Source organism: Spinacia oleracea, chromosome 3, assembly GCF_020520425.1.
Source record: "Spinacia oleracea cultivar Varoflay chromosome 3, BTI_SOV_V1, whole genome shotgun sequence".
Classification (NCBI taxonomy): Eukaryota; Viridiplantae; Streptophyta; class Magnoliopsida; order Caryophyllales; family Amaranthaceae; genus Spinacia; species Spinacia oleracea.
In genome coordinates this window covers 137,234,814-137,306,902 of record NC_079489.1, presented here as the reverse complement: position 1 = coordinate 137,306,902, position 72,089 = coordinate 137,234,814, and the positions used below count along the sequence as shown (strand labels likewise).

The window sequence follows — 72,089 nt, the reverse complement described above, 5'->3', positions numbered from 1 at the left end:
TGATTATGTTTTTCCAGATGAATTCCTTCACATCATAGGTTTTGATGTTCTTTAATGCTTCCGCTTCCACCCACTTGGTGAAGTAATCCACAGGAACAATGACATAACGCCTCCCTCCCGGCGCGGCGGTGTATGGGCCTAGGAGGCCCATTCCCCACTTAGCAAAGGGTATTGGACTTGTGATGGGTGTCAGAACTTGAGTCGGTCGATGTATTAGATGACCGAGCGTTGGCATTTGTCACACTTCTTAACCAATGAGACTGCATCATCCTTCAGGGTCTGCTAGTAATAGCCAGTTCGAAGTGCTTTTTCTGCCAAGGCCCTTCCTCCAATATGCGAGCTGCACTGCCCCTGGTGAAGGTCTTCTAGAATCTCTTGCCCCTTTTCTGGCGTCACACATCGCAACAAAGGACGGGAATAGGCCTTTTTGTAAAGTGTGCCGTTACACATTTCGAACCAGGAGCATTTTTTCTGCAGTTTTGCCGCCTGTCTTGAGTCATCTGGTAAGACTCCATTCATTTTAAAGTTAATTATGTCATCCATCCATGTGGAAGTTCTGTCCAGGGTTGCTGTTTCGACTTTCTCAATGCTTTTCTGATCCTTCACTTCCCAAAACACATGCCGAGGGGTATCACAGGATGCGGAACTAGCTAGTTTTGACAATGCGTTAGCTTGATTGTTCTCAGACCAAGGGACTTGCCTTACTTCAAAACTCTTCAGTTTTTCCACTTCTTGGTGGACGACCTTCATATATTTAATCATTGTTAGATCTCTGGCCTCGTAATTTCCATTGACTTGACTCATAATTAGTTGGGAATCAAACAACGCTAGGATCTCCTCGGCCCCTGCCGCCTTGCACATTTTGATGTCGCAAAGTAGAGCCTCATACTCAGCCTCATTGTTGGAGGCCTGGAAGTTAAAGCACATAGCATACTCAAATGTATCTCCCTCTAGTGATTGACAGATTATCCAAGCTCCACACCCGTTCTGTGTGGATGATCCGTCCACATAGAGTGTCCACAGCGTTTTTGCATTCTCGGTAAAGACGGGTCTTGTCATTTCCACAATAAAATCTGCAAATGCCTGCCCTTTGATGGCTTTCCTCGGTTCATAAGTGTAGGGGAATACAGTTAAACATAATAACATGTGCGGAAACAATCCCCAAAGCCAGGAAGCATGTATAAAGCACAGATTAAGCATACTTACGTTTGAAGCGTGTTTTCCACAAATTGTCAACGAACACGAACTTAGAACTTCACTTGTCGTTCCTCTACTTGGCTCACCGACACGATCAGATCCGTCTTGATTATCGTAGCTTAGACAATCGATCAAGATACTTTGCTTTTGGGAAGAACTCAGTTTGGAGGCACAGAGAGAATTAGGGTTCTATGTATCTCTAGGGTTTGAGTGTGTATTGAATTGTGTGTTGGAAAAGGGGTTAGAAGGTTATTGACATAACCTTACTAACCGACCAAGCCACAAGGGGCAAGGCCGGCCAGCAAGCCCGCGCACACGAGCATAGCGCGCTGGGCCGTGGGCCTTGCTGATGTTGCTGTGTCGCTGCTTCGGCCCATGCGCACACACGCGCAGCTCGCTCGGCCATGGGCCAGCGCTGCCATGTTGTTGCGGCCTTGATTGCGTGCCCAGCGCCCATGGGCCTTGAGTGCTTCGCGCACTCGGCTCGTGGGCTGCTCCTCGTAGTCGCGACTTAATATCGTTCCGGATATTATTTATCGTTTCGTATAAGACGAATCACCGTTGTACGATACGATTTATTCGTGTCGCCCAGCTTACGAATATTCGCGATACGATATACGATTTTGATGCAAGGTTGTATCGTATATTACGTTTTCCAACTAATTCCCGAAAAGCTATTAAATGAATTTCCGATTCATTTAATCCGGTGATCTGTTACGTGTCATTGGTGTGACCTTGTAGGTTCAGTCAAGAGTAAGCTGTGAGTTTAATATTCATTAGAACTCATTGATCGGAAGCATTGCTCCAGCTAGCTATTCCGATCACTTGATCTCACTGAATTAATTGTTCGCAATTAATCTGAACCTTGGTATTAGACTTAATGCACCTTGGGTGAAGGACATATTTCCTTCAGTCTCCCACTTGTCATTCAGACAAGTGTGCATTAACATTCCTTTGTCACTTAGTGTTACTTACTGAACATAAGGTAAGATCCAAGCCATCCTTATTAGGTCCAGAAGTGTTTCTCGGATTACAGAGCTCAACTGTTAAACTTTTGCAGAAGGTTAAGCCTTAACCATTCTGAGCACGACCATGCATTTTACAGTATCTAACTCTCCGAGAGGCCTTGTTACACAACAACACCATATCGTATCAAATATAGGAGGACAATCCATTCTTGCAATCTATGAACACTCACTTTGATTTATAGTACGCCCAATAACTGCTTTTTATAGCCTCCTTTTACGGTGCGATGTTTAGCGAGCATCAAAGCAAACTAATTCTCAAACGAGCAGATATAATCGCTCATGTTCTGAGGAACGGTTTCTAATCACCATTAATGAGAACTACCTATGACATGACTTTAATCTCTTAAAGTTTTCTCATGGTCAATCCGATACAAGATCCAATAAGTATCTATGCAAAAGATTCTGACATCCAGTCACTCTAGTTCAAGAAACAGAACTAAGTAATCTACTTGCAATCTAATCTTCATTAGTCATTGGTCGTCCACCTTTCAATGACCTGGATTAGGGATCCTTTGTGACTTCAATATTCAAGTTCACTTATGGGTGTTTCTTTGTCGAAGAATCCATTTTGACATCCCATTTGAATGATTTGAATCACATGGACTTATCATCTAATACTAAAACAAAATTAAATGAATATGAAATTATAAATTTCATAAATATAAAATGGTTAAACCAATTGTTTTAAACATAGATCTAACAGATGTTCTAAAACAATACTTAGAAAATCAAAGCCATTCTCCAACATGCTTGATTCCCATGGTTGCTACATGTGCGTTGTGTTTCACTTGTGGCAACGGTTTAGTCAATGGATTCGCGACGTTGTCGTCAGTTGCAACCTTGCAAATCTCGATTTCTTTTCTTTCAACGATCTCTCGAAGTATATGAAATCTCCGCAGTACGTGCTTGGACTTCTGGTGGCTCCTAGGCTCCTTTGCCTGGGCAATGGCTCCGCTATTGTCGCAATACAAAGCCACTGGTCCTTTAATGGAGGAGACAACCCCAAGTTCTTCGATGAACTTCCGAATCCAAACAGCTTCTTTTTCTGCTTCTGAGGCAGTAATGTACTCGGCTTCAGTTGTAGAATCCGCAATAGTGCTTTGCTTAGCACTTTTCCAGCTTACTGCTCCTCCGTTGAGGCAGAACACAAACCCATACTGTGATCTGAAATCATCTCTGTCGGTTTGAAAGCTTGCGTCCGTATAGCCCTTAACAATCAACTCATCTGTACCACCATAAACCAGAAACTGATCCTTAGTCCTTTTCAGGTACTTTAGGATGTTCTTGGCAGCACTTCAATGCGCCTCTCCTGGTTCTGACTGGCACCTTCTTGTTGCACTGAGTGCAAACGAAACATCCGGCCTTGTACTAATCATAGCATACATGATGGATCCAATAGCCGAAGCGTATGGAATTCCACTCATCTTTCTACGCTCATCAGATGATTTGGGACACTGATTCTTGCTTAGATATGTGCCATGTGACATGGGTAGATGACCTCTCTTGGCTTCCATCATATTGAACCTAGCTAGCACTTTGTCAATGTAAGTGCTTTGGCTTAGTCCAATCATCCTCTTAGATCTATCCCTATAGATCTTGATGCCCAATATGTACTGTGCCTCTCCTAAGTCCTTCATTGAGAAACACTTCCCAAGCCAAGTCTTTACAGACTCCAACATAGGAATGTCGTTTCCAATAAGCAGTATGTCGTCAACATACAAGACTAGGAATGCAATTTTACTCCCACTGACCTTCTTGTATACACAAGATTCGTCCTGATTCTTGATGAAGCCAAACTTATTGACTGCTTCATCAAATCGTTTATTCCAACTCCTTGATGCCTGCTTTAGTCCGTAGATGGACTTCTTAAGCTTGCATACCTTTCCTTGGTTCTTTTGATCGACAAAACCCTCCGACTGCGTCATAGACACAGTCTCTTCAAGAACACCATTCAAGAAGGCAATTTTGACATCCATTTGCCATATTTCATAGTCATGAAAAGCGGAAATCGTAAGGATTATCCGAATACACTTAAGCATCGCAACTGGAGAAAAGGTTTCATCGTAGTCAACGCCGTGAACTTGCCTGTAACCTTTTGCTACCAATCTAGCCTTGTATATTTATACAATTCCATCTTTGTCTTTCTTCAACTTGAAGACCCATTTGCATCCGATAGGTGTAAACCCATCCGGCAAATCAACCAAATCCCATACTTGTTTTTCAGACATGGAGTCTATTTCAGATTGCATGGCCTCTAACCATTTAGTGGAGCTTGGGCTCGTCATAGCTTGCTTGTAAGTCATAGGTTCATCACTATCCAATATAAGAACATCTAAGCTTTCAGTCAAGAGGACGCCTGTCCATCTGTTCGGCTGAAAAATAGTTCTACTTGACTTACGAGGGGCAACAACGTTTTGAGGAACTACTCCTACTGGCTCTTCTAAAGACCTTGGAGGTTCAACAACCTGAACTTCTTCTAAAGAGTTCTGAGTTCGTTGTTCGTCTCGAATCACTTCGAGGTCTATTAATCTCCCACTTGTCAATTTGGAAATATGATTTCTTTCCAAAAAGACACCGTCACGAGCAACGAAAACCTTGTTGTCTGACTTGTTGTAGAAATAATACCCCTTTGTTTCTTTTGGATACTTAACAAAGAAACATTTGTCAGATTTAGGTTGTAGCTTGTCCGAAACTAATCTCTTGACATATGCTTCGTAACCCCAAATCTTCAGAAAAGACAACTTTGGAAGTTTCCCAGTCCATAATTCGTATGGAGTCTTTTCAACAGCTTTTGACGGAGCACGATTCAGTGTGAGTGCTGCAGTTTGCAACGCATGTCCCCAGAACTTTAAAGGAAGTTTGGCCTGACCCATCATTGACCTGACCATATCGAGTAAGGTCTTGTTTCTCCGTTCCAACACTCCATTCCATTGAGGTATCCCCGGAGCAGTCAATTCAGAAAGAATACCGCATTCTTTTAGATGGTCATCAAACTCGTGGCTAAGATATTCACCTCCTCGATCCGATCTTAGAGCTTTGATTTTCTTGCCATGTTGATTCTCTACTTCATTTTGAAATTCTCGGAATTTCTCAAACGATTCAGACTTGTGCTTCATTAAGTAAATATAGCCATATCTACTGAAGTCGTCCGTAAACGTTATGAAATAGCTGAACTCACCTCTAGATTTCGTACTCATAGGCCCACATACGTCCGTATGTATTAGCCCTAGTAGTTCGCTTGCTCTTTCTCCCACCTTTGAGAAAGGTTGCTTTGTCATTTTGCCAAGTAAACAAGATTCGCATTGATCAATCTTCTCTAAGTCGAATGATTCTAGAATTCCTTTTCGTTGAAGTAATTCCATGCGCTTTGTGTTTATATGGCCTAATCGACAATGCCACAGAAATGTGAGATTCGAATCACCAGTTTTAGCCTTTTTGGTATTTATGTTATAAATGTGTTTGCTCGTATCTAGCACATATAGACCGTTTTCTTGTTGTGCTGAACCATAAAACATTCCATTCAAAGCAAAAGAACAACTATTGTCTTTAAATTGAAAACTAAAACCTTTAGAATCTAAACTTGAAACGGAAATGATGTTTCTGGTGATACTAGGAACATATTAACAGTTTTCTAGTTCCAGAACAAAACCACTAGGCAAAGAAATACAATAAGATCCTACGGCTAATGCAGCAATCCGTGCTCCATTTCCCACGCGTAGATCCATCTCACCTTTATCAAGCTTTCTACTTCTCCTTAGTCCCTGCGAATTGGAACATAAGTGTGAGCCACAACCAGTATCTAATACCCAAGAAGTAGAGTTAGCAAGATTACAATGTATAACATACATACCTGAAGGAGAAGCACGTTTCCGTCCTTCTTCTCTTCCTTTAGTTTGGGGCAATCTCGCTTGTAATGACCAATTTCATTACAATTGAAGCATTGCGATGTAGACGGAGAACGATCCTTCTTCATCTTCTTCTTGGATGGCGCCACTTGCCTTCCTGAAGTAGATGGAGATGCACCCTTGCTTTGGATCTTCCCCGGAACCTTTTTCTTGATTTTCTTACTCTTTACTTTTAGTGATGCTTGCTTATCACTTACAAAGTCCAATTCATACTGATGAAGCAAGTATATTAGTTCACTAAGAGTGTTTTCCCTTTTCTTGGAAAATAGAGTAGTTTGAATTTCTTATAACCAGGGTGAAGAGAATTCAAAAGTATTCCCGCAGCTGCAGAATCTGGGAATGGATCACCAAGTAACTCAAGCCGGTTGAGAAGCACAACCATTTTCTTTGTATGAGTTCTGATTGGCGTCCGTTCTTTCATTTCAAGATCAATGACTCTTTCCCTTGCTTTTTGTCTTTCGACGTCAAAGCAACAGCCCAGTGGAGCATTAAGCTTTAGATCCTCAAATTAATTTACCAATTCAAAAACATTTTGGTCGACATGTTGACCACCATGTTGGAATCTACCACGACATATATCCCTAAGATGCCTTAGGAGTGCCCATGGCTCGTATGCAACGAACCTTGCACTCCAATCCTTGGGGATAGAGCCAAGAATAAGATCCATCACTAGTAACATGTGGTTCGCCCATGCATAGTGCTTTCCTGGAGTCATATCCTTTGAGTAATAGCTGGGGATGGGATGGTCAACTACATATTCAATGTTGTTCCACCCGAGGACTTGCTGAAGCTTCCTTTCCCAATCAAGAAAGTTTGATAGGTTCAATTTTACATCCAGAATTTCGGTTACTTTGAGTTGTGTTTTGATTGCGGCCATTTTGATTACTACAATCGAAAAGAATTTGCAATAAATAACCATTCATAAACTTCAATAACTTTGAAACAAAAGCAAGCATGCAATCATTAAAGCTATTAAACATTTCATTCATGCAAAAAGCAAAAACATGGTCCAAGAAGAATGAAACGATTCCAAGACCCCAAAAGTCCTAAATCCTTAAGCAGCTTTGGCATGTCTTAAGTAGTTTAAGATTCTAGGTAAGCAAAACCTATTGCTAGTAATCTCCAAATTACTCTTGGTTAATAAATTAATACCATAATTTATCTCATTGCCACAACATAATGCCATTGCACAAATTCTTATTTACAATGGGTGTAGAATAAATATTGTACACCGGAGTAAAAGTTAACTCAAAATGCTTAAAAATTAAGCATATATATGTAAAAGTTATCTATTTTTCAGTGATAAATTTTTTCATTTTAGTAAAACTTATTTCTTCAAAATAACTAATAATGTATAAAATTAATCATTTAACCCTTTAAAATATTTATCTATCAATTATTTTTTTACTAATATAAAAGTTAATCAAAACTAGGTTAAAGTTACCTAAAAAAGGGTTAAAGTTATCTTGGTGTACAATAAATTTATTGTAAACCTTGTGCGCGCAAGTGTAGACTCCTACTTTTGTCCCCATTCCCGAAAGGGAAAGGTTCGATGATGAAAGCATAAATCTCCACTTGACAACGCATCTCCTATAAAATAAACGAATCTCGATTCCCCATTTCATTTCACCCGAAACCTGCTATTTATGGAAACCTGCTAAAAATAGTAACTGCCGTAAAAGGTAGCTTCTAAAAGTGGCAAATCATAAAGGATAGAAACCTGTCAGAATTAGGTGTTGCATTCCAACATAAATCCTAAATGAGATAGAAAACTGCGAGAATCCTATTCCTAATATGATTCGGAAATAAGAGTTACGTATTAATTAAAATCCTAACGAGCCTAGAGTTCGTAACGGGCCCAGACGCATTCCGTCATAAAATTGATACGCGCTAAAAGACTCGAATTAATCTCAAACTCTACGGATTTCAGGAATCCGAATCTGACTAAAGAAAACAGCCCAGACCCTATTTTCAACGCCTGACTCTGGGCGCCGAAATCTTCGGCGCCCAGGCCTGGGCGCTGAAAATACCTGGGTACGTGTTTTTTCCTAATTCTTTGTGGATTAGAACTCTGCAATTCTATCTTTCCACTAACTCTTCCCTATAAATAGACCCCTAAACTCGACGTGAAAAGAACACACACAACACATAATTATATTCTGAGTATTGACTCCAACCCTTAGCCTAAGCCTCTCGCTGCGAAATTATTCACGCGTTCTGTCGCAATCGATCCATAAATCGAACAGAACGTATCCTGTCCCATAATTGAGATTTGTTAAATAAAAAGGAGAAATAGCAAAGTCAAACTGGTTAGTTTTCTAAGAACCGTGACGCACCTCTCAAGGGTGCGTCGTAATGTGTCCCTTTTCGATGATTTAACTGCTTTCCTCGCCCTTTTTATGAACTGTTAAACTAACCTAATCTGATTTTTCTATCACGCCTAACAAATATAATATTTTTGGGAAATCGGAATTATCATGCTAGGTCCCTTAATGCTATTTAAATCAGATAATCACGATCGAATTAGTATTATATGTTGCATATTGCTAAAATCAATTCAGATTAGTTTAATAGTTAACGCATGTCCCTTCAATTATTTATGCTGAGCTAGTAAGGATATCCTGCCTCTGGAGTTATCGACGAGCGAAGTACTCCTCTCGGTAGTTACAGTCCCCCGAACCCACAATCTCTACCTTGCGGGTGTATGTTGAGAGATCCCCACACCAGGGATCACAAGGGAACCTACGGCCGTCGTGGTCAAACATAATTGCACTCCCTTTATGTCACGATAACCGGGTTTTGTCAGTTTTTCTCACTGTCGTTAAAAACTGAATGGCGACTCCTATATTACTAGTCAATTGGGTGTAAACTCATAGGAAATCCAATTACACTTGATTGAATAAAAAGAATTGTCACACCCACGAGGGACGAGGTCACGCATTAGCCTCGTGCTTTTTCGACCCCCTCACAGTGGCGACTCCACTGGGGAAAGTGAAGGAAATACTCGTGCTTGTAGGTAATCAAAATAGCCGAAGGGTGAAACGATCCTACCCCGCGTTTATTTCCCCATCAAGTTGGGACGACCTGAAAATCAGCATATTAATGTGAACGGGCAGAACCTCATAACGAATCTCGGCTCCCTCGGGAGTTGGGACTAAGGATACCTCTTTTTCGCCAATAGGGGGGTGCATACGCCGCGCATGTCGCCCACTCGGTACTTGTGCAGGTAGTACACCTATCCCGAACCCAATCGCTCGCTCATTAGGTCCCTCTCGCCTGCATGCCCCCTTGGCTTGCACTTGCGGGTTGGCCTCTTGAGCGAAATTCGTCTGTTGAAGACACTACCTCGACCGGGGCATGTGTTGGATCTACGAGAGAAGCGGTACCAAGCCAGGTGCAAATAAACTACCCATAGAAGCCTATCATAAACTACGTGGCATATTTAATTTTCGAATCCCTGTTTGTAATGTAGTTATGTGTAGCGAAATATGTGATTGTGTGCGACAAACTATCCTAGAAAACCAACGACCTTAAAAATTGCCCAAACATTCATAGACTAATTTGCTAAAGAGTTATACCGAAACATGTGTTCCGCAAGCCCGAATGATCGCCACAAAAATAAGCGACGCTCGGGAAGGCCTGTAACGAATCCCACAAACGCTGTTACGCGTAAAGGACGTTATTAGGCAAGCACGCAAATCGAAGTCGCATAAACAGAAGACAGAAAACGAGAACCAGCCAGGGACGCATTTACAACGCCCCTGGCTGGGCGCCAAAATTTCTCACGTCCCTAGCTGGGCGCTGGAGTTGCTGCTTGGCCTTTTGGTCAGGCGCAGCAGCCTCGGTGCCCGAGTGAAAGGAAAATACGTAGCGCAAAAACAATGTTCATAAAAAGAATTTCTACGAGGGTGTCGTTGTTGGGCCTCCTACGACGGCAATGCTCGGCACCAAAACCGAACATGCTAACAACTATGAATGTCACACGGGCAAGTGTTTCGAAAATCCAAAGAATGACCAAAAAAGCCAAAAAGTGTACCAACAAAAGAAAGAGTGAAAAACCAATTTAGAGAGTCGAAGTCTAGACTAAGTAATGCTTGAAACTTTGGGAACCTAAACTTTAGCTTATCTTATGCCTAGGACTGGTCCGGCCACTTGGTGCCGATCAGGGAATCAACGGTTAGTGCGTCTCGAAGATACATCGCCAACACCAGATTTAGTGACTCCAAGCTCCGTCCGTCGTCCCTCATTTCAAGGATCTCCGCTTCCCCAACCTCGATTCGCACCTTCAAACATGTCCATCGAAGATTTGCGAGACCAGATGGTCCAAATGACCCAACTTATGGGCCAACTGAAAATGGAAAATGAAGCTTTAGCGGCTGCGCAAGCCAAAAATGACCTCGATAACGAGAAGAGGATTGAAAAAATGGTCCTACAGCAAACCATGGGGAGCAAATACTTCTCCCTTGATCCTGAACCTTTTCCTGGCAAACTACCAGAAAAGTTCAGTTCGTCTGACTTACCAAAGTTCAAGGCCACGGACAACCCCCGTGATCATCTACTGAGCTTTGTGAATACCATGAACTTGAAAGGCGTGGACAAGTCCATGTATTTACCTGCCTTTCCTTTGTCCTTGGAACCTGTGCCGCTCAAATGGTACTATCACCAGGACCCTAAGCTCTTCCCCACTTGGGAAGACTTTGTCAATGTCTTCATCAAGCAATACTCGTCGAACATGGATTTCCAAGTCACCATGCGCGAGCTGGAAGTTCTCTTCCAAAAGAAAAATGAGGGTTTCACAACCTACTTTGCTAGATGGAGGGACCAGGCGGCCCAGCTAATCAATAGGCCTCCCGAAATAGAATTGGTCCAAAAATTTATTGACAATCTGGACCCGGCTTACAGACAACACCTTAGGTACCTGGGACTTGACACTTTCAAAAGAGTTTATGATGTGGGAATAAAGATCGAGGACGACCTCGCCAAAACCATACAGAGCAAACCCACATATAAGACCAACACCTATAATCGGGGTAACACATCCCAAGCCCAAGAAGTCCATGCTGTAGAAGAGACTCCCGCCCGAAGAAACCCCGGAAGATGGGTCCGAGACCGAAAGTTTGCCCCACTCGGGTCGACTTTGGTACAAGCCTTTGAAAGACTAACCAATCAAGGAAAGTTGAGACCTATAGGCCCCACCCGTGACCCTCCTGTCAAAAGCAAATATTGGGTCGAAGGTACTTACTGCAAATTCTATCAAGGAAATGGGCATGACACTGAAAACTGCTGGAATCTAAAACATACGATCCAGGACATGATAGAGGATGAAGTGATACCTCTCCCTAACGTTGGCAAACCCAACAACAACAAGAGCCCACTCGCTCTTGTCACATCTCTCTCGACCAACCAGAGAATTTCGACCCCACGGTGTATATTACACCTCAAGGTGCACCACTCGCTGTGGTCCCTATGGATCGAATCGAGAGGGAAGTGTGTGGTGTGTGGAATGATGATGCTGAAGATATTTACCTATCTCAAGTCTCGGGCCAGGACCTCTTCACTGAAACTTGGCCCGGGTATGCTCTCATTGACACCACCCCTCAGGAGCCCGAGGTCGACAACCTCACCCGATCTGGAAGGATATACCAACCGGATATTCACCCACCTCCTATGGACGACATCCCGGTTAGGCAAACTCCAGAGAATGGACGGCACGCCACCGTCGCGGAAGTCATTGAAAATCCTCTCCTGAAACAACTAAAAAGAACCAAGGCCGAGATTACCATCTGGGATCTTATGTGTACTTCAAAGGAACATCGCGAAAAGCTTATTCGCTCACTTGACCTCATCTCAGTACCTACAGATATCACACTTGACTCATTGGTTAGCCATGTCACGAGAGATGCCGGAGAAAAGGCCATAGTTTTCACTGATAAAGACTTACCCAAAGAGGGGGGTGCTCACAATAAAGCCCTTTACCTAGTGGTTGGATGCAAAGGACAAAACATCCCCATAGCGCTCGTAGATAATGGTTCGGCGGTTAATGTCTGCCCATTGCGAACCGCCCATTGCTTGGGGCTAGGAAACGATGACTTCCAAACCTCCACGCAAGGGGTACGAGCTTATGATAACTCCCGAAGGCCTGTATTGGGAAAAATCAACCTTACCATACAAACCGGGCCTGTGGCATGCACCACGGAGTTTCAAATAATCGACATCAAGCCCACTTTCAACCTCCTCTTGGGGCGACCTTGGCTCCATGACTTAGGAGGTGTGGCTTCTACCTTGCACCAAATGGTTAAACTTAACCATAACGGGGTAATACTAGAAATCCGCGCCCCTCCTCTCGACGTCAGTTGTACTATGGTTGGAACGGCCGAAACTGCAGACGACCTTTATGGGTTTCAAATGGAAGAAACAATCCAGTTCATCGAAGATTATGATCCAGGATTCCTAGACCCGCATGCATCCCGAGTCATCCCTGGAATGCTGTTAGCTCAAGGTTATTTCCCAGGAACCCCATTGGGCATAAGGAAGAAGGAATACACATTCCATCCTTTTCCCGACAAATCTACTCCCTTTGGCTTAGGTTATGAACCAACGGAGGAAGATATTGCTGACCGCCTATCTAGGCTACGCCTTAACAAAGCCAAACAAACCACCCTCCTTCCCCCATATCAAAGGACCCTTAACGGGATGTTCGTTTGGGAAGGAGAAGAACACCCATGCTGTGATTTCCCTGAACCCTTCGTTAAGGATGGCTTGCTAAAACCCGGATTTGAAATTTTCCATGACTGCCACACCTTGGATGAGGCACCCCACCTCACCAAGACTAAGACAGTTGAAATATTGGACAACCAAGCTCTATGGACATTGTTTAACGAATCGAGGCCTATGGAGAACGAGACTGTGATGACTACCCTAGCTTTACAAGATGAAGGTTTCGATCCAACCCGGTTAATCTCTCCTGCATCAACACTAGAAGAGGTCGAGAACGGATGGGTGAAGACATATCAGTGGGTCAATGCAAAAGGAATGGAATTCAAGATGAGTACCGGTGAAGGACCGAAGTTTTATGAGACTAAACCCCAGGCTTGAGCCACATAGCACTAGTAGAAAAAACCCCTGTTGCAGCCCCCTTGTTGCAGCGTACATGTATAAATACGCTTCAACAACCAGTCGGTCTACGCGGGTCAAACCCTTTAAAGGGTTATCGCAGCGTACATTTTAGTTGTTCGCAACAAATGCGTTTGTTGCAGCGTACAAAATAAAAGCCCGCAGCAACAACCCGAAGTTATTGCAGCGTACATGTTAATGCCCGCTGCAACAAGTCCGCGTTTCAAATCAAAATTTTTACTTTCCTAGTTGCAACAAACCGCGCTCAAACGAGAAACGTACGTTGTTCCTTCTCTGCTATAGCTCCAAGCCTTTTCCCTTAAACAAATATCCAAGGTCGCCGTCGAACTCAGCCCTGCATCGCCGTCGAACTTAGCCCTGCGTCGCCGTCGAACCCAAGCGTTGCTCAGCCCTGCGTCGCTGTCTTCGCCGGTGTGTGGTGTTCTCGCCTCATCTCCCCCATCCCGTTCAATTCTCGCGCGGCCTGTCACTGAAAGATATATTCTTGGTCGGCCGGGGGTTCAGCATCTCCCCGTCGCGTCGTGGTTCCGGTGGTTGCTCGGCGTCGTGGTTCCGGTGGTTTCGGTATGGTGTGTTCAATTTTTATTTTCGTTTTTTATTTTCGTTTTCAGATTAGGGTTCAATTTTAGTTTTTGATTTTCGTTTTGATTATTGTTTTTGATTTTCGTTTTTGATTTTCGTTTTGATTTTCGTTTTGATTTTCGTTTTTGATTTTCGTTTGTTCAACTTTTATTTTTATTTTGATTTTGTTGATTTTGTTGGCTGTTGGCTGTTCCGGTGTGTTCCTGTAGTTATTGGAAAAGACAATGGTTTGCTATCCAGGCAATTAGAAACTAAGCTAAAGTTCATGATATAGTTTCAACTGAAGGAAATAATGCCCTTGGTCCAAGTATGCATTCTATGTTAAGTCTAATAAATGCGGTTCAGTATTAATTAACAAGTTAATAATTCAGTGAGATCAAGTGAGCTGAATGCCTAGCTAGAGGCCGCTTCAGTTCAAGTGGAATTAATGATATTAATCCACAGCTTACTCTTGACTGAACCCGTAGGGTCACACAAATAGTACGTAAACGGATCATGTATTTAATGGCATTAAATACTCCATCTATGAATATTCGGAACCGACGGATCTTGGTTTCAGTGGGAGCTAAGATCGTCACAGGCAAGAAATGAATACTCCGGAAACGATGATATTGCCGGAAACGGAAATATGGATCGTATCGGAAATATGAATATTATCCAAGTCGTAGATGTTGCCGGAAACGGAAACATGGTACGTATCGGAAAATATTATTGGAAATGGAAACATTACCAGAATCGGAAATATTGCCGGAAACGGAAATATTGTCAGAATCGGAAATATTACCGGAATCGGAAAATAATTCCGGAAACGGAAATATTAAATATTTGTTCGAAACGGAAATTAATTCCGGAATCGGAAATATTAAATATTGTTCGTATCGGAAATAAATTCCGGAACTGGAAATTTAATCGGAAGCGTATCGTACGAATTAGCATCGGACGAGGCCTGCCGGACGAAGGCCCAGCACGAAGCCGGGCCATCGCCCAGCAAGCACGCGCGCCACAAGCCCAGCCAAGGCAGCGCCCAGGCCTACCGCAAGGCAGGCCCAGCGCGCGCCAAGGCCACGGATGCGTGGGCCGCGCTGCGTGGGCTGCTGCTCGCACGCGCATGGGCAGCCCTTGTGGCTGCCGTGTGTGTGTGAGTTTGTGCTCATGCGTGATTCCTAAATCTACAAGAGTTAGTGTATGATTAAATTCCTATTCCTGATTGGATAAATTAATTAAATAGAATTCATGTAGGATTCTAATTTCAATTAATTCGTATCCTACTAGGATTACGATTCCTTTTCCATAACTCTATAAATAAAGGCCTAGGGGTCATTATTTATACACAAGTTTTAAGTATTCAAAACTAAGATTTTTAAGCAGAAAAATCAGCCAATATTCTTGCCTACCTAACCGAAAATATTAGAACCTTAAGGGCGATTCTAGTTGGTCAATCTTAAGGCGGATCCGGACGTGCTGTGGACTATCTACGGAGGGACGACACTTGGAGTCCTAAAGACTTGTTCTTGTTCGGTTCGGGCGCAGCTAGGGAAGGCACGCAACAAAGAGTATGCATCTAAACTATGCTAAATGATTATGTGTAAATAATATGTTTCCTGGCTTTATGGTTTTTCCGCATGATTTATGAACTGTCATATGAATCATAACCTAACAGTGGTATCACGAGCCCCTTATTATTTTCATAATCTAAATTGCATGAACATGGTTAAATATTACAAATTTGCAAGAATTAAAAGGGGTGATTAATTTTCGTAATTGTTAATTAATTGCAAATTGCGTTTATTTAATTATACGTACGCAGTTTTTCGGCAGTTTCTTCGTTACTCATCCGAATTGAGTGATTTTTGTGTCAATTCCGCATGTAAAAGGCATTCTAAAATTTTGACAAAAATAGTATTTTTCTGCCGAACCCAGAATTCTCAAATTCGAAGCCTAACTATGACTTTTCGAAGGTTTTAGTTTTTCGAATGCAAAATTTCGTAAATTTAAGATGTTAAATTAAATATTTGCGATTCTTGTTGATAAATCTTGAATTTTTGATTGACCTACTGCATGTGTTTAACAAGTTTGAATGCCTAGTCTTGTTAATTATGCAATCTAATTTGTAATTATGATTAATTTGTTGAAAATTAGAATAATTTAGAATTAATTTGATTTTCATAATTAATTGTAATTTAATTAGAAACCTATGATTAAAAACCACCATAAAAATTGTAAATTTACGATAAATTTTAAATTTTTATGACCTAGACTTGAATCCATATCAATCGGAAATCAATTGGATAATAAATTTTCGATTTTTTCGCCCTAAAATTATGAAATTAATATTATTTATTAATTTGTCATTAATTTTAAATATAAATTTTAAATTTTATGCGATTCGTTCATAAAACTTGCACGCACGAAGCAATGGACGCTTCGTGTTACCCTTAAGGGGTGTTGTATAATGCGGGCATGCGACGACGAGCAAGGGAGCTCGTCGCCCGTGCGGCACGAATGCAATGAGCAAGGGCGTAGTGCACGAGCACAAGGCAGCAGCCCTGCCTTGTGTCGTGTGCCACGAGCAATGAACGAATGGGCATGGGCGAAGAGCGAGCCAAGGCAGTCGCGTGTGGGCAGCAAGCGAGCTGCGCCACAACGCGCGCTGCCTCGCACAAGAGCGCGCAGCCCCGCGCACAGCGAGCGCAAGCTCGCGTGCCACGAGCGCTGCGCCCAGCGAGCGATGGCTCGCGCGCACAGCGAGCGATGTCGCGCGCCCAGCGAGCGATGTCGCGCCCCAGCGAGCGATGGCTCGCGCGCACAGCGAGCGATGTCGCGCGCCCAGCGAGCGATGGCTCGCGCCCAGCGAGCGATGTCGCGCGCGCGCACTGCGAGCGATAGCTCGCGTGCGATGAGCGCTGGCGCGCGCAGCGAGCATCAATGCGTGCGGAGGCTTGCGATAGGGAAGCAGCAGCTATGCGACGAGCGCATGGGCTGCGCGCACATGGCCAGCAATGGCTGTGTGCGTACGGCCCATGGGCGTGCAACGCGTAGGGTGTTTGCGTTACGATTAGATCGTTTTGAATGTTTAATTTGAAAATTTCAGTTCACGTAATTTTAATTAATTTAAAAATTAATAATTTGAATTATTTTCTTGGATTTTAATTTTGAATATTATAATTATAATAAATATTATTTATTCTAATTATTTTACTAAAATTAAAATCATGAATTAATTTAAATACGACTGAAATTAAATTAAATTTTTGGATTCAATTATAAATTGATATGAGCTTTAAATTTTAATTAAATTTGTATGTTTCCGGTTGGACTAGAAATACATTTTTATGTTTAAAATTGGTAAAGCATATGAATTTATTGGTTTAAGTGGGAGCGCTTTTTAGTCATAAACTCTTGATTAGGTCTACAAATCCTTAAGGTTAAAACAACTTGATTAGAATTAATAAGGACTGAATAATTGGTAGATTATTGGTGCCCTTGTTTAATTGCTGCAAATGTTTACGTGATGCATAATGTGTTTTACTAACCAGCTATGTGGGCCATTCATGATAATGAATGGGTGAATGGTATATATTGTATATGTACTGTTTTGCAGGTTATGAAGTGACTAGTATGGCCCAAATAGGATAGAAAATATGGTCTGCGTACCATTAATTTGAATGTAATTGGTCTAAAGTACCAAAGTTATTTTTCAATTCAAATATGGTCTGCGAACCATCAAATAGTTGTAATTAGTTATAGCTTATCCTATTTGAAGAAAATGGTGCCTCCCACGGAGATTTTCAAGACGGACTTTGAAGTCAAAACTTCAAGATGAAGTCGGGCCATACTAGATCACAAATATCTTATGCATGTTTTAAGTTATTTATTGTTTTAAATATGTCTTAAAATGCATGAGATCAAAAGCTTGATTATGTTGCATGATTAAGGATTTTAGTTCACTTAAAATCTAACCAACATAGTAAGAGCCTTAAGTTCCAAACTTAAAAATTGAGTTAAAAGGTGCCATGCCAAAATATACACTTGCTTGGATATCCTTTACATCAATCTAGTAATAGTTTTCGCTCAGCGAGGTGTTGCTTATTGGTCCTAAAGGGGCAAGGTACACAAATAATTGTGAGTACATGTTAGTTTTGGTGAAACTCAACGATATAAGTAAGGAGTCCTTTTATGTCGTGGCAAATTCGATAGGTTTACCTAATAAGTTCTTAGACGTACCTATCAACCAAGAATAGTTTCTAGACTATTAGCAAAAGGCTTTTGCTTACCTAAGATGTTCTAGGATTAAGTCGACAAACTGTGCTTAGTTCTTCAATGATTTTAGGATCTTGGAATCATTTTATTCACACCTGCCGGAACAATAAATTCGAATAAAATGCTAATAACTTGTTGAAATTGCATGATTGCTTTAATTTTCAAGTTATTATTCATGATAAATGTTTAGACTTTGCATGCTTCAATGTATGTTTTAATTATTGTTTATAATTAAATATCTTGCACTGCAATAAATCCTTTTAGAAAGGTAACAGTAAATTTCCTCGATTGGTAGTGAATCCAAGAACGATTCACGGAAATGAGAGAAAATGAGCAATTTAAAATGTACGTTTCTTATATCGACTTTTATGGTTGTTTTCGAGAATCAAAATCGAATGGCAAACCGATTGGTGATTGTGAATTCAAAATACAATGTAGTTTTGAGATCATAAAGCATTGAGTTTAATACGCTCAGCTTTACCAATGGTTAACAACCTAATATCTTTGTCCATTTAATTCTCGAATGAGTCTAGTCCCTAGACATTCGAATAGATCGATGCTTAGAGAACTTTAGAAGCTTCTGGTAAGATCATCTAGTTGAAAACAAAATATTCAACATAAATTAAAATGGTAAAGAACCTTGTTGGTGACATTGGACATGTCTAACAAAGTATAAAAGTCAACACTAAAGAATTCAATTATTAAGACTATAAGAAAGGGTACAAGAAATAAGGAAAACAAAGGAACACATGAAAGGAATTTACGATTCCGTTTCTACCTATAAGTTTATGTTTAAAGAGAAGTAACCTAGCAATCAAACTTCCTTGGTATCATATACCGCTTGAGGTTCTTACTTCGATAATAACTCAAACAATGGAAGCTAGGATACACTAATGACCTACAAGTGGGAAATGAAGCATGGCAATGCTACATTAGTTGTAGGGTCATCTAGTTTGTTTTAAGTCCTTTCAAAGGCTGGAACTTAATGGCTATTTTGTTCCATAATCAGCATACCTAAATTTCTGCTTCAAACACAGAAAGACTCACATTCAGAAGAACAAAAACAATGCTTGATTGTTTGTTCATTTGAATGAAATGGTCATTTACAGAATGAGTCAATATGCTTGATTAAAACAAACAACTCTTTAAAGAACTTTACTAGGTTCAAATCAAACCCTTGATTTGAGTTCCATTAAATCTTTGGCATTGTTGCTTAGACCATATCAACAAGTTAACATTCATAAGCTCTATTTTGATGGACTTTTGAAAGTTGGTTGATTTCTAGATCAACTTAAGACAAGCTAGTCTTACTTGTTTAAAGTAACAAAGAATATGAACTATTGTTAGAACGCCTAGACGATAGAGTTCAAAGCTAAAGAAAGGTTTTATGACTTTATTATTTCACATGGATTTGAGTGAATATAGGTTTATTTACTCAAATGTGATATAAGTTGAATCTGTTTGGCTAGTTCAAAGATTCAGAAGTATAAAATCCACTCGGCAAGAAATCATAAAGATCTAGGTTAGATCATGTTGATGATTACTTGAGACCAAATATGATCATCAATGATTGTGTGTTGTAAGTTCACAATCTAGGTCCATAAGATATGGCATATCTTAGTTGGGATAATCGAAGTCAATTAGTACTTGATTCGATTAATGATGAATCATAAAGACTTTTCCTATAATTTCTAAAACAAAATGCTCAACTACCACCAAACTAAACCAAATTCGTCAAAGCTTTTGAAAAGTAATTTCAGAATAACTTTTCATATCTAGAGAGTTGCTAAACTCAGTGGGAGCTTAGTGTTTGTTATTCAACAAACTAAGGCCCAAGTCTAGATATATGTTTCATTGTGATTTATTCAAATGAGACACAAGGGTATTGTTTCTACCACGAATTTTTGAGAACATAATGTTTGTTTGCTCGAAATAATGTCCTTTTGGAGATTCGTTTCCAAAATGACAAGTGGGAGAAAATAGACCTCGAAAGTCTTCAAGGCGAACAACAAACATAAACGGACATTCCGGAGGCTTTTCGAAGTGCTTCAGAAAATCCGAACTTATTCTTTAAGGACTTTAGAAGTGGCTTTAAAGAATAGACATCTCTTAGAAGACTTTACAAGTGCTTCAAGGAGAACAGAATATTCAAAGGACTTTCAAGTGGCTATTGATATTCTATTGTTTGATGTTCTATACCCAAGTAGGCATAGAATTCAAGTCACTGAAACTATGAGATTCTTCTATTAGATAGTGAAGAAACATAGAGATCAGGTCAATGAAACTATGAGATTCTTCTATTAAATAGTTAAGAAACCTACAACTTGCAGTCAAACTATTATCATGTAGATTAATGAGTTTGTGACTTGTAAGAAAGCTATGACGAAACCCAGATTCCCTAAAATGGTTAGAGGCCATATATAGACTAAATGTTTTAAATGGTTAGAGGCCATAAAACATACTCAATGTTTTGATGACAAAATTGAAATTTTGTTGATTTGCAAGAATAGTTTCACACCTATTGGTTGCAAGTTTGTTTTAAGGATAAAAATCATCAAACATGGAATTGTGTTCACACACAAAGCTAGATTAGTTGCTTAAGGTTACAAGCAAATTCATGGTATGGATTGTGTTGAAACCTCATGCAAAATCGTAATGCTTAAGTCTATAATTCAAGCAATGATTGCATATTGGTACATATGGCAATTGGATGACAAAACGTATTCCTCAATCAAATGTTGGAATATAATATGTACATGGTATGTCATAGAATTTGTGGATCCAAATAAATGCTTAAAAAGGAAAGCTAGCTTATAAAATCTAAGTACAGATTTAAGCAAGCAATTGGGAAATAGAACTGTATTTTAAGTGAAGCTAATAAGCATTTTAGTTTCATAAAATATACATGATTCTTATAGATATATAAGAAGTTTAGTGGGAGTACTTAAAACTTAATTGGTCCTATGTGTATTACACACATATCTCTCTATTATGAAATAACATTCAAATGCTAATGACTTAGATTTGAAATTATTCATCAATGATGGACCATGGCGAAACTTAGTACATACTGGGTATTAAGATCTATTTACAAAGATCTTATGATATTGTTTTGGGTTAAGTAATGGCATTTACTAAATCAAACACGAAAGTCTCCATTGGAGACATTCGACCCATGTGAATAAATCTAAGTAAAGAATGTTTGAACTATGTATAAGCATTTACTAAGTTAAACATCAAAGAGTCTAAATGAGATTCTTAACCTATATTATATGTCAAAGAATTTAGCTGGATTCAGTATCTACTAGAATTGAATGAGCTAAAGTTACATGAATAGAATTCAATTGGGAATTATTCTGCAAAAGAATTTATCATGTATGATATAATATGAGGATCGCCAAAAACGTATCGTATGACTTTAGGCATGACGAACATATACCAATCTCTATTGATCTAAGTGAAGATCAACTAGATTGAGACCAAGAATACTTATGGTACTTGAAAAGGTACATAGGAATAGTTCTTGATTCAAGGAAATAAAGATACGCTAAATATTGATGCTACACGCATAAACACTGGCAAAGGATCAAGCAAGACCCTTTGGAGTTAACCATTGATAAGGACGAGCTATAGAGCATCGTGTTTTAAAATGGCAACATGGATTGGAGACCATGAGTTGTTGCGTGGGAAATTAAAATAATAATTTCTATGTTCTAAGATATAGTTGGAGAGTCTTCCACATATCTATGAACTGCTTGGATAGGTAAATCCAAACAAAGCATCACTAGCAACCTATACAGTTGAAGTAAAAGTACTTATTGCCTAAGAAGCAATAAAACAGGGTTGTTTGTTTATGTTAAAGAGTTCTTCACTGAACTTGGATGGATCATATGTCTTCTGACTTGATGATTCTTCATTGCAAGATGCGTAGAACTACTCTTGTAGCTAGAAGGAATAGATCACAAAACAAACACACTCAAAAGATCTTATCATCATATCTCGAAGAACATTCGATGAAAAGATATTAAGATTGGCAAAGCATGATAACTAAACCTATGCAACAAGTGAGAAGCAACACTCACGTTGTAGCACTGGAAATCAAGCATAGCTTTGAATTCCATGAACTGTTTTAAAGATGGGTTTGAGGCCCATGGTTGTAAAACATTGGGGTTGAACATTTATCATATATGAAATGTATTTTCATATTCCATTTAATCTTGGTTTAGTATTAAATGATGAGTCCCTTCAATTTGACGATATATTCAAGATAGACTGTCAGGACCAGTCCTGTGACTAAGAAATGTCTATCAAGTGAACTTGAATGTCAAATGTTGAAAATGGTCCCTAGTCGGAGTTTTCTATAAAATTGGACGCATAGAAAACGTTAGACGATTAGAATGCAAGATGACTAGTAGTTCTGTTTCTTGAACTATGTGGACATGGCAATGTCATAATCATTTGCATAGATACTTACTTTGGGAAGACTAGTATCGGACAAGACCTATGAAACTTTACTGTAAGAGATGAAAGTCTGTCATAAGTAAATTTCATTAAATTATTAGACACTAAATCCTCAATACCTGAGTGATTTGAGATTACTTGTTTGAGAACTGGTTGCTTTGACGTTGACCAACCGTCGCACCGTAAAAGGAGGCTATAAAGGCAACGCTCAGGTAATCACCTATCAAACGAAGTCTAATCTCAAGATCGCAAGATTGGGATTGTCCTCCCATAAATCGGGATGAGATGCTTAAAAGTTGTACAAGGCCACTTGGAGAGCTAGAAACTGTGAAATGCATGGCCGTGCTCGGATGAATCATAGGCTATGATTATCTGTTTATTTGATCAGTTGAACTCTGAAACCGAGGAACACCTCTGGACATAATAAGGATGACAACTCTTACCTTATGTTCAAGAGCAAGCATCGAGCGACAAAGGAATTAGGAAATGCACACTTGTCCCTAAGGACAAGTGGGAGACTGAAGGAAATAATGCCCTTGGTCCAAGTATGCATTCTATGTTAAGTCTAATAAATGCGGTTCAGTATTAATTAACAAGTTAATAATTCAGTGAGATCAAGTGAGCTGAATGCCTAGCTAGAGGCCGCTTCAGTTCAAGTGGAATTAATGATATTAATCCACAGCTTACTCTTGACTGAACCCGTAGGGTCACACAAATAGTACGTAAACGGATCATGTATTTAATGGCATTAAATACTCCATCTATGAATATTCGGAACCGACGGATCTTGGTTTCAGTGGGAGCTAAGATCGTCACAGGCAAGAAATGAATACTCCGGAAACGATGATATTGCCGGAAACGGAAATATGGATCGTATCGGAAATATGAATATTATCCAAGTCGTAGATGTTGCCGGAAACGGAAACATGGTACGTATCGGAAAATATTATTGGAAATGGAAACATTACCAGAATCGGAAATATTGCCGGAAACGGAAATATTGTCAGAATCGGAAATATTACCGGAATCGGAAAATAATTCCGGAAACGGAAATATTAAATATTTGTTCGAAACGGAAATTAATTCCGGAATCGGAAATATTAAATATTGTTCGTATCGGAAATAAATTCCGGAACTGGAAATTTAATCGGAAGCGTATCGTACGAATTAGCATCGGACGAGGCCTGCCGGACGAAGGCCCAGCACGAAGCCGGGCCATCGCCCAGCAAGCACGCGCGCCACAAGCCCAGCCAAGGCAGCGCCCAGGCCTACCGCAAGGCAGGCCCAGCGCGCGCCAAGGCCACGGATGCGTGGGCCGCGCTGCGTGGGCTGCTGCTCGCACGCGCATGGGCAGCCCTTGTGGCTGCCGTGTGTGTGTGAGTTTGTGCTCATGCGTGATTCCTAAATCTACAAGAGTTAGTGTATGATTAAATTCCTATTCCTGATTGGATAAATTAATTAAATAGAATTCATGTAGGATTCTAATTTCAATTAATTCGTATCCTACTAGGATTACGATTCCTTTTCCATAACTCTATAAATAAAGGCCTAGGGGTCATTATTTATACACAAGTTTTAAGTATTCAAAACTAAGATTTTTAAGCAGAAAAATCAGCCAATATTCTTGCCTACCTAACCGAAAATATTAGAACCTTAAGGGCGATTCTAGTTGGTCAATCTTAAGGCGGATCCGGACGTGCTGTGGACTATCTACGGAGGGACGACACTTGGAGTCCTAAAGACTTGTTCTTGTTCGGTTCGGGCGCAGCTAGGGAAGGCACGCAACAAAGAGTATGCATCTAAACTATGCTAAATGATTATGTGTAAATAATATGTTTCCTGGCTTTATGGTTTTTCCGCATGATTTATGAACTGTCATATGAATCATAACCTAACATCAACTAGCCCTTGTTGGGAAATTATGTATTGTACTTTGGTGTTTATCGCTGCGGTGGTGGGGATTCAGGGACAAGCGATATGGCGAGGAACCTTAAAACTGTTTCGTGTTTGTTATTCGGATGGAACACGTACAAGAGGGGGGGTGAATTGTAATTTGGAACTTGCTTCTAACTTTTTGCGGAATTATAAAAGAAACTTAAAAGAAAGTATAGAAAATAATGCAAGAGAGAATTTAGCGTGGAAATCTTCTTGAAAATTATCAAGAAGACAAAACCACGACCACGGGGGATTTTAACGACGAGCTCTCATTCATCAAGCGAACGACCCTGTTACTAACTTAATTGGAAACTCTATCAACCCAAGTTCCCCGTGAACTTAGGATCCCATACAAAGAGTATAACATTCACGCTTAGTTGTGTTTAATACTCTCTCAAGACTTCACTCAAAGCCTTTCCAAATACAATAGGAACTCACTCAAGTTCCTAACCCAAACCTGTTACAATATATGAGAAGCGTAGAAGAACTGTAAAGGAACAAGAACTTTAGTGTAGGAACTGAAGGAACTTAGAACTGAGGAACTGACTCATAAACGTGGAACAAATATATTTTCTTTAATTACCTTCCACGTAAACCAGACTCTGTGGAATGACTGAGAAGTCAGACACCTTGGAATGAATGCTAAGATCCTCTTTTATAGTGTTGGAACTCCTAACTGCTTTCCCCATAATCTCTTCAACTATCAGCCATATTCCCATGTTCCTAGGCATGTACCCATGACCTCTATAGTTGATGAGAACGTGGTATATGAACGTGGATATAATGTACTTGGGGAACAAGCTAATACCAAGTAATGCATCCTAGTTTCTAGGCGTGATCCTAACATCAATAACTAATATGTCAGTTATATTTAACGTGTTATATTAAACGTGATTTAATAACTGATTTCATAGGATTCCTAAGTTAATAGGAACCTACCTAATTAATATACTGATAAACGTATATTAATATTTGACTAACCTAGGATACCCAAATTAGTAGGACTCTAATTAATTAATTAGTTAATTCCAAGATACCCAACTTAACAAGACTCTAATTAATTAACTAATTAATTCCAAAATATAAAACATATTTATCTTATTAAGAATCCTAGACTTAGTCAATTACCTATTTATTTAAGGACTTTTAATCAAATTAAAACTCTTAAATAAACTATCCTAAATCACGTTTATATTCTAAACTTACTGACAATTAGATTAATGCATATTGACATTATACTTAGGATGCATACCAAGTTCCTAGACACGAGTTCCACGAGTTCCTTTTAATACCTTGTTCCATTACCTTTCACGTTTCCACATACTCACATGAATCCTAGAAAATAAACTCTTGTTTCTTGTCTTCATGTTTCATGCTGCTCCGCATGTTGGTTGTTCCTCAGGAACAAGTGCTCCGCATGTTGGTTGTTCCTCGGGAACAAGTGCTCCTCGGGAACAATGGTTGATCCTCAGGAACAAGTGCTACGCATGTTGGTTGTTCCTCGGGAACAAGTGCTCCTCATATTGGTTGTTCCTCGGGAACAAGTGCTCCTCGGGAACAATGGTTGATCCTCAGGAACAAGCATCTTTAGGAACAACCATCTTTAGGAACAGCCATCTCTAGGAACATCCATCTTTAGGAACAGCCGTCTTTAGGAACAGCCGTCTTTGGGAACAGCCGTCTTTGGGAACAGCCGTCTTCGGGAACAACCTTCTTTGGGAACAGCCATCTCTATCGGGATTCCTCTAGCTCATCTGGAGTTCTAGTTCTTCCGCATGAACTTTAAAACTCCCAGCTTCTCTAGAGTTTATCCTTAGGAACTGCTCTGCAATTCCAGCTCTGGATTTTATGCTTCTTTGTTATAAGCATCTCACAATCATCAACTTCCAGTAAGCTTTATTATTGATGACTTGGGCACAACTATTCATTAATGATCCTTGCACACATACAACTTGAAAACCACGTTAGTTGATTACGTTAGTTTGTCATCATCAAAACCATATTGGCTCAACAATTTCCCCCTTTTTGGTGATGACAAACCAAGGCAAAGTAATAATAAAACTAACAGAAACTTAGTAGCAAGATCATTATTTAGTAGAGAATAAAACATAAATAACTATTAATCATCTTATAAAAGTAGGAAATAAGTATCTTTGCCTTTTCTCTTCCCCCTTTGACATCATCAAAAAGTGTACTTCGTTTCAAGGATTTATAAACAATCTTCTAGATGTACATTGACACCACACCACCAAGAACATATAGTTAATGGTCAAACATGAGGCAAAAGAAAGTATTAATTTGCTCAAACGTCAATCTAGTAATATTAGCCATCCTCACGCATACATCAATAAATCAGTCAAAGAAGCTAAAGTGTAGTTGTCAACAGTATAATCTCATTTTCACCAAAGTGCAACACATTAATAAGAATAAGTCAAATGTCCAATGAGTTCCAAAGAAAATAGATAATTGATGGAAAAATTTATGAAGAGATAAGCAGGCTAGTGGGATGAATAGATTTATTCCTTTGTCACTTGTTTCTCAAGCATGCCTCCCTTTTTCTCACAATTTCAACTGAAGTTCCTCCTCATAAAATACATTGTTGTTCCTTCTCTTTCTTTTTCTATTCTTCTTTAGCAGTACATAGTGTCCTTTTCTTCTTCATATAGTTTATTTGAAGCTTTTTGATAGTTCCTTCATTCGATAATTTTTGTAGGAACTTACGTTTATGGTGTAAGTTCCCTTGTGAATCATTAAAGAACTTGATATTTTTTAAAGATAATTCTTTGAGATATTGAAACCTTCATTTGTTTTTCAACTTGGAAACTTAACTGCTTGTAGGAACTTCTTATCCCTTCTATTTCTTCCTTCACATAGCTCTCCTTTTGTTCCCCTCTTTTTCTTTTTCTTTTTTCTTTTTTTTTTTCATTTTTCTTCTGCCTTCCTTTTTTTTTCATCTCCTTTAATTTTACCTTTCAAAATTACATCTCTATTAATCACCTTCCTCATTAGTTCCCCCTCAACAATTGCTACATCATGTAAGTGACAAAGGAGGAATATTTAGTATAGAATTTTTATACAGTGATGAATTTTTTAAAATGTTTATGAAAAGAAAATAAATCAATGTGTGATATTAATTGATTTGGATCTCTAATATGTTGTAGAGATACGGTAGGAAAAGTGTAGGAAATATTTTTGTGAGGAACAAGAGTTTAATTGGTGGATATCATGGAAGAAAGAAATTATCACACATTACAGGATTTGGACATTCTTAATAGTGCACATGGATCGAATGAAAAAGCCTTATTTTGTTCCATAAGGAAATGGAACTTCACTTTTTGCTTCTTTTTCCTTTTTATTAACGCATAAGCAGTTTGGAAACTAAGGGTAATATTACAAAGACATCAGTGAGTCCTTAATTCAATTCTAGCTCATGACTACGTACAAGACATAGAAAAATTGTAGTGTCAATTTTATAAGGAAGACTATTCACATAAACTCTACACCTATAATACACAATTCAATGAGTCTTAAGGGAAATTCAAAGAAAATTCAACGAATTTCAAACTTATATAAGATTTTCCTACATTATTAAGAAGCCTTTTAGTGAGAGAATAAAATATATTGCTAATGAATCACTAGGAACAACTAGTGCCATGCGTTGTTCCCCCTCACTTAAGCATTCATATAGTCTAGTTATTAAATCAAGGAACACTACTTTTCTTGGGTTCCGTATTGAAACAAATAACAGACTGTTGAAATAAACATACCTCAGATTCGACTTAAAGTCAAAATTTTTCATTAAACATAGTTGTGAATCTTGAAGTGTTCCTTTGTCCGAAAGTTCCTCTTCGGATTTTGATCTATATTCCCATTTAAGGTGCTGATGTAATATGCCATCTAAAATGCCGCACCATCATGAGTTCCTAAGCATAAGTCACGGGTCATCAATGAACCAGCGAGTTCCTCAATGTTGAACTTGAACTTGCAGGAACAAGGAAGAAACTGGTGCGTCAAGTTTCTGACAGATTAGTGTGCACCTTTGTTTGTTCCTGTACCAATTCCTTAGGCAAGGGAACCCAACATGATTTGGGTCCCTTCTTGTTAGTAATGACTGTTAAAAATATAATTAAAACAACTACTACTACCAAGATACAATATGCATTCATATAAATGATATTCAATATATTCATGAAGCATATAAAATAATAATTCTTAGGCAAAAAAAAAATTAGCAGTGTATAACGTTGCCGAAAAATTAAAAATTTCAAGTTCCACAGATTTTTGTGTGCATTTTCTCAAAAGTCGTTTCCTTGAACTAATTTAAATATACTGGAGTTTTAAAAATAAATTGAAAAATCGGCTATTAAAAATAGATTTTAGATTTTTCAAATTCGATTTTAAATCAAAATAAAACAGTAGTTCCATTAGAAACAATGCAAGGAACAAGCAATAAATTAATGTATGCACACAAATAAAGTCTAAAGAAAGATATATTTACCTTAGAAGATTGTCTGTTACACCTTGACTGGCCTTTATTTGACAATGAAATTCAGATCTCCCTTGTTCCTTTGAATATGTAGGACCGAGTTCCTTTCGTCAAGTTTCTTGTAATTGTTCCTCCTTCCAGGAACTTAACTCAGCAGGGTTGCCTGCTTATCAGCGAGTTCCGGCTCTGATACCAACTGTTATACGGATGGAACACGTACAAGAGGGGGGGTGAATTGTAATTTGGAACTTGCTTCTAACTTTTTGCGGAATTATAAAAGAAACTTAAAAGAAAGTATAGAAAATAATGCAAGAGAGAATTTAGCGTGGAAATCTTCTTGAAAATTATCAAGAAGACAAAACCACGACCACGGGGGATTTTAACGACGAGCTCTCATTCATCAAGCGAACGACCCTGTTACTAACTTAATTGGAAACTCTATCAACCCAAGTTCCCCGTGAACTTAGGATCCCATACAAAGAGTATAACATTCACGCTTAGTTGTGTTTAATACTCTCTCAAGACTTCACTCAAAGCCTTTCCAAATACAATAGGAACTCACTCAAGTTCCTAACCCAAACCTGTTACAATATATGAGAAGCGTAGAAGAACTGTAAAGGAACAAGAACTTTAGTGTAGGAACTGAAGGAACTTAGAACTGAGGAACTGACTCATAAACGTGGAACAAATATATTTTCTTTAATTACCTTCCACGTAAACCAGACTCTGTGGAATGACTGAGAAGTCAGACACCTTGGAATGAATGCTAAGATCCTCTTTTATAGTGTTGGAACTCCTAACTGCTTTCCCCATAATCTCTTCAACTATCAGCCATATTCCCATGTTCCTAGGCATGTACCCATGACCTCTATAGTTGATGAGAACGTGGTATATGAACGTGGATATAATGTACTTGGGGAACAAGCTAATACCAAGTAATGCATCCTAGTTTCTAGGCGTGATCCTAACATCAATAACTAATATGTCAGTTATATTTAACGTGTTATATTAAACGTGATTTAATAACTGATTTCATAGGATTCCTAAGTTAATAGGAACCTACCTAATTAATATACTGATAAACGTATATTAATATTTGACTAACCTAGGATACCCAAATTAGTAGGACTCTAATTAATTAATTAGTTAATTCCAAGATACCCAACTTAACAAGACTCTAATTAATTAACTAATTAATTCCAAAATATAAAACATATTTATCTTATTAAGAATCCTAGACTTAGTCAATTACCTATTTATTTAAGGACTTTTAATCAAATTAAAACTCTTAAATAAACTATCCTAAATCACGTTTATATTCTAAACTTACTGACAATTAGATTAATGCATATTGACATTATACTTAGGATGCATACCAAGTTCCTAGACACGAGTTCCACGAGTTCCTTTTAATACCTTGTTCCATTACCTTTCACGTTTCCACATACTCACATGAATCCTAGAAAATAAACTCTTGTTTCTTGTCTTCATGTTTCATGCTGCTCCGCATGTTGGTTGTTCCTCAGGAACAAGTGCTCCGCATGTTGGTTGTTCCTCGGGAACAAGTGCTCCTCGGGAACAATGGTTGATCCTCAGGAACAAGTGCTACGCATGTTGGTTGTTCCTCGGGAACAAGTGCTCCTCATATTGGTTGTTCCTCGGGAACAAGTGCTCCTCGGGAACAATGGTTGATCCTCAGGAACAAGCATCTTTAGGAACAACCATCTTTAGGAACAGCCATCTCTAGGAACATCCATCTTTAGGAACAGCCGTCTTTAGGAACAGCCGTCTTTGGGAACAGCCGTCTTTGGGAACAGCCGTCTTCGGGAACAACCTTCTTTGGGAACAGCCATCTCTATCGGGATTCCTCTAGCTCATCTGGAGTTCTAGTTCTTCCGCATGAACTTTAAAACTCCCAGCTTCTCTAGAGTTTATCCTTAGGAACTGCTCTGCAATTCCAGCTCTGGATTTTATGCTTCTTTGTTATAAGCATCTCACAATCATCAACTTCCAGTAAGCTTTATTATTGATGACTTGGGCACAACTATTCATTAATGATCCTTGCACACATACAACTTGAAAACCACGTTAGTTGATTACGTTAGTTTGTCATCATCAAAACCATATTGGCTCAACAGTGTTGTCTTTTCTGTGACATTTATACGTAATGGTGCATATTGTAATGAACGAACATCCCTTTATCCCCAACTGGTATTTAGAAACTGATGCTTGAAGGTTTACTTTGATGGAAGAGTTGCTACTAGTGTGCACTGTGCAGGATGATTTTGCTAGAAACAAAGCACAAGCCAGTATGTCCTTTATTCATAGAGTATACATAATGTAGAAATTGTGTTAATAGTGTCTTTTGTCTTATGATAGTTGTTATGAGATTTACGCTTCCCGTTTTCCTTATTTTTGCTTGTCCTATGAATTGTGATTGTCACCTTGGTATCTAGCATCTGTCTGTAAGCTGCTTTAAGCATGGGTCTGTTTTTTCATTAGTGAATCATATGTTTCGATTGTTTATTGTTTCTTGCTGAGTGTATACTGTAGGTCTGTAGCAGAAGCAGCATTATACTGCTTGCACTTGCAACACTATATTCTCTATGACAATACAAGTCTCTTTTTTGTCTTTCCTTTGTGGGGTGTTTCTGAGGTAACTTGCTGACTCTACATTGTAACCCTTTTCTTATTCCAACTTCAAAGTGCTAGTGTCCTTTGTACCTTGTTTAACAGAATTGAGTTTCACCTTTTCTCACTTGTTGCAACGTTGTTTTAGTTGACTAGATTTCTTGATGATACAACCTTGTACATTCATTCTTTCCAAATTAGAGCATGAGTATTATATTCTGTTGCAACAAAATGCAAAAAGAGAGCTTGTGATAAATGGATATGCTCTGTCCTTTTGTCTTCAATCTACAGCTTAAAGTTGATTAATCTTATAGGTATGCTTGCTTTCTGGGGAAAAAAAGTTTTGTACTTGGGAAATGTTGGTATAAAGTTTTTGTTGCTGAAATTTGAAGGCTGATGATGAGATCTACAGAGTACATGTTATGAAAAATTAAGTTGGTAATGCTTTTGTTTTTCTTCAGACTTTCAGAGTGGTATTGGCTAAGCTTTCTTTTAACTGAGAGTGGACTGTTTTTTATGCTGTGTTTTGTCTCAGAGCTTCTTCTTCAATAAATGTATTTTAAAGAAGCAGCAGGAGAGCAGTGCCATTATAGTCCAAAGTTGGACAGCTTTCTTGTAAATTATGCAAGCCAGAAGAAGGTTTTGCATTATTAGATATCTAAATCTTATTTTGTTTTGGAAAAATTGTTCTTCTCATAATAAACCCAACTATAAATTATTCTAATATAATCTCAACATTAGGGTGTGTCTTCCCAAAACAAACCGATTTTATAATCAACTTGTTGAACCAGTAACTTCTTCTTTCTTTTTTTCTTTTCGCCCCTCTCCCTGCCCCCTTCTTTGCCTAGCCACCCTTTCCTTTGTCTGCCCCCAACCACCTACGAATCCATGCCAGCCCAAACCACACTCTCCTTGTCCAGCCAAACCACGCCCTTCACAGCCCTGCCCCAGCTACATCCAAGTCTCATTCCATCTTGCCGCCTCATCTCTCTATCCTCCTGCCTCCAACACCACCATCATTCATACCTCGTGCCCGCATCAACGCCACCTAAGACCACCAGATACAACACCATTTCGCAACATCACTTGGTAAAATTTAAAGTCTGAAATCATCCCATAGCGTAGAGTCGTGCGTTAAATTGGAAATTACTTCTTACCTGCGACGATTGGAGTCGTTAGTTAAGAAAGGTTGTGGGAAAATGAAGGTAGATTTTCTGAGAAAAAATATTAATTTGTGACAATCACAACTTGCCACATGGCCCATGTAACCTGCTAAATCAGATAATTTAAGTTATTGGTTTATTCTGGGAAGGTACTCCCCATAGTCAGGATTATACTAGATTAATATTATTCTTGGAAGAAACAGCATAGTTGGTATTGTTTATGTGAATTTTTCCTTTTGTCTCTGATAAAATCTATTATTTTGACATGGTTTAGTTTACTTATATTCCTGTGTGTGTAATGATTTCTTATTGCATTAAAATCACAAGATTTTTGTTTTAATGCTGTCCTTTCCAGGTACCTTATTTCCGATTATCTGATATTTGCTTGTTAAACTTGGACAACATAAGTGCTTAAAGAGTTATGGTACATGTATATGTAGGTTCAGGAATAATATGCATCTGTAGTCTTTTTCGTAAATTTTAAGATTTTTTCCTCTTTGTGTTTGGCTGGTGGTGGAGAAATATCGAGGACTACTTTGTAGATATTCACTTTATCTGTTATAGTTGCATCTGTTATTGACTTCTATCTTCTGTATTAGATCTGGGACAATGCTTAACTAGTTTGTTTAGCAGTTGTTCTGAACAGGGTCGTTAAGAGTTAAATGGAAAAACCAAATGGTTGAATTATGTCTTAAAGTCGTAGTGGATTATTATTTTTCGTCGTGTTATTATATGCGTGTGAATCCTTCCAATTCTCTGTGTTTTACATCCAATCTCATTCTTGTTGCATTATTACAGCATCCTTCAGGGGGTTTTATCCATCCATCTGGCGAGGAGCTCTCTCTTTATGACAGCATAGACAAACTCAAAAAATGCTATGGAGATCGTCAGGGAACAAAATACCGGGTTTGGATTGATCGCCTTTTGCCAACAAGGATAAGCAATGATGCATGGCTTGTGAGGTTTGATAAATGGGAAACATCTGGTAAGACCTTTAAATAGTATATTACCTTGCAGTCGTAAACTTTTTTTACTTAACATATCTTACTTTACAGTATCTATGACAATACAAGTCTCTTTTTTGTCTTTCCTTTGTGGGGTGTTTCTGAGGTAACTCGCTGACTCTACATTGTAACCCTTTTCTTATTCCAACTTCAAAGTGCTAGTGTCCTTTGTACCTTGTTTAACAGAATTGAGTTTCACCTTTTCTCACTTGTTGCAACGTTGTTTTAGTTGACTAGATTTCTTGATGATACAACCTTGTACATTCATTCTTTGAACCATTTTCGCTCCCAACTATGAACCAAAGAACCTAAGGATTCATTTTAAACTTACTAAATGTTTTATATGCTTATTTTTAACTTTCTAGGACTCATTCCAATCCATTTATGCACATTTAAGGCTCATTGTGTCGTTTTAGGTCATATTTAGGCTAAAATGACATTTTCGCTCCCAACTTTGAACTTAAGAACCTAAGGACTCATTTTTAAATTATTATATGATAAATATGCTTAGTTTTAAGTTTCTAAGACTTATTCCAATCTATTTATGCACATTTAATGCTTGTTTTATCGTTATAGGTCATATTTAGGATAAAATAAGGCATTTTCGATCCCAACTTTAAAATAAAGAACCTAAGGACTTATTTTAAACTTATTACATGTTTAATATGCTTAGTTTTAAGTTTCTAAGACTTATTCTAACTACTTATACACATTTAAGGCTTGTTTGGTCGTTATAGGACATATTTAGGCTAAAATGACATTTTCGCTCCCAACTTTGAACTAAAGAACCTAAGGACTCATTTTAGACTATTAGGACATTGTCATTAGTTTCTTGAATGTTAAAATGTGATATTTAATTTGTATTTAATCTAATGTTTAATTTAAATTTCTGTTTTTGTAAAGGTCTACACTCCGAGGATTGCGCCTTATGCGAGGAATTTGATGTGGTTCGTGAGCAATGGGCTAAGTTTTTTACCAACAAGTATTTATTATTGGCTTTAGCGCGCTTGATCGAGTTGGTTTAGTTGTTATAGAATAAATTTTATATTAAAATGTATGTTTATGTTGAAATTGGAACATATATTTAAATGTAATATGTGCACTTTGGTTTTGGGATATATAGTATACAAAACTCCAGTTGTTGTTTTTATATTTGTTATACAGGTTGCGTTATTCTATTATTGTTTTGACAGGTTTCTATATTTGGTGCAAGGCACTCTAGGTATCCCTAAACAAAATTAGAATTTTCCCGCCAAAAGTGCTTTTTTGCAGCGTACATATATGTTGTACGCTGCAACAAGGGAAAAAATTTTCGCAAAAATTCAGACTTGTTGCAGCGTACAAATAAATGTACGCTGCAAAAAGTTGAGTCTGTTGCAGCGGGCTTTTATATGTACGCTGCAACAAGTCCAAAATTTTGCCAATTTTTTGGCACTTGTTGCAGCGTACATATAAAAGCCCGCTGCAACAAATCACTTTTTGCAGCGAACTTGTACGCTGCAACAAGTTCAGACTTGTTGCAGGCCCCCCAGTTGCAGCATACGATGTACGCTGCAACAGGGGTCTAAAAGCCCGCTGCAATAAGGGTTTTTTCTACTAGTGTAGAGCACCATTAGTAAAAAGCGCCTAGTAGTTCTTTAAATTGATAGTAAAAATAATAGAGACTTTAGATGGTCCTAAGGCCGCTTAGAATATAGGTCAGTTTTATTTCAGTGTGTTTTCCTTACTTTCCGAATCAATAAAGGCGTAATATTTCTCCTAAAAATTTTATTCTAACACTAAATAAACACCAAATGTACTTGCAAAATACAAAAATAAAGAGGTGGCCCACTCTAGGCCCAACAAACAAAGCCCACTCGGTTTTGAAATAGTGCCATGGGAACCAATTCCCGAAACCCACAAAATAAACCACACTATCCCATTCATATCCCCAAAACCTAAAAAGCCAACCAGTGTCATCATAAGAGCCAATCCATGCAACCCAAAATCAAAGGAAATCAAAATCCAAAACAATGCAAATGTTACCAAAAAAAACAGATTCATAAAACATAGATTCCATCATACCCTTCACTAACAATCCACCTCCAAAGCCTACACAAAGGTATTCATAACTTCCGCACCCTAACTCCATTTTCAAAACTGTTTCGAGTCACCAATAGAAAAAATTAATCCGGACAAAAATGCATTTCACGCTAACAGTAAAAAAAGCCTCCAAAATAACCTCAAAATTAACTTTAAATACGAGCAAAATATCAAGGCACAAAAAAAAAAAAAAATAGAAATAAACACAAGAACATGTGAAGCAAAGCGTCAAAAATTGACCGCCCAAGTCATTTTCAGCGCCCAGGGCTGGGCGCCGAAATTTCTGACGCCCCAGCCTGGGCGTTGAAACTCTCTGCCTGCCAAAAGTTTTCTTTTCGAAAGTGCTCGTCATTTTATCCGCACACAACGGAAAAATAACGAACACTTGGGGGGTACAGTACGTATCCAAATAGGTTTACCAAGAATATAGCTATACAAATTAATCGAATTTTACGCGACCTATGGCAAAAAAAAAAGAGAGAACAACAGATGAAAATAAAGATAATACTTCACTCATTTGACCGATCAAGTAATATGTTTCCACCTCAGGGCATATCTACCGAAATCCGGCATACTAGAACTTAATCTAAAGCTAGAACTACGCGCGACCTGATTCTGACAAGATACTTAGGCAATCCTTACCAAGGATTCGGTCCAAATAAAAAAATATATCCTTTGTGCAAAAAGTGTTAGACATATAAAATACATAAAAAAGAGGAGAAATAAAAATAAATGAAAATGAAAAATAAAAATACGCCTTTATTGAGAAATAATAAGAAGGAAAACAAAGTGCTAGGAATAAAAACGAACACAACTGAAATAAATAAAGGGCACCTACACCCTAGCAAGAACTACACTACTCTAGTTCTTCCGGATCATCAAATAAAGTCTTGTAGAGAGCAATGTTCGCAGGATCCACCCCCATAGTCTTCTGTGCTGCCCCAATATCAATCTCCATAAGAACCGGCTCCTGGACACTAACTTCCAAAGATGCCAAGGCTTCAGAAACATTCTCAGTTATAGCCCGCTCAGCCTCAAGGGCACAGGCAATGGTGGGAGAAGGATTATTATCATCGACTAGACTAGCCACTGTTTCTACAGGCGGCTGAGCCTTCCTAACCCATACATTGTTCCGGCGACGATCTCCGCGAGAGCTTGCATTTCTTTTAACAACAGCAGGCCCCTTCATGTTAGGCATCTTTTTAGGCCTGAAACTGGAACGGGGAGGAACTTCCTTTCGCTTTCGATCAGGACGAGCTTTCACAGTCTTAACACTATAGGTACGAGGTTTGGCAGAATCAGGACCCTCATACTTAACACGAATACGAGGTATCAAAAGCTCAGCCGGCTCCCCATTACGAGCCTCGGTCCTCGCATCTTTGTCATCGGAGCTCATCCACAACTTGTAGTTTTCAGAAAGACCCACAAAGCCATTTGTAGCTACGGCCCAACGCGGGAGACCATCATAATACTTAGCCCACGCTAAGACCCGTGTTTGTGAAAAGGCCGCTACCTTAGGTGGTACCGTATCAGAAAAGGGGATAGTCTGCCTTAAACCATATTGACGCATGACTCGGTAAGGGAAAATATAAATGGGACGAGATAGCCCCAACAAAGAAACATAAACCGATACATCAGAACCCCCTGTCATAGTAGTCAAACCCCACCATGGTACCACCCACTTAATAGAACAAATGCCATAAGTAAAAAAGGAGGTCCATTCGGCCTCGTCCTGGCCTTGGTGCAAGTATTTTCGGTTACCCAAGGCTATAGGGCGATAATGTTTAGGATCGACAGGAGCTTCCAAAAGTCTAAGCCGTTCCGCAAGCCAAATCTGCAAAACAGGTACGATCGAATAAAAAGAATGAAAAAATGGTCCCTGGGGCGCAGTTTCAACGCCCAGGACCAGGCGCCGAAAACTCCAGCGCCCAGCCCTGGGCGCTGAAACTCAGCCCCAGGCAGAAAAAAAATATATGCAAAAGGGACGTACACACGCGCAAAGAAAAATCGATTACCTGCAGTAATAGGGGGCTTCCCTTAAAATGTTCAGATTTGACATCCTTCTTCAACTCATCCGCACTCAGCAAAGTCTCGGCAACAACCAACGGCATGATAGAATAGCAACTTTCCATCTGGCTAATCAAGGGGATCAACCTTATGTCACCGAACTCACCATTGTTATTCGATAGCAAATAATGATTCAACATGCAAAATACAAGGGCTCGAATATTCAATTTCTGTTCGGTCATATTCTTACTAGGCCTAAAGTGATGTTTTACAAGTTTTGCCAAGTTAACCTTATCATCTACAACGATTTCAGCAAACGTGTTATCATCTAGCCCTAGGAAAGCCCTTATGGTTCTTCAATAGTGCCAGGAGTAACAGGAGTAGCATTAGTAGGATAACCAAGGATCGCAGCAAATTCATCGGGCAAAGGACATATTTCATTGCCCCGAAAGGCAAAAACATGATGATCGGAGTCCCAAAAGCTTAGGGCAGCATGCAGAAAGTTATAATCAATATTAATTTGTTGTAAGCCTAAAAGTGCCTCTAAGTGGTATTCTTTTAACAAAGCTTTTTCTGTGGGAGTAAGGGCCCGTAGCCAACGCCTAACAGTCCGTTGGAGTGAGAAAGTAGGGATCGACATGGAAAAAGCAATGAATAATTAAAGCACAACAAAAAGAAAAGAAAGAATTTGAGAGTAGTAGAAAATAGGGACGTATCTAGCCCCTATATATAGCTGAACGTACCCAATGACATCCTGATCCCATTCGGAAATGTGTTAGGAAATCCGAAAGTCAAATATTACCAGGAAAGGACTTTCAGCGCCCACGGCTGGGCGCCGAAATGCTTAACGCCTGGCCTTGGGCGCTGAAAATGCAGCCCAAGGCCCAGATTTCACAAAACACGGAACAGGAAAGGACTTAAGACCGTGTTGCTAAACACGAGGCCCTATTGCAAGTAGGATCAAGCCCAAAGCACCTTTAGCTCCCAAATAAGCAAGAAAAAAATATAACATTAAAACTTGGTTGAAACTTAGACTCGTCTCAGAAAATGCTTATGTACACTTTTCCAAAAAAAAAAAAAGTTAAATATCATGGTCATTCTTCGAAACACCAAAAATATGTGTCGTCAAGTCATTGGTTTTCCAAAAAAAATGTTTGTCTGTCAAAGGGTTAATCCGGGCCAAGCTAAAACCGGATGTCGCCTGAAAACTAAAGTCGCACTCCACGGCTTCGCTAAAGTAGCACACTACTATAGAAGGTCACTCGCACATACGAGCATGACCCCAAACATGATTACAAGATGCGAAAAACAAGCGACGAGCCCCAGTGCTTGGGGGCTCGCAAAAAAATAGACTCCAACAAGGAGCGCGCGATTAAAATCACATTCCCGGACTACGCCATGCACCATATCATGTTTGGATATCTCAAAAAAGAACAACAACATATTCGACCTCATCGAAAGGACGTCACTGACACTTATGCACGGTCCTCTGATCAAAGACTAAGTCGAGCCGTAAAGACTAGCTCAAAATCACGAAAGCAGACGGTCGCAAGACAAAGATCCGTCTGAACACGTTGTCAGCCCACGTTCAGGTTACAACTAAATTCGAGCATCCCTCGAAAGAATTCGCTCTCGCAAGAATGAATAAAAAGAAATTCTCAAAAGAAATCACAAAGAACCAAAGAAATAGGAACTTGCCCATCTTCAGTCGGCAAGATCGCGTCACCAACCGCGCGAGTTCCCAAATCGAAAAAAAGAATTCAGGGATGTCCACCCTTAGCGGACAGGGCTCGCCCACCCTCAGCGGGCGGGGTCTGCGTCACTAGCCGCGCAGGTCCTCAGTTTTCGAAAAAATAAAGTCTTCAAAATTAAAACAGGCTCGCCATCTTCAGCCGGCGGGGTCTACGTCACAAACCGCGTAGGTCCTTATTTTCAAAAAAGCAAAAAAAATTTCAAAATAGATTCGTCCACTTCTATCGGACGGGGTGTCCACCCTTAGCGGACAAGTTTCGCCATCTTTAGCCGGCGGGGTCTACGTCACAAACCGCGTAGGTCCTTATTTTCAAATTTCAAAAACAGATTCGTCCACTTCTATCGGACGGGGTGTCCACCCTTAGCGGACAGGCTCGCCATCTTTAGCCGGCGGGGTCTGCGCCATTAAACCGCGCAGGTCCTTAGTCGCTGCAGCGATAACTTTTGCTGGATTTTCCTTCGTTTTACGTCCTATAAAAACAAGGGTGCTGGATTTTCCTTCGTTTTACGTCCTATAAAAACAAGGGGGTTTTCTCGTTTAACTAGCCTTGAAAATGAGAATCTTTAAAAACACTTTCTCGTGATTGGGCTTGGCCAGGCCCAATTACACTTTATAGCTTTGATTTCGAAAACATCTGTAGCTACTCCCAATGACAAAGTGAGGGAGTTTCTACGCATCTTTTGATCCTTCCAATGACAAAGTGAGGAAGTTTCTATACTATCAGTTGACAAATCCCAATGACACGTGAGGGATATGTCGACACTTCAAGTGATGACCCTTAAGTCAAATGTTATCACTCGGGGGCTCGTGAGACCCTCGCAAAACAGGTCACATATACCATGGCTTGTGTGACGCACTCCGTCTAAATACTTTGACCATCGTCTTACTCCAAGACTCAGTCAAAGTGGGGGTTAACTGTAGACTCCTACTTTTTTCCCCATTCCCGAAAGGGAAAGGTTCGATGATGAAAGCATAAATCTCCACTTGACAACGTATCTCCTATAAAATAAACGAATCTCGATTCCCCATTTCATTTCACCCAAAACCTGCTATTTATGGAAACCTGCTAAAAATAGTAACTGCCGTAAAAGGTAGCTTCTAAAAGTGGCAAATCATAAAGGATAGAAACCTGTCAGAATTAGGTGTTGCATTCCAACATAAATCCTAAATGAGATAGAAAACTGCGAGAATCCTATTCCTAATATGATTCGGAAATAAGAGTTACGTATTAATTAAAATCCTAACGAGCCTAGAGTTCGTAACGGGCCCAGACGCATTCCGTCATAAAATTGATACGCGCTAAAAGACTCGAATTAATCTCAAACTCTACGGATTTCAGGAATCCGAATCTGACTAAAGAAAACAGCCCAGACCCTATTTTCAACGCCTGGCTCTGGGCGCCGAAATCTTCGGCGCCCAGGCCTGGGCGCTGAAAATACCTGGGTACGTGTTTTTTCCTAATTCTTTGTGGATTAGAACTCTGCAATTCTATCTTTCCACGAACTCTTCCCTATAAATAGACCCCTAAATTTGACGTGAAAAGAACACACACAACACATAATTATATTCTGAGTATTGACTCCAACCCTTAGCCTAAGCCTCTCGCTGCGAAATTGTTCACGCGTTCTGTCGCAATCGATCCATAAATCGAACAGAACGTATCCTGTCCTATAATTGAGATTTGTTAAATAAAAAGGAGAAATAGCAAAGTCAAAGTGGTTAGTTTTCTGAGAACCGTGACGCATCTCTCAAGGGTGCGTCGTAATGTGTCCCTTTTCGATGATTTAACTGCTTTCCTCGCCCTTTTTATGAACTGTTAAACTAATCTGAATTGATTGTTCTATCACGCCTAACAAATATAATATTTTTGGGAAATCGGAATTATCATGCTAGGTCCCTTAATGCTATTTAAATCAGATAATCACGATCGAATTAGTATTATATGTTGCATATTGCTAAAATCAATTCAGATTAGTTTAATAGTTAACGCATGTCCCTTCAATTATTTATGCTGAGCTAGTAAGGATATCATGCCTCTGGAGTTATCGACGAGCGAAGTACTCCTCTCGGTAGTTACAGTCCCCCGAACCCTCAATCTCTACCTTGCGGGTGTATGTTGAGAGATCCCCACACCAGGGATCACAAGGGAACCTACGGCCGTTGTGGTCAAACATAATTGCACTCCCTTTATGTCACGATAACCGGGTTTTGTCAGTTTTTCTCATTGTCGTTAAAAACTGAATGGCGACTCCTATATTACTAGTCAATTGGGTGTAAACTCACAGGAAATCCAATTACACTTGATTGAATAAAAAGAATCGTCACACCCACGAGGGACGAGGTCACGCATTAGCCTCGTGCTTTTTCGACCCCCTCACAGCAAGACCTTTTGATGCCATTGTTGTTTGACTTGAAACCACAATCAACGTGCTCCTTTGGGATGCCTTACTACCTAAGTCAACTAAAATAGCACCTCGCTTTGGCGTAAACCTACTACCTTATTAGATCCTTAGATTTTTGTAAGTGCTTGATTTGGAAGGCAATTTTAAACTCAATATTACTTTGGACCTAGTTGTTTCTGTGTTGGTTCGATGATTTAGTGAACTTAATCTAATCGAGTCATACGAAACAACCTATTCATGCAAAGCATACATTCATTCACGCATAATATATATATATATATATATATATATATATATATATATATATATATATATATATATATATATATATATATATATATATATATATATATATATATATATATATATATATATATATTAAGTTGCATAAATAAATGGTGATCTAGTATGGCCCAAAACATCTTGTCTTCGTTCAAATGCTAACTTAAAGTTCTAAACTTAGAAATACTTGAAAATAATAAATTACATCAAAATTTCCATGGTACGCAGACCATATTTAAAACTTTACATTCAAAGATAGAACGGTACGCAGACCGTATTTAACTATCCTAAATGGCCATACTAGTCACTTGGAGTACCTGCATTACATAAAATATATATTCTATGGATTCACCCATTCGTATGCTAAAACGAATAGCCCATATAGATATGCAAGTATTTACGTGAATTAATTAAAATTCACGTTCACATAAACGCGTCCTAAAAGATTAATCAATTTCCAAATTATTAATCCTTAGACTTTATTCTAATTAAAATTGAATTTAATTAAAATAATGCGACCTACGAAAATAATTAAAGTAATTATTTCATTTTAATTTCATTTAGTGGCTCCCACTCAAACCAATAATTATTCCGGATAATTAATTATGAAATATTAAATTAAAACTCGCGGCCCGGCCCAAGCAAATAAAATAATAAATTAAATATCCCGTTAGCCCAAATTAATGCAAATATGCGAAGCCCAACGAAATAAACAATTTTCAACGAAAAAAGTTCAAGTGCATAGTTGGGCCAGACTTGCGCCCAACCCATTGCCCTTGTGTGTGGCCTACGAGGCGCACGAGCAAGCTGGCACACCCCGCAGCCTGGCGCGCGCGCGTGCCCACAGCTCGTCGCTGCCCTGCGCGCTCGTCGTCGTGCCATCGCTGCGCTGGACGTCGCAGGCCTTGCGCCTTGCTTCGTCACAGCACCCGCAAGCATTGCTTGCCCTTTCCTCGCCTAGCGCGCACGAGGCACGCAGTTCGCTTGCTGCTGCCCGTGTCGCCGCGGCTCGACTCTCGTACAACAGCCCGCATGGCTCATCGAGCCATACGTCCACCATACATTGTGTTCGTGCCTTTGGTTCGTGCCTACGGTCCAACTTAATTAAAAATAAATTTAATTTCACGAACTTGCATTAATATTATTTTTCAAAAAGTTACGATTTTTATTTTCGAAAAACAACGATTTTTAACGATTTAATAAACTTTAACGACAATCCAATTTCGTATAATTATTAAATCAAGGCTAACATTATTCAAAGTTTTTAAGAACGAACGAATCAACTTGAAAAATTTGAACTTTTTAAATAACAAAATCCAAAACTTTAAATCGTTCTTTAACAATTAAATTTCAGATTTTAATAATTAGGTTTAAGTGCGATTAAAATTAACGAAATCATTTAAAATTTTAATTCAATAATTTTTAAAATTAGCCACTGACCCATGAAATTATATTCCCTTTCCCAATTAACCTAATTATCAAACCAAAATTATTTAAAAATCAATTAGGTTTCCAAATTTTACGAATTTGGGAAAGGAAAAATTAGGGATTTTACTTATTGGAAAAATCTGAAACTTTTACCATAGATCAAGAATACACCCAGTAACATTGTGTCAAAATTTCAAGCAATTCAGAGTAGTTTAGGTCGACCTTTTAATTGAATTACTTTACGACACTTTTAATTTTTATTAAAAAATGAACAAAAACGCCCAAAAAACGACACTCCGAAGCCTGTTTTTGCAATTCCGTTCTCATGAGTTGAACTTAGAAAGTTGTTTTCAATCAGATTAGGGTTTTAAAAATCGAAAAAGCGAATCTTTTTGAATTCAGACCTTATTACGCAATTCATCCAAAAATTCATAATAAATCCGAAAAATTCACAAAAAATTCCAAAATTTCGACAAATGCAAAAACAAATAAATCATGCTAAAATATACTTTGAATACATAAGGCTCATGATACCACTGTAGGGGAATACAGTTAAACATAATAACATGTGCGGAAATAATCCCCAAAGCCAGGAAGCATGTATAAAGCACAAATTAAGCATACTTACGTTTGAAGCGTGTTTTCCACAAATTGTCAACGAACATGAACTTAGAACTCCACTTGTCGTTCCTCTTTTTGGTTCACCGACACGATCAGATCCGTCTTGATTATCGTAGCTTAGACAATCAATCAAGATACTTTGCTTTTGGGAAGAACTCAGTTTGGAGGCACAGAGAGAATTAGGGTTCTCGGTATCTCTAGGGTTTGAGTGTGTATTGAATTGTGTGTGTTGGAAAAGGGGTTAGAAGGTTATTAACATAACCTTACTAACCGACCAAGCAACAAGGGGCAAGGCCGGCCAGCAAGCCCGCGCACACGAGCACAGCGCGCTGGGCCGTGGGCCTTGCTGTTGTTGTTGCTTCGGCCCGCGCGCACACACGCGCAGCTCGCTCGGCCATGGGCCAGCACTGCCGTGTTGTTGCGGCCTTGCTTGCGTGCCCAGCGCCCATGGGCCTTGAGTGCTTCGCGCACTCGGCTCGTGGGCTGCTCCTCGTAGTCGCGAATTAATATCATTCCGGATATTATTTATCGTTTCGTATACGACGAATCACCGTCGTACGATACGATTTATTCGTGTCGCCCAGCTTACGAATATTCGCGATACGATATACGATTCCGATGCAAGGTTGTATCGTATAATACGTTTTCCAACTAATTCCCGAAAAGCTATTAAATGAATTTCCGATTCATTTAATCCGGTGATCTGTTACGTGTCATTGGTGTGACCTTGTAGGTTCAGTCAAGAGTAAGCTGTGAGTTTCATATTCATTAGAACTCCTTAATTGGAAGCATTGCTCCAGCTAGCTGTTTCGATCACTTGATCTCATTGAATCAATTGTTCGCAATTAATCTGAACCTTGGTATTAGACTTAATGCACCTTGGGTGAAGGACATATTTCCTTCAATAAGTGATATCAAAAGCAATTAACTCGATGGCCCAGTTCAACATTCAACCCTAGGCCTCCAATTTTGTAAACGGCAGTTTCAGCGGGTGATCAGTGTAAATCACTAGTCTGTGGGCTCGAAAGTAAAGGCAGAGTTTCTTGCTGGCCATAAACAGGGCTAGGCCAAACTTTTCCACTGTTGGGTATCTTACCTCGGCATTCTGAAGTACGTGACTCACAAATTATACGGGCTTCTGTACCCCTTCCCTCTATGCAAGCAGGACAGCGCTCAGCGAGTGTTCAGATACTGCAAGGTACATATATAAGACTTCCTCCTGCAAGGGACTGACGAGCCGGGGTAGAGTGTGCAAATGGTCTTTCAACTTTACAAAAGCCGCCTCTGCCTCATCTGACATTCAAACTTGGACTTCTTCCTGATTGCTCTAAAAAAGTAGTGACATTTATCCTCGGCCCTAGAAAGGAATCTACCTAGAGCGGCCAAGCAACATGTAAGCCGTTGAACTTCTTTAACAGTCTTTGGGGAGCTCATATCTATTACTACCTGAATTTTATCTGGTTTGGCCTCAATTCCTCTTTCATCAATCAAGAAACCTAGGAATTTCTCGGACGTCACCCCAAACACACACTTTTTGGGATTCAGCCTCATGTTGTAAGCACGAATAGTCTCAAATGTTTCCCTCAGATCATTCATATGTTCCTCCCGCTCTTTACTCTTCACTATCATGTCGTGAATATAGGCCTCAATATTTCTGCCAAGTTGTTTACTGAAAACCGTTTTAATAAGACGCTGAAAGGTGGCAGGAGCGTTCTTTAATCCGAACGGCATAACCTTATAGCAATACAGCCCTTGCTCTGTGACGAATGACGTTTTTTTCTGGTCGTCAGGCCACAGTGGAATCTGATGAAATCCTGAGTATGCGTCCATGAAACTCATCATGGCATGCCCCGCCGTGGAGTCAACAAGTCGGTCGATCTTTGGTAATGGGAAGCTATCTTTGAGGCAAGCCTTGTTGAGACTAGCGTAATCGACGCACATCCTCCAGGTGTCGTTTGGTTTTGGGACGAGGACCACATTAGCAACCCAATCTGGGTATTGGCTAGGTGTAACAAATCCAGTGTCCATTAGCTTTTTTACTTCCGCGGCTGCCGCCTGGCTTCTAATCTCCCCATGGTTTCTTTTCTTCTGACGTTACCGGTTTACTATCTGGGTCCACATTTAGTTTATGAACGGCCATGGCTGGATCAATGACGGGCATCTCTTCAACTGTATAAGCGAATATATCTTCAAATTCTCTCAGCAAGTGGACCAACCCTGCCGCTAACGGATCGCCAGGAGAAATTCCAATGGGCACGACCCTGTCTGGTTTGTCCAAGTTCAACACTATATCATAATGGACCCCAACCAGCTCTGGCCGACGCCCCTCCATATGGGCCGACGATATGGTTAAGGTTTCCTTCACAGATTTAGACTGTGTGCCGCCGCACTTTCGCTTGCTGCCTACAACATCTTTCTTCTCACCTGATCCCCATGCATTAGGGATCAAAGTAGTTAAGTAGCAGTGTAATACCCCGAATTTTTAAAACTCGATTAATTATGCTTAATTATTTTTATTTAATTTAAAAATGTTTAAATCTTAATTTCGAACTTTATTTTAATTAACGAAGTTTTATTTCGCTTGAATTTTTAATATTGTTACACGAATTACTAATTTTAGATTTTATAATTTAATTTGATATTTACGAGCTTAATCTTAATATTTTCGAATTTTAAATAATTTCGAAACGTTCTTATTTTTATTCGGGAACTAAATTTATTTTTCGTTAAACGATATTTTTATAAAGAATTATTTCAAAACTCGGTTTTAATTAAACATTTGCCTAAAATAGAAACCAATTTTCAGAAATCTTGCCTAACTAATTGAAATGACCAAAACGCCCCTAAGGAACAAATTGGCATCTTTCTCATTCCTTGCTATTCACGTACAAACAATAGCATACAAACAAGAACAAGAATGAAGGAATTCCTTCATTCCTCTCCACCCACAATTCAGTCTAAATTCATTCCTTGCTTCCCAAGAATTTCAGCTTATTGTTCACTCAACTTCACACTATAAACAAGCCACAAATTGTCACCATTTTTCCAACCAAATTAGTTTAACCAAAACTGAAAACCACCCCTCCCTGGTTTCCTGCTTCGTTTGAACCACCACCATCAGCCACTGAAACCAACCACTGCCACCACCGTCTTCCACCACCACTACTTCCCATCCTCACCGCCTAACCACCACTCACCACCGAGCACCACACCCCTCACCCTGCTTTTCTTCTCCTCGCGTGACCCCTGCCCCTCCCCTGCCTCTTCCTCTCTTTCTTTCACGTACTGCACCACCGTGCTGCGCCCCCATTCCCAGCCACCCTCACCACCATCTCCGGCGCAACACTCGACCCAACACCCCCTAATTTCTCTTCCCTTTTCCGCAGCCACCCACTCCCCTGTTCCCTCCACCTTTCTTCCCTTGCGGCACCATCAGCGTCGCACCACCGCTCCCAACCACCTTCGCCACCGTGTGAACCCAACTACCGCCCCCAAAAAACCCCGGCGAGCCGCCCTTGTCTCCACCCAAAACCGCCCAGAAAGTCAGACACAAACTCCCCTGTTTCCTTCTCCCTTGCTCGCACTCCTCCTCCTTCCCTCGCCTGTACCACCACCGCACAACCACCACCATCAGTATCGCATCCCGGCGCTGCACCGAGCCACCCAGCCGCCTCCTCCCTTGGCCTCTTTCCTTCCCTTCGTGCTCCCTCGTACCCCTCCCCTGCTTCGTGTTTCCATTCCCAGGAAACCGAAAATCAGATTTCAAAGTGAAATCTTGATTTTTGTTTCCTCAAACCCAATTTTAAAGTTGGGCCATTTTAGTTGGGCTTTTGGGTGAGTTAAAATTGGATGGTTGATTTCATATTTTCTATTTAGTCATGTTAATGTTTTATTATTTTCTTGTTTATGATATAATTATTCACTAATAAATCATTATTACTTTTCAGGTTTGATTATCGATTTTACTAAAGTAAATTACTAGCTTTATTTAACAAAAATGGAATTTAAATGATATTTTGTGTAAATCGACTTATGGAATATAAATATATATTTTGATTGATATCTCGATTAATAATTAAATTAGGAAAAATCATGTTTTATTGAAATTCGTTACTTATAAATGAATTTATATAAAACTTATTATTTATAAGATGTTGATTTTAAATTATTTATCGTTTTAATAACTAATTCAATAATTTAATATTTTGAAAGAATTCGGACTCGGAGCTCAGAAAGAACGAACCAAGGGCAACGCTTAACAATCGTGGAATTGAGGTAACGGTTATTGCTAGTACCCGCAATCCCTTCGAAATGTATTTATGAATGATGTTATGAATGATTGATGTTTTATAATGTTGTTTTATGATTTGCGGGATTACAAGTATGACTTGATTGAATTGTTTTATATAATGCAGCTTTATGCAAAGTACTGATTTAATGAATTATTATTCCTGAAAGAAATGATTTTTATGAAATAACGAGATTTAATGATTTTATTGAAATATCCTGAATGAATGAATGAGATTTTTCCTGGTTAATGTTCCATTAAAAGAAATGTAAACATGATAAATGAAAGTGTAAGAACTGGTCAAGTTCCACTGATATGGAGCCCAAACTCCCCCTGATAAGAAGCACTGGCTTCCCCTGATATGGAACCAAGGTTCCCCCTGATAAGAAGCACTGGCTTCCCCTGATATGGAGCACGGGATCCCCCTGATAAGAAGCACTGGCTTCCCCTGTTATGGAGCACTGACCCCCTGTTATGAAGCACTGGCTTCCCCTGTTCGTAGGAGACGTCCTACCATGTTTTCCTGTAAAGTCCTGACGACCAGAATAAAAGTGTTAAAAGGAAAAAGGTTAAAGAAATGATATTCCTGAAATGATGATCCTGAAACGATATTCTTGAAATGATGTTCCTGAAATGATATTTCTGAAATGATGCTTTCGAAATGATGTTTCTGAAATGATGATTTATTAAATATTTTACAATATTCTATTCTCCCTGTTTATTAAATAAAATGAATTGAAATGATGTTACGATGCTAGGGTAACTCGTTACTGAGTCTTCGGCTCACCGTTATGTTTTCTATTTTAGGTACTGCTGGGAACGATGGAAACGAGTAGTGGCGAGGATTTCACTATAGCTATGTTCACCTAAGTAATGTTAAGTTGTAACAAGTTTAAGTATGACTCTGGATTAAGTTATGTACTTTGATTAAGGAATTTAAAAGGATTACTATGGAGTTTTGGAGTAATTATTATGATGGTTGCCTTGTAATTCCCAAGAGGGAGTTACGACAGTAATGTCCCGACCGAATTAGGATAATTCCGCTGCTAATTATGCTTTAATAATTGAATTAGAGGTCGGGGTGTTACAAGCAGTCTCGAGCCTACTGCTGATCACCATGTATAGTACTGATGCTCCCGTCGTCACAAACAAATTTCAAAAGCATCAGGTGAGTAACTATAACAGCCTTTGCCCTGTTCAGAGTGGGGCGTCCTAAAATCACGTTGTACGCGGTCAGGTCCTTGACTATGAGAAAACAAACGTCCATTTGACGGAACTCTTTCTTGCTTCCCATCCGTAGCGAGAGAGAGATGATGCCGACTGGGTGGATTACACTACCCTCAAAACCGATAATGGGATAGTGAATCTTCTCTATCTTGGAGGAGTCATGTTGCAACCGATTTAAACATTCAAGGCTGATGATGTCTGACGAACTCCCTGTATCCACCAGAATGCGCCTAACCCTCAGATTGGCAATTTTCAGTTCGATCACCAGCGGATCTTCATGTGGGGTTGCTATCTTCCCCCGGTCGGCCTCGCTGATCTCTACTTTAGGAAACGGGTCAGCAGTAGCTTTTCCCGATAACATCACCTGCCCCAGCCGCTTGGCATAGTCTTTGTGACCTCTCATGGTTGGTCCTCCGGCGGCCAATCCCCCTGATATGACGGCCACAAACTCCGGATCAGTGCCATTTCCGTCATCCTTCGAGGGAGGTGACTTGTTCTTTTTGTAAAACGACTTTCCTGAACCACCACTATTTCTGGTAATATAGCTCTTTACAAATCCCTTGGCAGCGAGGCCGTCCAGCGCCCTTTTCAGACTCTTGCACTCCTTTGTGTCATGCCCAATGTCACTATGAAAATGGCAATACAACTTGGGGCCCCTGCTTTCCGGCGGCGATTTCATGGGAAACGGCCGATCAATCTCAAGTTTGGAGCCAACGCCCATTAGGATTGTGTACAGATCTGTGTTATATTCAAATCTCTCTCGGTCATAAGTTATGGACCTCTTATGCCCGACTGATGGTGGAGCTCTGTCTGCCTCTTTTGCAATAGCCCATGTCCCATTAGTCCGGCTCTTTTTCTCAAATTTTTCTTTCTTTGCCACCGGTTCAGCTGTATCACTTTCCCGAGGTTATTTCGGAACGCTGAAAATTTAAGTTGCATGGATAAAGGCTTCGGCCTCATCTAACACTTCGGCCATGGTCCGCACACTTTTCTTTACCAAATCGAACTTGGAGGAGCCTTTCTTATGTCCCCTGATAAAGTTGTAAAACGCGACCCCATCTGGCAAATCCAGGATCTGCCCCGCTTCTAAGTTGAATCTTTTCACATAACTCCTCAAAGACTCATCTTTCCCTTAATGGATCCGACTCAGGTGTATGCTCGTCTTCTTTTCCTCCTTGTGAGCAATAAACCGGGTTGAAAACAATAATTCAAGCTCGGAGAAAGTGCTGATGGTTCCAGCAGGGAGCCTTTCGAACCATTTAGATGCTACCCCTTTCAGCGTGCCTGAAAAATACTTACACCACGTGAACTCATTTATCCCTTGAACATGCATATGATGCTTGTAAGCTAGAAGGTGCATATCTGAATATGTGGTGCCGTCATAGGCGTCGATATTAGGCGGCTTGATTTTAGGCTCCTTGGGTGCCCTCATGATGTTGTCTGCAAAAGGGGTGGAGTGTCCGATTGCCAGATTAGACACCCCTTCTTGAATGTGATACACAGGATTCTGGTACCTCGAGTACGACTCCCGCCGAGAAGGCTCATGATGGAGAGTATGCAGGCTTGGTCGGGTGGCCCGTGGGCGTGTTTGACTCAAGTGCGTGTAAGTTGGATAGGGTAGAGGTCTATCTGGCATGACTGGGGTTGAACCTGTGTCAGAGAGTTTAGACTCAGAGTCAGGCACCAGCTCCGCCTGTGGTTGCTCATGTCCTCGAGACGTTTCTCCGATCTGCCACTAGGGCAGTCGGCGCGGCAGGTGGGATAGAGTCTGATTGGCTTGACTCCATGGTAACCGCCTCCCGGCGTCCTCTTCTGTTTGCGTAGTCCAGACATTCGGGGGACGCAGGGAAAATGATGGCCTATTTTCTGCCGGTCTCTCTAGATTGGTAGCCGCCCTTGTAGTGTAGATTTAAAGGAAATATGTCCTTCACCCAAGGTGCATTAAGTCTAATACCAAGGTTCAGATTAATTGCGAACAATTAATTCAGTGAGATCAAGTGATCGGAACAGCTAGCTGGAGCAATGCTTCTGATCAGTGAGTTCTAATGAATATTAAACTCACAGCTTACTCTTGACTAAACCTACAAGGTCACACCAATGACACGTAACAGATCACCGGATTAAATGAATCGGAAATTTATTTAATTTCTTTTCGGGAATTAGTTGGAAAACGTATTATACGATACGACCTTGCATCGGAATCGTATATCGTATCGCGAATATTCGTAAGCTAGGCAAAACGAATAAATCGTATCGTACGACGGTGATTCGTCGTATACGAAACGATAAATAATATTGGAAAGATATTAAATCGCGAATAAGAAGGGCATCGGAGTTGTCGGCCCGTCGAGCCAAGCATGCAAGCATGCAAGGCCCAACGAGCCAACAAGCTCGCGAGTAAAGGTGAGAAGCCAGCCCGCGTGTGGGCGCTAGCACGCAACAACAGCGCAAGCAACAAGCAGCGACGAGCTAGCAGGCCCATGGCCCAGCTGCTCGACGCGCGCGCGCTGTGGGCTTCGGCCTGCAGTGTGTTGCTGGGCGGTGGGCTGTGGTCCGTGTGCTCGTGTGTGTGTGGCCGGTCAAGGCTTGTTAGTCTTGGCCGGTTACATCAATAATACAATAGGTTATTGTATTTTCTACACTACACACAATTCCATACACACTCAGACCCTAGAGACTCAGAGAACCCTAATTCTCTCTATGCCTCCAAAGTGAGTTCTTCCCAAAAGCAAACTATCTTGATCAATTGTCTAAGCTACGATTATCAAGACGGATCTGATCGTGTCGGTGAACAAAGTAGAGGAACGACAAGTGGAGTTCTAAGTTCGTGTTCGTTGACAGATTATTGTGGAAAACACGCTTCAAACGTAAGTATGCTTAATCTGTGCTTTATACATGCTTTCTGGCTTTGGGGATTGTTTCGCACATGTTATTATGTTTAACTGTATTCCCCTACAGTGGTATCAGTGCCTTATGTAATCAAAGCATATTTTAGCATGTTTTATTTGTTTTTGCATCTGTCGAAATTTTGGAATTTTTTGTGAATTTTTCGGATTTATTATGAATTTTTGGATGAATTGTGTAATAAGGTCTGATTTCAAAAAGATTCGTTTTTTCGACTTTGCAAACCCTAATCTGATTGAAAACGATTTTCTAAGATCAATTCATGATAACGAAAACGCAAAAACAGGCCCCGAAGTGTTGTTTTTTGGGTGTTTTTGTTAATTTTTTAATAAAAATTAAAAGTGTCGGAAAGTAATTCAATTAAAAGGTCGACCTAAACTACTCGGAATTGCTTGAAATTTTGACACTTTGTCACTGGGTATATTCTTGATGTATGGTAAAATTTCAGATTTTTCCGACAAGTATGAACCCTAATTTTGCTTTTTCCCAATTCGTAAAATTAAGATCCCTAATTGATTTTTTAAATAATTTAGATCTAATAATTCGGTTAATTGGGAAAGAGAATATAATTTTATGGGTCAGTGGCTAATTTTAAAATTATTGGATTAAAATTTTGAATGGTTTCGTTAATTTTAATCGCACTTAAACCTAATTATTAAAATCTGAAATTTAAATGTTAAAGAACGATTTAAAGTTTTGGATTTTATTATTTAAAAGTTCAAAATTTTCAAGTTGATTCGTTCGTTCTTAAAAATTTGAATAATGTTAGCCTTGATTTAATATTTTACGAAATTGGATTGTCGTTAAAATTTTATTAAATCGTTAAAAATCGTTAAAACAACATTAATGCAAGTTCGTAAAACAATTTTTTTTTAATTAAGTTGGTCCGTAGACACGAACCAAACGCACGAACATATGAGAATGGTGGACGTGTGGCTCGACGAGCCATGCGGGCTGCTATGCGAGTGCCGAGCCGCAGCGACGCGGGCAACGGCATGTACACTGCGTGCCGCGCGCGCTGGGCGAAGATGATGGGCGTGGGCTGCGAGCAAAGCAAGGCACGAGGCCTTGCGATGTGCAGCGATGCGCTGCGACGACGTCGAGCCAGGCACGCAGAGGCAGCAACAGCTGTTGCGGGTACGTGTGCAAGGCTGCGGGTGCGCGGGCTTTTGCTCGTGTGCCTCGTAGGCCACACAGTGCTACGATGGGCTGGGAGCAAGCCTAGCCCGAGCAAGCACATGAACATTTTTTTTTTAATTTGTTGGGCTTGACATATTTGCATTAATTTGGGCTAACGGGATATTTAATTTAATATATTATTTACTTGGGCCGGGCCGCGAGTTTTAATTTAATATTCAATAATTATTATCCGGAATAATTATTGGTTTGAGTGGGAGCCACTAAATGAAATTAAAATGAAATAATTATTTTTAATTATTTTCGTAGGTAGTAGGTTTACGCCAAATATTTATGCATTTTGATATATATATATATATATATATATATATATATATATATATATATATATATATATATATAGGGGAGGGATCCGGTGAGAACACCTCCTTATGTAAGAACACTTCTTATGGTGAGAACACTTTTGCACTCTCTATGTTCTATATTTATTCAACAATGTTCTAAATTTGCTAACTCATGTTCTAAATTTATTCAACGATGTTCTAAATTTATTTAACCATATTCTAAATTGGTTCAACCATGTTTTAAATTTATTCAAGCATGTTTTAATTTTATTCAACCATGTTCTAAATTTTTAACCTCATGTTCTAGATTAATTCAAGCATGTTCTAAAATTATTCAACCATGTTCTAAATTTTTAACCTCATGTTCTAGATTAATTCAAGCATGTTCTAAAATTATTCAACCATGTTCTAAATTTGTAAGCTCATGTTCTAAATTTATTCAACGATGTTCTAAATTTATTAAATAATGTTCTAAATTTATTCAACGATGTTCTAAATTTATTCAACGATGTTCTAAATTTATTCAACGATGTTCTAAATTTGTTCAACCATGTTCTAAATTTATTCAAAGATGTTCTAAATTTATTCAACAATGTTCTAAATTTAGAACATGAGAATGTAGTCAACACATATACATATATACATGTTCTAAACTTTTAAGCTCATGTTCTAAATTAATTCAAACATGTTCTAAAACTATTAAACATGTTATAAAATTATTCAAGCATCTTCAAAATTAATTCAAGCATGTTCTAAATTTATTCAATCATGTTCTAAATTTTCAAGCTCATGTTCTAAATTTATTCAAGCATGTTCCAAATTTATTAAATGATGTTCTAAATTTTTTCAAGCATGTTCTAAATTTATTCAAGCATGTTCTAAATTTATTCAATCATGTTCTACATTTATTTAAACATGTTCTAAATTCATTCAAACATGTTCTAAATTTATTCAAGCATGTTTTAACTTTTTCAGCGGTGTTCTAACTTTATTCAAGCATGTTCTAAATGTATTCAAACAAGTTCTAAAATTTATTATAGCATGTTTTAATGCTGCCACTTTTCTTTATTGCCAATGTACACTTGATATATGTTGGCAATTAAGAAGAGATACATACAGAAAAATAAAATAAAGATAAACTAATTGCGCAACCATGTACTACGATAAGCCACGGTGTTCACAGCGTCATTTTGCAAATTTAGAGGCTACAATCAACACTTTGAGAGTGAAATATTTACCAAACAACTTCCAGGTTTACACAATCTAAATAGATAAACTCCGATATTCTACCGCACCAGCACCAAAGAAATAACATAATATACCGGTATACAATTGCAGGTTTCCAAAATATTAAGGTCGTACTGATTGGAATGTAATTAAAAACATCTGGTAAAGTTGCTAGAAACATTCGAAGTTTGATTTGCAGGTTCACATATATGTTTTGATTTCGAAGAATCGATTGAAAAATCGATTGAAAATTGCCGATTAAAATTGATTTTGAATTGAGAAATTGAGAAATGAGAATTACTGGATTGAAATTACCGATTGAAATTGCTGATTGAAATTAGTGGATTTCTGGTTCAATTTGACCGACGAATTTGTTAGAGCGGCGACGAGAAGAGAAGGAACCACCGCGAGCAATGGCGGCGATCGATTTAGGCGAGGTTGAATCGAGAAATCAATTTTGGCGAGATTAAAATCGATTTCAATTCGATTTCGAAGAATTTCAGCGAGATTGAATTAAGAAATCGATTGAATTGAATTTCAGCGAGATTGAATTGCTGAATTGAAATTACTTTTACCTGATTCGCGAACCACAACTAACGCCACCACCATTTTTGGTTCAATTTCAGGTTCAGCGACCAACGATGGAATTGCTGGGAGCAGCGGCGATCTGCGGCAGCGAGCAGCGTCGAGCGGCGGCGGCGAGCAACGGCGAGAAGCGGCGGCGATCGGCGGCGGCGAGCAGCGAACTGAGCAGTGAGAGAAGCGTTCGAAAGGAGAGAGAGAGAGAGAGAGAGAGGGGAATCGAAGAGAGAGAAATAGGGCTGGAAATAATGAAAAAAAATTGGTTAAAAAATAATTATATTGGGATATTTGTTCATAATAATTACGAAAATGTCATTATTAAAAAGTGTTCTCACCGTAAAGAAGTGTTCTCACCGTAAGGAAGTGTTCTCACGAGAGCCTTCCTCTATATATATATATATATATATATATATATATATATATATATATATTATGTTTGAATGTATGTATGTATGTTTTGCATGAATATGTTGTTTCATATGACTCGATTAGATTAAGTGCACTAAATAATCGAACCAACATAGAAACAACTAGGTCCAAAGTAATATTGAGTTTAAAAATTGTCTTCCAAATCAAGCACTTACAAAAATCTAAGGATCTAATAAGGTAGTAGGTTTACGCCAAAGCGAGGTGCTATTTTAGTTGACTTAGGTAGTAAGGCATCCCAAAGGAGCACGTTGATTGTGGTTTCAACTCAAACAACAATGGCATTATGTTGTGGCAATGGGATAAATTATGGTATTAATTTATTAACCAAGAGTAATTTGGAGATTACTAGCAATAGGTTTTGCTTACCTAGAATCTTAAACTACTTAAGACATGCCAAAGCTGCTTAAGGATTTAGGACTTTTGGGGTCTTGGAATCGTTTCATTCTTCTTGGACCATGTTTTTGCTTTTTGCATGAATGAAATGTTTAATAGCTTTAATGATTGCATGCTTTCTTTTGTTTCAAAGTTATTGAAGTTTATGAATGGTTATTTATTGCAAATTCTTTTCGATTGTAGTAATCAAAATGGCCGCAAACAATAACACTTTCAATCTGCGTTCAATTCTAGACAAAGAGAAGTTGAATGGTAACAATTTCCTCGATTGGAAAAAGGAACTTGCAAATAGTTCTTATGCATGAGGAAAAGGAATATGTCCTTGAGGAAGAGTTACCGGAAGAGGCTGGGCCGGAGGTAACTCAAGCTGCCCTTAATCGTTGGATCCAGGCCAACAGGTATGTCAAATGTGTGATGCTTGCATCCATGAGTCCTGAACTTCAGAAAACGTTCATTAACTCGGATGCTTACCAAATCATCTCGGAGTTGAAGAACATGTTTCAGGACTAAGCCAGAATCGAAAGATTCGAGACTCAGAGGTTAACCTTGAGACTAAGCTCAAGAAAGGAGAACTAGTGAGCCCACATGTTCTTAAAATGATTGGACTCTTTGAGAACATGAGAGCTCTAGATTCTGACGTCTCAAATGAAATGGCTATTGACATCATTCTCCATTCGCATCATAGTGGATATGATCAGTTCAAGTTGAATTACAACATGAAAGACATGGAGAAAACTCTTACTGAGCTTCACGGTATGCTGAAAACCGCTGAAAAGACGCTCAATCAAGAGAATAAGTACGATGTGCTTATGGTGTGTAAGGGCAAGAACTTCAACAAATCAGGCAAGAATAAGGGCAAGAAGGGTAAGGGCAAGGCTACGCCCTCATCCAAGTCCAACGGCACCTGTTCTGATAAACAGAAGAGGGTGACTCGTTCTCCTGCCGACTCTGAATGCTTCTACTGCAAGAAGAAGGGGCATTGGAAGAGGGATTGCTTGAAGAGAAAGGAAGATGAGAAGAACGGGAACGTTGCTTCTACTTCAGGTATGTATGTTATACATTGTAATCTTGCAAATTCTACTTCTTGGGTATTAGATACTGGTTGTGGCTCACACTTATGTTCCAATTCGCATGGACTAAGGAGAAGTAGAAGGCTTGATAAAGGCGAGATGGATCTACGTGTGGGAAATGGAGCACGGATTGCTGCATTTGCCGTAGGATCTTATTTTATTTCTTTGCCTAGTAGTTTTGTTCTAGAACTAGAAAACTATTACTATGTTCCTAGTATCACCAGAAACATTATTTCCGTTTCAAATTTGGATTCTAAAGGTTTTAGTTTTCAATTTAAAGACAATAGTTGTTCTTTTTCTTTGAATGGAATGTTTTATGGTTCAGCACAACAAGAAAACGGTGTATATGTGCTAGATACGAGCAAACACGTTTATAACATAAATACCAAAAAGGCTAAAACTGGTGATTCGGATCTCACATTTCTATGCCATTGTCGATTAGGCCATATAAACACAAAGCGCATGGAATTACTTCAACGGAAAGGAATTCTAGAATCATTCGACTTAGAGAACATTGATCAATGTGAATCTTGTTTACTTGGAAAAATGACAAAGCAAACTTTCTGAAAGGTGGGAGAAAGAGAAAGCGAACTACTAGGGATAATACATACGGACGTATGTGAAGGAAATAATGCCCTTGGTCCAAGTATGCATTCTATGATTAGTCTAATAAATGCGGTTCAGTATTGATTAACAAGTTAATAATTCAGTGAGATCAAGTGAGCTGAATGCCTAGCTAGAGGCCGCTTCAGTTCAAGTGGAATTAATGATATTAATCCACAGCTTACTCTTGACTGAACCCGTAGGGTCACACAAATAGTACGTAAACGGATCAAGTATTTAATGGCATTAAATACTCCATCTATGAATATTCGGAATCGACGGATCTTGGTTTCAGTGGGAGCTGAGATCGTCACAGGCAAGAAATGAATACTCCGGAAACGATGATATTACCGGAAACGGAAATATGGATCGTATCGGAAACATAAATATTATCCAAGTCGTAGATGTTGCCGGAAACGGAAACATGGTACGTATCGGAAAATATTATCGGAAATGGAAATATTGCCAGAATCGGAAATATTGCCGGAAACGGAAATATTGTCAGAATCGGAAATATTATCGGAATCGGAAAATAATTCCGGAAACGGAAATATTAAATATTTGTTCGAAACGGAAATTAATTCCGGAATCGGAAATATTAAATATTGTTCGTATCGGAAATGAATTCCGGAATCGGAAATTTAAACGGAAGCGTATCGTACGAATAAGCATCGGACGAGGCCTGCCGGACGAGGGCCCAGCACGAAGCCAGGCCATCGCCCAGCAAGCCAAGCGCGCCACACGAACAGCCAAGGCCACGCCAGGCCCAGCGCAAGGCCAGGCCCAGCAGGCCGTGGCAGCGCGCACAGCGCGCGCAGCGCGCGCAGGAGCTACGTGGGCTTGTAGCTCGCATAGGCCTCGCTGCGTGGGCTGCTGCTCGCACGCACGCGAATGGGCGGCCCATCGTGGCTGCCGTGTGTGTGTGCGTAAGTGTTTGTGTTCATGCACGATTCCTAAAACATGCAGAGTTCGGTTAATGATTAAATTCCTAATTCTATTTGATAAATTAATTAATTAGAGTTCTTGTAGGATTCTAGGTTTAATTAATTTGTATCTGAATAGGATTCCAATTCCCTTTCCATACCCCTATAAATATGTGGCCTGGGTTCACAATTTATAACGAGTTTCAAAGTATTCAAAGTGAGTTTTTGAGAGAAAATTCAATCACACATCTTGCTCAAAAGTGCCGAAAATTCTAGCACCTTAAGGGCGATTCTAGTTGGTCAATCTTAAGGCGGATCCGGACGTGCTGTGGACTATCTACGGAGGGACGACACTTGGAGTCCTAAAGACTTGTTCTTGTTCGGTTCGGGCGCAGCTAGGGAGGGCACGCAACAAAGAGTATGCATCTAAATTATGCTATATGAATATGTGTAAATAATATGTAATCCTGGGTTAATGGTTGTTTCCGCATGATTTATGTAATATCATATGTATCATAACCTAACAGTGGTATCAGAGCCCCTTATTATTTTCATAATCTAATTTGCATAAACATGGTTAAATATTACAAATTTGCAAGAATTAAAAGGGGTGATTAATTTTCGTAATTGTTAATTAATTGCAAATTGCGTTTATTTAATTATACGTACGCAGTTTTTCGGCAGTTTCTTCGTTACTCATCCAAATCGAGTGATTTTTGTGTCAATTCCGCATGTAAAAGACATTCTAAAATTTTGACAAAAATAATAATTTTCTGCCGAACCCAGAATTCTCAAATTCGAAGCCTAACTATGACTTTTCGAAGGTTTTAGTTTTTCGAATGCAAAATTTCGTAAATTTAAGATGTTAAATTAAATATTTGCGATTCTTGTTGATAAATCTTGAATTTTTGATTGACCTACTGTATATGTTTAACAAGTTTGAATGCCTAGCCTTGTTAATTATGCAATCTAATTTGTAATTATGATTAATTTGTTGAAAATTAGAATAATTTAGAATTAATTTGATTTTCATAATTAATTATAATTTAATTAGAAATCTATGATTAAAAACCACCATAAAAATTGTAAATTTATGATAAATTTTAAATTTTTATGACCTAGACTTGAATCCATGTAAATCGGAAATCAATTGAATAATAAATTTTCGATTTTTTCGCCCTAAAATTATGAAATTAATATTATTTATTAATTTGTCATTAATTTTAAATATAAATTTTAAATTTTTATGCGATTCGTTCATATAACTTGCACGCACAAAGCAATGGACGCTTCGTGTTACCCTTAAGGGGTGTTGTATAGTGCGGGCATGCGACGACGAGCAAGGGAGCTCGTCGCCCGTGCGGCACGAATGCAATGAGCAAGGGCGTAGTGCACGAGCACAAGGCAGCAGCCCTGCCTTGTGTCGTGGGCCACGAGCTATGAACAAATGGGCATGGGCGAAAGGCAAGCCAAGGCAGTCGCGTGTGGGCAGCAAGCGAGCTGCGCCACAACGCGCACTGCCTCGCGCAAGAGCGCGCAAGAGCGCGCAGCGAGCGCAAGCTCGCGTGCCACGAGCGCTGCGCCCAGCGTTGCTCGCGCGCACAGCGAGAGATGTCGCGCGCCCAGCGAGTGATGTCGCGCGCCCAGCGAGCGATGTCGCGCGCCCAGCGAGCGATGGCTCGCGCGCACAGCGAGCGCTGGCGAGCGCGCACTGCGAGCGATGGCTCGCGTGTGACGAGCGCTGGCGCGCGCGCAACGAGCACCACATCGTGCGATGGTTTGCGATTGGTAGAGCAGCAGCTATGCGACGAGCGCATGGGCTGCGCGCATATGGCCAGCAATGGCTGTATGCGTGCGGCCCATGGGCGTGCAATGCGTAGGGTGTTTGCGTTACGATTAGATCGTTTTGAATGTTTAATTTGAAAATTTCAGTTCACGTAATTTTAATTAATTTTAAAATTAATAATTTAAATTATTTTCTTGGATTTTAATTTTGAATATTGTAATTATAATAAATGTTGTTTATTCTAATTATTTTACTAAAATTAAAATCATGAATTAATTTAAATAACGACTGAAATTAAATTAAACTTTTTGGATTCAATTATAAATTTATATGAGCTTTAAATTTTAATTAAATTTGTATGTTTCCGGTTAGACTAGAAATACATTTTTATGTTTAAAATTAGTAAAGCATATGAATTTATTGGTTTAAGTGGGAGCGCTTTTTAGTCATAAACTCTTGATTAGGTCTACAAATCCTTAAGGATAAAACAACTTGATTAGAATTAATAAGGACTGAATAATTGGTAGATTATTGGTGCCCTTGATTAATTGCTGCAAATATTTACGTGATGCATAATGTGTTTTACTAACCAGCTATGTGGGCCATTCATGATAATGAATGGGTGAATGGTATATATTGTATATGTACTGTTTTGCAGGTTATGAAGTGACTAGTATGGCCCAAATAGGATAGAAAATATGGTCTGCGTACCATTAATTTGAATGTAATTGGTCTAAAGTACCAAAGTTATTTTTCAATTCAAATATGGTCTGCGAACCATCAAATAGTTGTAATTAGTTGTAGCTTATCCTATTTGAAGAAAATGGTGCCTCCCACGGAGATTTTCAAGACGGACTTTGAAGTCAAAGCTTCAAGATGAAGTCGGGCCATACTAGATCACATTTATCTTATGCATGTTTAAGTTATTTATTGCTTTTAAATATGTCTTAAGATGCATGAGATCAAAAGCTTGATTATGTTGCATGATTAAGGATTTTAGTTCACTTAAAATCTAACCAACATAGTAAGAGCCTTAAGTTCCAAACTTAAAAATTGAGTTAAAAGGTGCCATGCCAAAATATACACTTGCTTGGATATCCTTTACATCAATCTAGTAATAGTTTTCGCTCAGCGAGGTGTTACTTATTGGTCCTAAAGGGGCAAGGTACACAAATAATTGTGAGTACATGTTAGTTTTGGTGAAACTCAACGATATAAGTAAGGAGTCCTTTTATGTCGTGGCAAATTCGATAGGTTTACCTAATAAGTTCTTAGACGTACCTATCAACCAAGAATAGTTTCTAGACTATTAGCAAAAGGCTTTTGCTTACCTAAGATGTTCTAGGATTAAGTCGACAAACTGTGCTTAGTTCTTCAATGATTTTAGGATCTTGGAATCATTTTATTCACACCTGCCGGAACACATAACTTGAATAAAATGCTTAATAAACATTGAATTATGCATGTATGCTAGAATTTAAGTTTATTAAGAGAAACTGTGAATGGTTATTTATTTGTTTATTCTTTTCAATTGTAGTTTTTAATATGGCAAACAACAATTCATTCAACATTCGATCAATTCTCGAAAAGGAGAAGTTGAACGGGAAAAACTTCCTTGACTGGCAAAGGAACTTGCAAATAGTTCTTATGCAGGAAGAAAAGGAGTATGTCCTAGATGAGGCGATGCCCGAAGCTCCAGGCGACGGGGTCACTCAGGCAGCCCTCAATCGTTGGATTGATGCCAACAAGGATGTGAAATGTCTAATGCTCGCCACCATGAGTGCGGATCTGCAGAAAACGTTCATCAACTCAGATGCTTTCACAATCATCAGTGAGTTGAAGAACATGTTCCAAGATCTGGCTCGAGTCGAAAGATTCGAGACTCATAGGCAAATTCTTGAGACCAAGCTTAAGAAAGGCGAGCCCGTAAGTCCACATGTTCTCAAAATGATTGGACTCATTGAGAATATGAGTCGGCTGGATCAGCAATTTTCTCAGGAAATGGCTATAGACACCATCCTCCATTCTCTTCATAGCGGGTATGATCAGTTCAAACTGAACTACAGTATGAATAGTCTGGACAAAACGCTCACTGAGCTTCACGGTATGCTGAAGACCGCTGAAAAGACGCTCAAAAGTGATAAGCAGGATGTGCTTATGGTGCGTGGGGGCAAGTTCAAGAAATCTGGAAAGAAGAGGAAGGCTAAGAAAGGTGGCAACAAGGCCAGCCCAACTAAGCAAACTGGCGCCAAATCTGCAAAGAGGAAGGTCAGTCAACCCACTTCTGAATCCGAATGCTTCTACTGCAAGAAGAAGGGGCATTGGAAGAGAGATTGCTTGAAGCTAAAGGAAGATCAGAAGAACGGAACAGTCGTTCCATCTTCAGGTATTTTCGTTATAGACTGTATACTTGCTAATTCAACTTCTTGGGTATTAGATACAGGTTGTGGCTCACACTTATGTTCCAATCCACAGGGACTAAGAAGAAGTAGAAAGTTAAGCAAGGGTGAAGTCGACCTACGAGTGGGAAATGGAGCACGGATTGCTGCATTAGCTGTAGGAACTTACTATTTGTCGTTGCCCTCCGGGCTAGTTTTGGAACTGGAAGAATGTTTCCATGTTCCAAGTCTTACTAAAAACATCATTTCAGTTTCTTGCTTAGATGCTAAGGGATTTTCCTTTATAATAAAAGACAATAGTTGTTCGTTTTATTTTAAAGAGATGTTTTATGGATCTGCTAGATTAGTCAATGGACTTTATTTATTAGATCACGACAAACAAGTATATAACATAAATACCAAAAAGGCCAAAAAGGATGATTCAGATCTCACCTATCTGTGGCATTGTCGATTAGGCCATATAAACTTGAAACGCTTAGAAAGACTTCAAAGGGAAGGAATTCTAGAACCATTTAACTTAGAGGATTATGGTAAATGCGAATCATGTTTACTTGGCAAAATGACAAAGCAACTTTTCTCTAAAGTTGGAGAAAGAGCAAATGAACTATTGGGTTTAATCCATACAGATGTATGTGGACCAATGAGTACAAATGCTAGAGGTGGTTTCAGCTACTTTATCACTTTCACTGATGACTTCAGTAGGTATGGTTATGTCTACCTAATGAAGCATAAGTCTGAATCCTTTGACAAATTCAAGGAATTTCAGAGTGAAGTAGAGAATCAATTAGGCAAGAAGATTAAGGCACTGCGGTCTGATAGAGGCGGTGAATATCTGAGCTATGAATTTGATGACCATCTGAAAGAATGTGGAATTCTATCAGAATTGACTCCTCCTGGAACACCACAATGGAACGGTGTGTCAGAACGGAGGAACAGAACCTTGCTAGACATGGTCAGGTCAATGATGGGTCAGGCCGAACTTCCATTAGAATTTTGGGGACATGCACTAAATACAGCTGCACTCACTATAAATAGAGCTCCGTCTAAAGCTATCGAAAAGACTCCATACGAATTATGGTTTGGAAAGCCTCCAAATGTGTCTTTTCTTAAGATTTGGGGATGTGAAGTATACGTCAAACGATTAATTTTAGACAAACTTCATCCAAAATCTGACAAATGTATCCTTGTGGGCTATCCAAAGGAAACAAAGGGGTATTACTTCTACAATACATCTGAGAACAAAGTGTTTGTTGCTCGAGATGGTGTCTTTTTGGAGAAGGATCACATTTCCAAAATGACAAGTGGGAGAAAAGTAGACCTCGAAGAAATTCGAGTCGAACAACAAACTCTAGAGAATGCTCAAGATGACATTCAAGATGAAACTCAGAGATCTTTAGAAGAATCTGGTGAGAATCATGGTCAATCTAGAAATGTTACCCCGCGTAGATCGCAAAGATATAAATCTCAACCGGAAAGGTACTTGGGTATTTTGACGAACGAGAGCTATGACGCTCTATTACTTGAAAGTGATGAACCTGCGACTTACAAGCAAGCTATGACGAGCCCTAGCTCCAAGCAATGGCAAGAAGCCATGCAATCTGAATTAGACTCCATGTCTGAAAACCAAGTATGGGATTTGGTCGATTTGCCAGATGGCTACCAAGCCATTGGAAGCAAATGGGTTTTCAAACTGAAAAAGGACAAGGATGGGAAACTTGAAGTTTTCAAAGCTAGATTGGTTGCAAAAGGTTACAGGCAAGTCCACGGTGTGGATTACGATGAAACCTTTTCACCAGTTGCAATGCTAAAGTCTATTCGAATAATGTTAGCAATCGCTGCATATTACGATTACGAAATATGGCAGATGGATGTCAAAACTGCTTTCTTAAACGGCGTTTTAACAGAAACTGTGTTTATGACACAACCTGAAGGTTTTGAGGATCCAAAGAATGCTAAAAAGGTATGCAAGCTAAAGAAATCAATCTACGGATTGAAGCAGGCATCCAGGAGCTGGAATATACGTTTTGATGAAGCAGTCAGTGACTTTGGTTTCATCAAGAACGCGGACGAATCTTGTGTATACAAGAAGGTCAGTGGGAGCAAAATTGCTTTCCTAGTATTATATGTCGACGACATATTGCTTATCGGAAATGACATTCCTATGTTGAACTCTGTCAAGATTTGGCTTGGGAAATGTTTTTCGATCTAGGAGAAGCACAGTACATATTGGGCATCAAGATTTACAGAGATAGATCTAAAAAGATGATTGGACTTAGTCAAAGCACTTATATCAATAAGGTGCTTGATAGGTTCAAGATGGCGGACTCCAAGCGAGGCTACCTACCCATGTCTCATGGAATGACTCTAAGCAAGACTCAGTGCCCAAAAACACTTGATGAGCGTAGACGAATGAATGGGATTCCATATGCATCATTGATTGGTTCAATAATGTATGCTATGATATGTACACGCCCGGATGTTGCGTACGCACTCAGTGCTACGAGCAGATACCAGTCAGACCCAGGAGAGGCGCATTGGACTGCTGCCAAGAACATTCTGAAGTACCTGAAAAGGCACAAAGATGACTTCCTGGTCTATGGTGGAGATGATGAATTAATTGTTAAAGGCTATACGGACGCAAGTTTCCAAACCGACAAAGATGATTTCAGATCACAGTCTGGGTTTGTCTTCTGCCTCAACGGAGGAGCAGTAAGCTGGAAAAGTGCTAAGCAAAGCACCATTGCGGATTCTACAACTGAAGCGGAGTACATTGCTGCACATGAAGCAGCAAAGGAAGCTATATGGCTAAGGAAGTTCATAGGAGAACTTGGTGTAGTCCCCTCCATTAAAGGACCAATAGCCCTGTATTGTGATAATAACGGAGCTATTGCACAGGCAAAAGAGCCTAGACACCACCAGAGAGTCAAGCATGTACTTCGTAGATTTCACCTTCTACGAGAGTTCGTTGAAAGAAAAGAAGTCGAGATAAGCAAAATTGGAACTGATGACAACATATCAGATCCATTAACTAAACCTCTGCCGCAAGCGAAGCACAACTCGCACACTGCAGCTATGGGAATCAAGCATATTGGAGAATGGCTTTGATGTCTCTGTTTAATGTTTTAAAGTTTTAGAGTTTAAATCTTTGTAAAACATTATTGGTTAATCATTCACAATAAATGAAAGGAATTCATTTTTCCATTTAATTTGTGGTTTATTAAATGATGAGTCCCTTCAACTTGACGATATATTCAAGATAGACTGTCAGGACCAGTCCTGTGACTAAGAAATGTCTATCAAGTGAACTTGAATGTCAAAGGTTGAAAATGGTCCCTAATCGGAGTTTTCTATAAAATTGGACGCATAGAAAACGTTAGACGATTAGAATGCAAGATGACTAGTAGTTCTGTTTCTTGAACTATGTGGACATGGCAATGTCATAATCATTTGCATAGATACTTACTTTGGGAAGACTAGTATCGGACAAGACCTATGAAACTTTACTGTAAGAGATGAAAGTCTGTCATAAGTAAATTTCATTAAATTATTAGACACTAAATCCTCAATACCTGAGTGATTTGAGATTACTTGTTTGAGAACTGGTTGCTTTGACGTTGACCAACCGTCGCACCGTAAAAGGAGGCTATAAAGGCAACGCTCAGGTAATCACCTATCAAACGAAGTCTAATCTCAAGATCGCAAGATTGGGATTGTCCTCCCATAAATCGGGATGAGATGCTTAAAAGTTGTACAAGGCCACTCGGAGAGCTAGAAACTGTGAAATGCATGGCCGTGCTCGGATGAATCATAGGCTATGATTATCTGTTTATTTGATCAGTTGAACTCTGAAACCGAGGAACACCTCTGGACATAATAAGGATGACAACTCTTACCTTATGTTCAAGAGCAAGCATCGAGCGACAAAGGAATTAGGAAATGCACACTTGTCCCTAAGGACAAGTGGGAGACTGAAGGAAATAATGCCCTTGGTCCAAGTATGCATTCTATGTTAAGTCTAATAAATGCGGTTCAGTATTAATTGACAAGTTAATAATTCAGTGAGATCAAGTGAGCTGAATGCCTAGCTAGAGGCCGCTTCAGTTCAAGTGGAATTAATGATATTAATCCACAGCTTACTCTTGACTGAACCCGTAGGGTCACACAAATAGTACGTAAACGGATTAAGTATCTAATGACATTAGATACTCTATCTATGAATATTCGGAACCGACGGATCTTGGTTTCAGTGGGAGCTAAGATCATCACAGGCAAGAAATGAATACTCCGGAAACGATGATATTGCCGGAAACGGAAATATGGATCGTATCGGAAATATAAATATTATCCAAGTCGTAGATGTTGCCGGAAACGGAAACATGGTACGTATCGGAAAATATTATCGGAAATGGAAATATTGCCAGAATCGGAAATATTGCCGGAAACGGAAATATTGTCAGAATCGGAAATATTACCGGAATCGGAAAATAATTCCGGAAACGGAAATATTAAATATTTGTTCGAAACGGAAATTAATTCCGGAATCGGAAATATTAAATATTGTTCGTATCGGAAATGAATTCCGGAATCGGAAAATTTAATCGGAAGCGCATCGTACGAATAAGCATCGGACGAGGCCTGCCGGACGAGGCCCAGCACAAAGCCAGGCCATCGCCCAGCAAGCCAAGCGCGCCGCACAAACAGCAAGGCCAGGCCCAGCAGGCTGCGCGCAGCGCGCAGCGCGCGCGGGCGCTGAGTGGGCTGCTGCTCGCGCGCACGCATGAGGCCCATCGTGGCTGTCGTGCGTGTGTGTGCAAGTGTTTGTGTTCGTGCACGTTTCCTAAAACATGCAGAGTTCGGTTAATGATTAAATTCCTAATTCTAATTGATAAATTAATTAAATTAGAGTTCTTGTAGGATTCTAGGTTTGATTAATTTGTATCTGAATAGGATTTCGATTCCCTTTCCATACCGCTATAAATATGAGGCTAGGGCTCACAATTTATAACACAAGTTTCAAAGTATTCAAAGTGAGTTTTTGAGAGAAAATTCAAACACACATCTTGCTCAAATTGCCGAAATTTTCTAGTACCTTAAGGGCGATTCTAGTTGGTCAATCTTAAGGCGGATCCGGACGTGCTGTGGACTATCTACGGAGGGACGACACTTGGAGTCCTAAAGACTTGTTCTTGTTCGGTTCGGGCGCAGCTAGGGAAGGCACGCAACAAAGAGTATGCATCTATTCTATGCTAAATGATTATGTGTAAATAATATGTTTTCCTGGGTTTATGGTTTTTTCCGCATGATTTATGAATTGTCATATGTATCATAACCTAACACAACGCACATGTAGCAACCATGGGAATCAAGCATGTTGGAGAATGGCTTTGATTTTCTAAGTATTGTTTTAGAACATCTGTTAGATCTATGTTTAAAACAATTGGTTTAACCATTTCATATTTATGAAATTTATTATTTCATATTCATTTAATTTTGGTTTAGTATTAAATGATAAGTCCATGTGATTCAAATCATTCAAATGGGATGTCAAGATGGATTCTTCGACAAAGAAACACCCATAAGTGAACTTGAATATTGAAGTCACAAAGGATCCCTAATCTAGGTCATTGAAAGGTGGACGACCAATGACTAATGAAGATTAGATTGCAAGTAGATTACTTAGTTCTGTTTCTTGAACTAGAGTGACTGGATGTCAGAATCTTTTGCATAGATACTTATTGGATCTTGTATTGGATTGACCATGAGAACACTTTAAGAGATTAAAGTCATGTCATAGGTAGTTCTCATTAATGGTGATTAGAAACCGTTCCTCGGAACATGAGCGATTATGTCTGCTCGTTTGAGAATTAGTTCGTTTTGATGCTAGCTAAACGTCGCACCATAAAAGGAGGTTATAAAAGCAGTTATTGGGCGTACTATGAATTAAAGTGAGTGTTCATAGATTGAAAGAATGGATTGTCCTCCTATCTTTGATAGGATATGGTGTTGTTGTGTAACAAGGCCTCTCGAAGAGTTAGATACTGTAAAATGCATGGTCGTGCTCAGAATGGTTAAGGCTTAACCTTCTGTAAAAGTTTAACAATTGAGCTCTGTAATCCGAGAAACACTTCTGGACCTAATAAGGATGGCTTGGATCTTACCTTATGTTCAGTAAGTAACACTAAGTGACAAAGGAATGTGAATGCACACTTTTCTGAATGACAAGTGGAAGACTGAAGGAAATATGTCCTTCACCCAAGGTGCATTAAGGCTAATACCAAGGTTCAGATTAATTGCGAACAATTAATTCAGGGAGATCAAGTGATCGGAACAGCTAGCTGGAGCAATGCTTCCGATCAGTGAGTTCTAATGAATATTAAACTCACAGCTTACTCTTGACTGAACCTACAAGGTCACACCAATGACATGTAACAGATCACCGGATTAAATGAATCGAAAATTCATTTAATAGCTTTTCGGGAATTAGTTGGAAAATGTATTATACGATACGACCTTGCATCGGAATCGTATAGCGAATATTCGTAAGCTAGGCGAAACGAATAAATCGTATAGTACGACGGTTATTCGTCGTATACGAAACGATAAATAATATCGTAAAGATATTAATTGCACTACTACAAATCCCGCTAATTCTCGACGATATCTGCTCGACGCCGAAGGTACAGCGTTGGTGAAAATGTGGGTCCGCGTATTTTCTCGACGCGGTTTGTACTTGGCACATGCTAGGCACGTGATAGACTAATAGTACTCTACTTCAAAAATTTTGGGGGAAAAACACCCACTCCCACCCCGTGTTAACTGAACCCTAGCCTCCCACTAATCAACTTCTCTCTCATCAATTCGTATTCTCGAAAAATCACAGATCCATCAACTGATTTCAACCACAGATCGAGGGCTCTTTGGTTCCTATTCGCGTTTTCCCTACGTTTGAAGCTTATCTTGCTGATGTAACTTGTAATTTTGTGTATTCCGCTGTTAATTTGCGATATCAAATTATGTTTTATATCTTCGTTTTTAATCCTTCCTCTTCGTAGATCTATTGTTCAATTCTAGGGATTTTAATTCATTATTTGGCAAGATTGGTTTCGTTTTTTATTTGGGTAATTTATTGGTTTTTTTATAACTATTTTGTTACTAGATTGAAGATTTGGAAGGTAGCTTGGGAAATCATTAACCGTGTTTGGTTGAGGTAATGAAATTTATTATTAAATATTCGAGTTTAATTCAGATTTGTGTATTTATAGTTTATCTGGTCAATGGTTCCTGATGATATCAAGGAAAAGGCCAACAAACAAGAGAAGGCTTCAGTCATTGATGTCACTCAGTTCGGTTTTTTTTAAGGTTCTTGGTAAGGATGTTCTGCCTAATTCTCATCTTGTTGTTATTTAGGGTAAGTTTATTTCTAAAATTGCTGAAGAGAAGATCAAGGCCGGAGAACGGTGGGGTTGTGCTTTTCGATCACTGCCTAAGTGTTCTTTATTTTTAGATATTACAATTTTGGTTATATATTTGTGTTAGGAGGAACATTTATATTCTTTTTGATCTATATCTGGGATTTGCTTTTGTTGTTCTTAATTCATTCCATTAAATGATATGAACTAGTTTTCAGCAAATTTGGTTTTTATATTTATGTTAAATCAGATATTTGGGATGTTCAAATTGTCTTCTTTTAATTTGATTGGATGATGCTTTATGGTCTTTTAAGTTTGAATTGAATCTTCTTTGGGTGTCCAAAAACAGTAACATATGGGCATTATTTACAGCAATTTGTTGTCTTGAGACTCAAGTGAGATTGAAGTGAAGCTTTAGTGGAAGGCAATTTTTCTGTCTCCTTGTATTTTGTCAATGAATATGGGTTCATTTATTGGTTTAATGAAATGAATTTCATAGTTTGACCATATTTGGCTTAAATTTTATGGCCATTAGCACCACATGATTCCCAATAGCGAAATTACGGTCATATTCTATAGTAATTGAGTTCATTAAGCTGCCTGGGCTTAACAATTGTTTGATATTCTCTGTACGATGTTACTGAATTTGCAGATATGAGAAGAATATCTTTCGTTTCAGTTTTTCAATATGTGTACCGATTTATTCAATTATTATTACTAGCTTCTTTCAGATTTTTTTTTTCCATCTTTAGGGTTTTATCTGAGGATTTCATGTGTTCACTACAACAAAACACGCTAATTCTCGACGACATGAGCTCGACGCGGTACGTACAGCGTTGGGGAAATTTTTGGTCTATCCTCAAGCCTTTTAACTAATTTGAATAATCATCTATATGCTCCAGATATCATAACATGGTTTGATTCTTAAACTCCCCAGACAAAAAGCAACCTCATTCTCGCATTTCCTTATTTCATCTGATATTGTTCTCTTCCATCATAGTTGTAGG

The 72,089-nt window shown here is 39.2% G+C and overlaps 1 long non-coding RNA gene across 6 annotated transcripts in view; it reads left to right on the top strand.

The window, feature by feature from the left end:
• The first annotated feature begins 70,452 nt into the window (after window positions 1–70,452).
• LOC110775546 (uncharacterized) overlaps window positions 70,453–72,089 on the top strand; it is a 3,741-nt gene continuing 2,104 nt past the window's right edge. For 2 of the 6 annotated variants that reach the window (XR_008931133.1, XR_008931132.1), the window contains exon 1: window positions 70,453–71,906. This is a non-coding gene — a long non-coding RNA (uncharacterized lncRNA). Of the gene's footprint in view, window positions 71,998–72,082 lie in introns of all 6 variants that reach the window. The other 4 variants (XR_008931135.1, XR_008931134.1, XR_002529796.2 and 1 more) reach the window with 4 other exon arrangements.